Source organism: Lissotriton vulgaris, chromosome 2_1 (genome assembly GCF_964263255.1).
Source record: "Lissotriton vulgaris chromosome 2_1, aLisVul1.2, whole genome shotgun sequence".
NCBI classification, from domain to species: Eukaryota; Metazoa; Chordata; class Amphibia; order Caudata; family Salamandridae; genus Lissotriton; species Lissotriton vulgaris.
In genome coordinates, this window is record NC_141687.1 from 1,993,757,211 (window position 1) to 1,993,829,299 (window position 72,089).

Below are 72,089 nucleotides of genomic sequence, written 5' to 3' on the forward strand. Positions count from 1 at the left end.
GTGCGGACCACAACTGGAAAGAAGCAGGTCACACTCGGCACCACCTGCTCAAACAACCCCTGATGTCATTGGCACATCTGTGGACAGACCATGCTTAAGAGGCACAACCCGACAAAGAGCACAAGTCACCCAAGTCTGCAACATCTCATCACAGTGGAAGCACAGAACTGACGGGCACACCGCTTGAAAGGGACCAGTGGCAGACAAATCAGACCCGCATGAGCGAAGCAAACACAGTGCAGAATACGCACATAAGGCGAAGTGCACCTCAACATTGACAACACCCCGGTACAAACAGCAACACCTCCACAACGGAACACAGGTCCCAACTGGTGCCGCAAATGTGCACGACATGGCAAATCACATCTGGCACAGCAGGAAACTGTGACATGACAATGTACAAGTACAACCTGCAACCTGCAAATATGTTTTATTCACACATGCTGTGTTTGTGGGTAACTCGTACTGTCCCATGATTGCCAGTGTCGGCCACAATGTCACATGCTCATGAGAAGTAATTGTCAATGATGGCGTTCCTATGGGCCATTCCTGCCGTAGCTGCAGTGGGATGTGGGCCACCTGCCACATTGTCCTCATCATTGTCCGGTACTTCTGGAACTGGGATCCATGGGGCCTTGATGCGTACACAGATGTTGTGCAATACGCAACATGTAACAATCATCTTGCACACGAATTCCGGGCCGTACAGGAGCTTTCTACCTGTGCCGTCCTTGCACCTGAAACATGACTTCAACACGCCAATGTGCATTCAACGATGCACCTGGTGCAGATGTGGGCCGCATTGTACTGCCTCTGGGCGGGTGTGTTCAGGTCTCAGAGGGGTGTCATCATCCAAGGGCAGAGTGCATATCCTTGATCACCTGTGACAGTGCAGGGAGAAAAGAGTCAATACTTGGTTTGGCAGGATGTGATGGTTGGCCCATGAATCCAGTGACGCCTGTGCTGGCTATGTGTGGGTGAGTGTAAGTCAGCCCTCAGGGAGTAGCTGGTGCAGGCAACAACTTCAACAGATGACTGGAGTCGCACAGGGTTAGTGGCCCCGGATGCACAGCGGCCGACACTGGCCCACTGCCACAGGACGCTGACCTGCGGAAAACTGGGGTAGGGTCGCGAGTAACAAGCAGGTTTCTGTGGATGTAAAAGGGGCTTGTCATGGAGTGTCTTGGTGGACAGTGGACAGTGTATCCCCAGGGCATGCTGCAGAGGGCAATACCAGATGTGTCCGGCAACATGAAGGATATGAATGCCACAGACTCATGCCAGACACCAAGTCCGTACCTGCACGTTGCAGATTACAACACCCAGGCCACAGGGTCAGAGACCAATTACCGTCCCGCCGGAGGCTGACGGTCACTTATGGCGCACAGGGTTAGTGGCACCACGTGTTGCCGGACTGCCATATGGAAATATGCCACACTGATCGAAGGGTGTCTGGTGCAGTGGCCACCGCCACATACAAGGGGTCACTGCCATTCAGGACTCAGGACACAGTTCCAGATGTGGGACCTACTGTTACGAATGTGACGCCGGTGGAGTATGTCACAGAGGAAGGAGTAATGTGGGCCAGCATCGTGGGGGCCAGCGATGGTCTAAGGAGGCTGCAGAGGTTGCAGGACTGGGTCTTGGCGCTTGCCCGGCACGTGGTGGGTCCTCTTTGACACAGGACAGTGTCGGCAGGTGAGCAGTGTGGCCTTGGGCTGCTGTGGCGGGTAGACCTGGTCTGGGTATCATCGCCTGGGGTGCAGCAGGTGCACAGGGTCGCAGGCCCCGCTACTCATGGAGTCGGCCTCGTGGCGGACTGCGGTGCGCCGCCTTGTCAGTGACATTGGCCTTCCTGGGAGAACACCACACTTTGCACCACAGGGTTTTTGTCCACACCACTGCACAGCCCTGGCCTACCCAGGGACCACCCACTACAATCACACACATAGGGGGGGACGCAGCGTGCGACATTTCAGCTATCTGGACCATGGCCTGGGGTCATATTGTTGCGTCCACTGCTCACTACTCTATGGTCACCAGCAGTTGTGGCCTGCATGGACATATTTGATGTTTGCATACCGACGTCTTTCCTGCACATCCACACCTCACTTGTGTAAATTCCCATGCATGGGTCACTTGCATCCTTTGCACATGGCTGCCCCCCGCATTTACACACATACAGCTGTTGTGTGGTTGTGGTGCCATGACATGGCTGTATGGTGTGCAGGGGTAGGCCTGGTTCACCATGGCGTGGTGTTGTTGTGTCTGATAGGTGGGCATATTGGTTGTCATATTGTATGTGGTTTGGTCATGTGTGCATTCCCACAGTTGTGCATTGTGTGATGGTGGCTTTGAGGTGTGTGGTGTGTTGATTTGGCACTTACCAACGAGCAGTCCAGTTCAATATGTGCCATCCTGGAAGCGCTGGTTAATAACGGACTGTAGGAAGATGAAGGAATTGAGCACACTGCCGGGGTACTTTGCAACGACATTGGTGAAGAGTCCCCGGTGGTCCACTATTGCCTGCACATTGATTAAATGCGTGTGCTTTCTGTTGTGGTAGTGGTGTGCAGTATCCGCAGGGGGCACAAGTGGGACATGTGTGCAGTCTATTGCCCCCAGCAAAAAGAAAAAATAACTATTGATGGACAGAATGCAGAAAAATGTCATACATTCACTCCAGTACAGAGATTTGGGCCTACATCCATCGTTTATTTGCTCATCACGCCATTCCAACACGGCCGGGAGTCCGGCTATGGCGTAGAAGCCTTGCTTGGTCTCCTGCTGTTCCTGCACAGTGTGGGGGAAGTGAAGGTACTGGGGTATGAAGCTGAGGAAGGCATCCAGGACAGGTGTGATGAACTTTTATAGGGCTAGCTGTGAGACACAGCCGATTCTGGCAGTTGTTGGTTGAAAGATACCAGAGGCCAACAGGTGCAGCACAGCCAGAAGCTTTGTCTGCGGGGGATGTTGGTTCTCCGCTTTGTTGGCACTGTCAACCTGTGGGCGATGTGGGTCATGATGCAGATGATGATTGTCCTTTTGAGCCTGTAGTGTGCAATGACTTCCTTGGGTGTCAGGTCTGTGAGACTGGTGCGTTTTCGGTAGGTCCACTGTTTTACTCTGCGCTGCCTCTGTGGTGGTCCGAGGGGGTGGGCGAGTCCAGGTCCTATGGGTGGTGGCGGTCCTGGGGTAGGTGGCCCTGTTGGGGCTCCAAGCTGCATGGTGAGTAGCACCATGGTTTTTTTGTTCTTCGGGTGTGGCTGTGTGCAGGGCTCCGTTGCCTGCAGCAGGTAGTCATCCGGCTTTACACCTGCTGGAGGCAGGTGTTAAATACCTGCTGCTACAATGGCTTATCACGTGGTTTTGACTCGCATCACGTATCTGGCATTTCGTTGTGAAAGTGGTGTTGTGGGTTTTTCGTGTCTTTTTGCACTGGAACGCCTAATCTGCATTTCATTGGGGTTAGTTGGTGGTGTCCACTGCAGAGGTAGATTTTTGGGCAGAAATCACGGGAATACTGGCGAGGTCCGCAGTTTGCACCAGCTTGTGAAAGGGGTGTTATATATCTATCTCCGCTTTTGATGTGGTAAGGTGGGGGTAAATCGGAGTTACGTCCTTGTGAATATACGCACCTGTATTTTTTTTAACACCTCGAATAACAACACTAAGGAGAGTGTGTCATGAGTTGTAGTGTAGCTATCGCAAATATTGTTTTCTAAGTAGCAAACACCTTCATGGGTGGTACCATGGCAAGTGGAACTCACATAGTTAACATTCTATGTCTAACCTGGGGTGTTGTGTGAGGATAAAACACTTCTTGCTAGCTAGTTTTGTGGGCAGTCCAAAGTAGAATCTTGTCTCATTTTGTGGGTGCTGTGCCCATATTGGCATGAATAGTCTGTGGACTTATTACCTGCATCGTGGAATGCACATGATGTGTAGGGCTGGGAACATATGCTTCTGTAACAGGAAACTGTAAATCATACTCTTAAAGTCGCCTATAAATAGCTACTATCTGATTTTTCTAGTAATTTCTGCAATAATGAGACTTGCTACGTAAGAAAACAATGTATACTCGACTAATATGGGCCATGTAGCTCCTTCATTACTCAAAGGACCCATTCTAATATTTGTAACGACATGAGGTAACTGGCCACCGACTCATGCTTGGCAACTCAACTGGCCATTTAATTAATTCCCAACAGGGTTCATAATTAGCTGGGAGTGCAGCAGCTCTGTAAGTTTCCCGTATTGGGATTACAGTATCAAATTCCAACCATGAGTAAAATATTTGAAAAGGATTTACAGCATGCCCATTCACAACCAAGGTTACCCCACTCCAGTGTTAGGAAAACCTGTAGCAAAGAGGTGTTGTATAACTGGTGCCCTGAAATTTACTCATCACACAAAGGGTACCTAGAGGTCAAAGCAAATCTGTCACTCAACTGTGGATACCAACCCCAACACCGAACGAATAACACAGTGGGAACAGACAGTGCGGACTCAGTGTGATAGTGATTGAGTTAAGACTCAAGGGCATAGGGAAAAATTCCCATCAGAAGCCACACTGTACCGCCCTCTTTCACATTATTTGGGTACTCCTTGCCCAGGAGGCATAACAACAACAAACCGGCCGGCCAGATGTTACCATGACCGTTTGTAAATGTGAATGAAATGTGTCAATAGAGGGAGGTTGTTTAGAAATTATCAGTGTTAATGTGGCTACTGAAAAAGCAGTGTGAAAGTAAATGAAAAATGAGTGGTGAAAACCTTAAAATTGGATAGGCTGGGTAGATGTTAATGGTTTATTGTTATCTCCCAGTCTCCCAAATCTAAAAACCAAGTACAAACACAGATTTAACATAATTTCCGTGATCAGTAGTGGTCAACATGTTTCAGCATATCTATGAAATAGTTCCATGCCTTCATCAGGACCCGTTGTAAAATAACTACTGCTTTTGTGAGAAATAAAAAGATATCACCTGCAATGTCCAGGTTGTGTATTCAACCACATACCATTAGTTGTGGTTGTTGCGCTTCACCCCACCTGGCTGCAGCTCAGGTTTAGAGGAGCACCGCTCTCACCGCTCTCTCCGTCAGTGTCTCCCGGCAGTCTTCCGAAGTTTGGAAGACTGCCGGGAGACACCGACGGAGAGAGCGGTGCTCCTCTAAACCTGAGCTGCAGCCAGGTGGTATGAAGCGCAACAATTGAATGATGTATTGCACATGTATCTGAGATTTGATTTGTGAAATAAGGATTAAGGAAATTTGCAGTTGTTAAAGATTAATGTGTATAGGATAAAGTGTGCTTAACTTGAAAAAAAAAAAATGAAAAAAAAAGAAAAGAAAAAAAACCAGTATGTATATGACTTGCTGCTGCAGAGAAGAACGTAGCGGGAGACGCTGTGAAGTAAATAAAAATGACGATGCACCTCGGGTAGATAGGAGAGCTGATTGGTCCCAGTCTCCTCCTGTCTGTCAGAGCAGTTTAACACAAAAAGTTTCTATGACCCCACTTTTGGATTCTGACTATCTGGTCATCATCAGCACTACTTTCCAGGGTCCAGGATGGGTAGGGCACCACATGGAGGGTCAGAACTCACTTAGACTGGGTGCAGGTGTGGGTCCAAGGTTTAGGGAGACTTGTGTGTCCCTGAGGCCAGCAAACTAGCAGTTTGGAGTCACTCTGGTGGTCCTGGGTTCAAGATGCAAATCCAGTCCTTCTTCACCAGGCAAGACAGCAGCAGGGCAGAAAGGTAGCTATTCAGCAAGGCAGCTGTAGGTCAGCAGTCCAGCAGAGTGGCAGTCTTTTTTTAGCAGCACAGCAGTCTTTCTTCCTGACAGAGTATTCACAGGTCCAGAAATGTACTGAAGAGTTGATGTATGAGGCCATATTTTAAAACCAAGATGCCAGCCTTCTGGAAGGTGGGAGAACCTTTTAGACAATGGCTTTGAAGTGCATGGAATTTGTTGACACACCTGCCCCGGCTCGAAGCCTGCCTGCAGTGACAATGTGGAGGTTATAGGTTATTTGTGTGAAGGCAGAGCACTCATTATTTAGTTGCAAGTGGAGCTTTGCTCAGCTCTGCCACCTCATCCTGCCAGCAGATGACCCATCCAGGCACACCTAATTCCTAAGAGCAGCAAAAATGCCAACTTTCTAAAAGTGGCGTTTTCAAAATTGTAATAAAAAACCTGATTTTACAATTAAATAGGTTTTTTTATTACAATTCCAAGGCCACCAAACATGACATAGCTACCGGCTTCTAATTGGGTCCCAGGATGCTTGTTTCCGGTCCAGGGAGGACCTTGTCTGGAAGTTCGGGCTGGACTGTTCCCATGGGGAGCAGGGTCAAGACTGTTTGCATATGGCTGGGTTCAAACTGGAGTGGCATAGTGGGCAAAAAACAATCTATTGGGATACGGCTCAAGTAATTACCAGTGGCTGAGATTAATCAAGAATTCTATCCATCACCTTGCTGTTTTTGAACTTTCTAAAAGTGGCATTTTCAAAATTGTAATAAAAAACCTAACTTAACAATTAAAAAGGGTTTTTCATTATAATTCCAAGGGAACCAAACATGAAATAGCTACCTGCTGCTAATTGAAATGTACAGCTTATTAAATGTATTAAGGAATTCCCAAAGTTATCCTAGCGGAGTGGTAGGCCTTTAGGAAATTTCACTAACAGGACATGTAAAACAAAAACTAAAAAGTACATGCACAACTTTTCAATTACAAGGCACCCTGCTCTATGGGCTAACTAGGGCTTCCCTTAGGGGTCACACATTTAATAAAGGGGGAGTTTAAGGCTTGGCATGCAAGTTTTATTGTCAAGTCAACATTGCAGTTTAAAACTGCATTCAGGCTTCAGTGGCAGGCCTGGAACTTTTATTAAGGTGCTACTTAAGTGGGTGGCACAATATGTGTTGCAGGCCCATTGGTAGCATTTAATTTACAAGCCCTGGTTTCATGGATTACCACTCTACAAGGGACTTATAAGTAAATTAAATATGCCAATTGGGTATAATTCAATTACACCATGTTTTAGGGGAGTGAGCACAATTACATTAGCACCGGTTAGCAGTGGTAAAGTACACAGAGTCCTAAGGCCAACAAAAATAAAATGGAGGATGAGGAGAGTCTAAATATTTGGGGGAGGACCACTGTAAGGCTCATAGGTCTAACACACGTTTACAAATATTTTTTAACGTGCCCTACCACTTTCAAAATGTACCAGTCGCCACTGGTCATTGAAGGTTTCTTAGTGCATAGGCAAATCTGTTAATGATCAAGTGTGCTACATCAGTACTTCATTCTTGTGCAGGTAGAATAAGGAGGTAGGCAGAGCCAAAGAAACCACTGATGAGCAAGTATGTCGCGGGCATAGTGTAAATAGTAAGCCTTTTCCACATGCAAAGGACATAGTATTCATGAAGGTCTTTGCAAGTGAAAATGTCTTACTGTAATTTTCATATGTGGTGTTGTTGATCACGTAGTTCCAAATGGAATGTGACAGTATCACTGAATTATGTTTAGGACTATATTTATGTACTTTTACATACTAAAAATAAGAGAGTGATGGTAAAACACTGAACATGCACAGAAGGTTATTAAGTAATGGTGAAAATCTACATATGCACTAGGATTAATGAGTGGTGGTCTGATGTGCCCGTGTAGACCAGACTCCAAAATTGTGGTGCAATCTGGCGTTACAGTGAAGATTTTCGAGAACAAATCTGAATATATATTCAAGATCAGTGAAGATTCATTAAGGATTACCAAGTGACGAACCAAATTTAAACACATACTAATAGTTACTGAATAATGGGGCAAATCTAAAGATATATTTAGGATTATAGATTGATTTAGCAAATCTGAACATGCATCTCAGTGGTAATGATAATTCTTGACAAATGGGCAGTATTCTAGGCATGATGGTGCAATTCTTGCTTAATGCTTGCACTGTCATAATGTTGGTAATTCCTGACACATTCTAGGGAAATTTGGACCAATGATGCCCACTCTTACTGGCATGCTTGCACGGGCTTAATGTTGGAACTTCGTTATATACATAGTGGCCATTCTTGATACGAAAGTTCCCATCTTTGGTCTAATTTTATATTATTATTGCTGCTACTGTCTGAGGCCTCAGCATGTAAACAGTCTGCATTTATCCATGCATGCACTCATTAATCCAGTCATGCACTCACATTCATCTATCCATCAATGCACTCACTTATTCAACGTTTATCTGTCTGGTAACTTTCTTATTCTTATCCTGTTGCTCATGTATTCATCCATTAGTGTGCTTACTTATCCACCCATCAATCTATGTACTCATGTTCACATTCAGCAACCATCCACTCACACAACTGCACACATAAACTTGAAATTTGAAGACATAAACAATTTCACTTATACAAAACACATGCCCACTGGCTTTGCCAATCCTTGTTGCCCACAGTCCTTGAAATAAGTTAACATATGGGGGCATATTATCAAGAACAGGCGAAAATATTATCACCGCTTTATCGGCAGGAAACTGCCGCTAAAGCGGCAATAATGGGCTTGATAATATGCCCTTGTGAATTCCCATAGCAGGCCAGGTTAACACCAGAACCTAGGCTGCTATGGGAATTCACAAGGACATATTATCAAGCCCATTATAGCCGCTTTAGCTGCAGTTTCCTGCCGATAAAGCAGCAGTAATTTTATCGCCTGTTCTTGATAATATGGCCCATGATTTTTAAAGAATCAAAATACATTTTTAAAATACTTTAAAATCTTTATATTAAGGGGCATATTATCAAGAAAGCTTGATACATTATCGAAGCTTTTATCGGCAGGAAACTGCCGATAAAGCGGCGATAATGGGCTTTATATTATGCTCTATGGAATTCCAATCGAAGCCCATGTTAGATGACTTCACGTCTAACATGGGCTTCGATTAGAATTCCATAGAGCATATTATCAAGCCCATTATCGCCGCTTTATCGGCAGTTTCCTGTTGATAAAAGCGGCAAAAATGTATCGAGCTTTCTTGATAATATGCCCCTAAGTCCCACTAGAAAAGCGTATTTTCCCATTTAAGGGAATCCTTACCTATAAAGGCCAAACAGGCTACTACAGAAATAGGTGTTCATTTATTTCATTTGATAAAAATTATATTTTCTCGTATGAGATGACTATGTTTTTCCTTCTGAGTCTGACCTATATATGATCTTAATACGTAATAGTATTAATTCAACATACATTGAACAAAGAGTTGAATTCATATTACTTACTCTGCTGGTGTAGTTATGCACTGATCATCAGCATGCACTGAAGTCGTCCTTTTCCATTCAGTTTTTGCATTAAATGCTTTGCATTCTTACTTGTGCAGGCGGACAGTAAGGCCTTATAGATGAGCTGCTTTATTAACCAAGACGAGAGTGGGTCGAAAGACCTGTAAAGTCACAAACTAAGCTCAGGTTCATAAACTAACAAGCTTACGAGGAAATGAAACAGAATGCTTGATCAATGGTTGTATGATGTTACAACGCAATCTTTTAGATCGCGGTACATCACAACGCATCTTTTACAACGCATCTTTTACAACGCAGGTGCTGGACTTAGGAACAGTAAGATTTACTATTCCAACTCCAGCCTACGTACAGTAGGGAAGGTGTAGGAATAGTAAATCTACTATTCTTTAGTCTAGAGCGCCCTGTGGAGTGGTAACGACTTGCGTTGTAAAAGACGCGTGGTAAGGGCAGCGCGGTGTTTTGACCGCGTTGTCATGGATGTTCCTCTTGATCAATCATCACACAATTCCATCTTCAAAAAATATACTCTGAACAACCCTGACATTTGGTCAGTAGGGCTTGCAGTGCCATCCTCTATGACATTTTGAGAAAACCCCTTCTCAAAGAAGACCAAGGGTACGTGCTAAACAAAACCATGCCTTGAGCATTGGCTCACACACACCTATTCCATTAATATACAAATCAGACCGCTCTTCCTATGTGCCAATTGAAGAGAATCCTAATATTTATCTTTAGTGAAGGATATCGCAACTGTGCACACACAATGTTTTAGGTTTCCTCCTATGTGTCATGAAAATAGCCAAAAGCTGATCATAGTAAAGAGATGGATCTCCTTCATTCTCCCCCTGCAAATTTCATCCTTTCCGGTCAGTGAGTTCCAAGGAGTGTTTACCCGACCTTGAAAGTCCAAAGTATAAGGTTGAAGCAACAAATGTCATCAACTGTTTCCAGTTAACATGTCACCGAGTCCCCAGTCACCTATGCCCAGTTACTGTCTATAATCATGGACACCATAAACAGGGCAAGGTGGCACAGTGCACAACTTGTGATGTTACCATAATGGGATAATGCACAATACCATCTAATCAGAAACAAAGCAAAGATCACTCCACCAGGTGGCTTAGATTGCCTTATGTAGAGAATCCCCATCTGCGCATGAACTGCCGGTTGTGGATACTTCTTTGACCACAGCAGTCAAAAGAAAATGATATTCCCTTGATGCAGGTCTGAATGTGACTTGGTTATCTCTACCTCTACCACTTGAAACAACAATGACTGCAGGGTGAGATGGAATACACTGCATCAAATGTTTACCACTACATTTGTGCTTTCTTCTACCTGCAGGCTGATATCCTGATATGGGCTTGCATGGCAATAGACGGTAGTGAATAATGTGGCAGCTGCTTTAGACAGGAGAAGATGTGTCAGTGAAAGCGTTCTTCTAGTGTATAAATCTTCGGCATTCTGGGAAGACGTGAGTGTTGCTTCTCACCAAGAATGTAGCATAAAGATTGACCACTTACATTGCAGAGGCAATTACATCATCTAAGGAGGAACCCCCTTTCACTCTTACCACAACTATGGAGCCACACAGATGACTCGAAGCTGCTGCTGTGTCCCACAGTGAGACTAGATCCCATGAATTGAGTGCAGTTGTACACTTAGATATTGGATGATTGATCATGTAGTGTTGTGTGATCATGTGCAGCAGGACTCTTGGGGTCCTTGCTTGACTCCGTACAATGTTACATAATCAATTTGGAGGTATCTGGGTGTGTCTGGGTGTGGTCAATAAAGTTTATGACATAGTACATTCAGTTAATGGTTACATCCTGAAGAATAAAAAAGTGTATTACAGAGTTCTGTATGTGGCGTGGTCATTTGCGTGCTCCAGAGCTGGGGTGAATGCGACAACTGGTGACAAGTAAGAGCTAAGTGCCCTGAAGAAACAAGATTGCTCTCCCTGAGAGTTTGCAGAGGTCCAGCAAACAGCTTGTGCAGGCCACGTGCGCCCCAAGAAGCAGGCTACGGTTCGCATATGTGGAGTCAAAGTGCTGCTCTAGCTCTTACAAAGACCTCTAAGAAGGTAAAGGCCGGACTGAGGAGCACAATCAGAAAGCCCGCCAGAAAGAAAAGACACTGCACCACAGCGTAACACAGAGCCATCATCCATAAAAAGCAGAAATGCTAAAAGCAGCAACAACCAGGTACAAAGAAGAGCTAACGGCAGCAACAGCCAGGTGCAAGAAAGCACTAAAGGCAGAAATGACCAGGTGTAAAAAAAGCTAAAGGAAGTGACAACCAAGTACAGTGAGTGCAAACGTACTTACCAGCATGAGCTAGGTAAATGCCACACATCCTTGAATCGGGTGTGACAGAAAAGCCTGTGTAAACCGCTAATGCGTGAAAAGTAGCAGGTAGCATCCAATTCAATCCAAGGCCTTCTGAATCATGACACTTTTCAATGGCTGCCGAAAGAAGCATGACATACGGTGCAGCTGCGTTCCTGAAATAACCACCGCAATTTGACACCTCCAAAAAGCAGAATAATTGGCACCAGATGAACTACGTGGATCGAAACATTTGATGACTTCACAGAAGCTCTAGAAGAAGTAAATAACATTGCAGGCAAAGGAGTGAAAGAAGTGATACAGAAAATATCACAAGCTGATGATATATTGTTCTGTCAAATCAAGAAAACAGTGAAAGACAAGTTCAGTCTAATGCAGAAAGTCGACTATGAAAGGTACATTTTCGAACAGACAAGACAGAAGCTGGTGAAATGTTGGATGAGTTTGTGGAAAGACTTGATCCCCTCATCAAGCACTGCAAATTCAGTGAATTCAATGACGCAGAAGCTATAAGTATCAGAGTCATCAATGGTTGCCTCTCCGATTTGTTCAAACGGCTTATGCTGAAAGAGGCACTCAATCTAGAATGGTACTCATGGCTGCAAGAGGTGAGGAACATGCAGATTGACAGCCTGCTGATATGGAAGCTGGACTATCCCTGAATGAATCACCGTTGATCATGAAAAGTAAGCAGAAACACAAAGTGGATGCCCAGAATACGATGTCTCGAAGAAAATAAATTGTGTTTGCAATGTGGATTTTCATTTCCCCACAGAGGTGAATGTCCCACCATTAGACAGATATGCAAGGGCTTGGGGGAGAAAACAATTTATAACAGTCTACAAAGCAAAAGAGAAACTAAGTGCGTCATGACGACAAGAGAAAATGAGTGCTGGAAAGTTTCAGAAGCATTCTAGCCACGCCCACAAGTCCAAACTGTAACTTCAACCGAGGCAACTAGATACTAAATGAAGTTGATCATCATCAAATTCATCTTCCAAAGGCTCATCAGCATCATCATCAAGCGACAGTAAAGAAGATGTATGTGCAATGGTGATATCGACTGCAGAAAGACATGCACATGGCTGCTTGCAGGGAAGAAACAAGTCAAAGAGAGATCGCCATGGGAAGCGACCAAATTCATTTGGCCGATGCCCTAAGATCACGCTAAACGTAAATGGCTGCCCTACAACTTTCATTATAGGCTGTGGTGCATCGATCAATATCATGCCAGCAGAAACATACAACGATCTGCCTCTGGTACCACATCTATCGTCATTGAAAGCAAAGGTGTATATGTGGCTGCTTCTACGGCATTGCAAAGTCATAAGTCATTTGTAGCGACCATTAAGGATAAGAAAACAACATTACAAGCACCAACTCATGTTCTCTAAGGTCCTAACCAAGTGCATGTCTACTCAGTTTCAGCACTGCTGCTGACATCGGGCTGATATTCATTAATTACAACCTAAATGCACATTCTGAAATAGTGAGTCAATTCCTATTGCTTCATATACAAGTAGGGGATTTCAAGACAATGCAAGTGCAACTTCACATTAATGAGGACAGTCTTCCTGTTGCTCAGCAACACTGTTGGATTGCTTTTCATTTACAGGATGCCATTAACAAAGAATTAGAAACATTATTAAAGCATGACGTCATTGAGCGCTCTAATGATCCGATGCCATGGGTTTTGCCCATAGTGGTAGTGCCAAAAAAGGACAGTGGAGGTGCAGTATGCATTTGTGTTGATAAGCGCCAGTCCAACAAAGCAGTCTAGAGAGAAAGACATCTGGGTCCACACATAGTGGACATGATCACATATCAGAATGGTGCCAAAGTCATATTCCATCTTGATTTGAACAAAGGATACAATCAACTTGAGCTGAAAGAGTAATGTAGGTACATTACTACTTTTTCAACTCATGTTGTTTTGTTCAGGCACAAAACGCTTCCCTTTGGTATGTCGTTGATTGCAGGCATTTTTCAGGATGTCTTTCGCCGAATAATTCAACCTGTCACACATGTTTTTAACTACAGTGATGATATAGTAGTGTTTGGGGCCACACTAAAACAGCATAACAAAGCTCTTGACTCTGAAAAGGTGCAAGCATTGCCATACACCTCTCCTCCACAATATGTAACCATGCTACGATCCTTCTTAGGCATGGCTTTGCCATAGTGAGTTCTCCTTTAAGAGGCTTGAATATTCCCTTACAGTGGTCCTCTTAATGTGACCGAAGTTTCAATAAAATCAAACATGCTATTGAAAATGCAACTGAATAGCTTAATTTGATCCAAAGTTGCGTACTGAGATTGTAGTAGACACAATAGCGTTGGGGTTAGGAGCGATCCTTGCTCAACACAATGGAATCCAAATTTTTAGAGACACATTGCGGCCTATGCCTGGAAAAGTCTATCTCAGACTGAACATGCTTATTCTCAGTCAGAAAAAGGGAGCCTGGCTGTAGTGTAGACTTGTGTACATTTTCATGTGTTTCTGTACGTAAAGCATTTCACCCTTGACACTGACCACCAGGCATTGCTCAACACTTTGGAAATCCAAAAGCCAAGATGCACCCTTGAATCAAGAGGTGAGGGTTGCTATTACAAGAGTATGATTACAATATTGTGCATAAGTCGGGAAAGGCTTAAAAAACCCCAGAGATTACTTCTCACAAGTGCTTTTACAACATCACATTGCGACATCTAAAGTGGCTGAAGGATATATCAATTTCATAGTAAAGTCCAGCACACCTGCTGCTCTATTCATTAAGTAGATAATTGCTGCTACCAACATGGACCGAGACATGCTCACACTCAAGGATATAATTGCATTGCAGTCACAGAGAAAACATACTTGACCTCTCACAGATGCCGTTGAATATCAAAAATGTGCAGGAAGAACTTTCTGTTACAAAGAAGGTATTATGCTAAGAGGTTTGAGAATTGTCATACCTGAGAACTTGAGACAACAAGTCATTGAACTGGCACACAAAGGACATTGTGGCATTGAAGACACCAAGAAAACCCTCAGAGAACGAGAAGGTTTCAGGAACTGAAAGCATGTCACCTGTGTAACTGCTTATCAACCAAGACAACATAGCATCCACTAAAAATTGCACTTAAATTATATGGCCCTTTAAGCAATGGCCATCATCTTGTGGTCGTTATTGATGAGAAGTCATGTTTTCCCTTAGTGGAAGATCTATCATCAACCACATATGACAAAATCATCAAGAGGCTGGATGATATTTTCACAGCGTGGGGTGCTCCATCCATTCTTAAATCTGCAAATGGTCCACCCTTCAAGGACTTTCTTAGCTACTTGAATGTCAATCATCAGAAAGGCACAGCTCTCTGGCCGGAGGAAAATGACATTGTTGAACGATTTATGGGTACCATGAACAAAGAGGTTCAGTGCGCTCTGCTCAAAGGAATCAATCTCAAGTCAGCTTTATTTCCAGCCCTTCATGTATATTGGTCAACTACCCATTCTACAATTGGGCAAAGTATGCGCAATACAAGAAATATTTCATTCATTCATTCATTCAGGGGAATGTCCTGCCATCTTGCTGTTTGGGAGAGCCATTGGGAAAAAGCTACCACAATGGACCATGAGCCGAGTAATAGACACTGATGAGATTCGTGTCACAGACACTGCTTGCAAAAGCTAGATGAAGGCCTATGAGGAAAAGAGCAGTTGTACTAGGAACACGGTTTTCGAAAGAGACCAGGTCCTAGTCAAACAAAAACGGAAACTCAAGACTGACGCTCTGTTTGATGTGGATTTATTGAAAGCTGTGACAAGTAAAGGACAAGTGGTGACCGATCAACATCCCAGCAAGTCCACTGCAAGAGATTTATCACATTTCAAGCATATGCCTCGATTTTTGTTGAATCCAGACATCACGATTGAGACAAGTCCACCTGAATGCCACAGTCAAGCATCCGTGTCCACATCTACGATGCCAGATGACAGTGCAAATCCTTCACCTCGTATGACTCAGTCTGGAAGATTGGTGGGAGCACTTCAACCTCTCATTGAGGAACTTTAATGTGTATATGTTGTACATGCCTTTTGTTTAACAAAGTGGAGGATATAGTGTCATGTGATCATGTGCAACCAATCATGGAATTGTTAAGCGCACTACTCACCCGCGAGGGTCTCAAGGCGCTGGGGGAAGGGAGAGGGTAAGCAGCTCCGGTCGGTTGAAGAGCCTGGTCTTGAGGGTCTTCCTGAAGATGTGCAGAGAGGGGGCGCGTCTGATGTCGACTGGGAGCTCGTTCCAGGTCTTGGCCGTGATGTAGGAGAAGGCTCTTCCACCCGTTCTGGCTCTGCGGATGCGCGGGGTATTGGCGAGGGCGAGGTCGGTGGATCAGAGGTTTCTCTTGGGTATGTGAAAGGATATTCTTTCGTTGAAGTATTGGGTCCGCTGTTGGGAGGCATTTGTAGGCATGTGTGAGTGTCTTGAAGGCTACTACCTTCTCGATGGGTAGCCGGTGGAGGTCTTGCAGGTGTTGGGAGATGTGTTCTTGTCGAGGGATGCCGAGGACGAGTCTGGCAGCAGTGTTCTGTATGGTCTGGAGTTTGTGGAGCAGAGACTTGTTGATTTCGCGTAGAGGGAATTTCCATAGTCCAGTGACAGTCTGCTCGTTATGAGTGCATTGGTGATGGTCTTTTTTGATTAGGGGGGGATCCTTTTGAAGGTATTGCGAAGGACGGGGATGGTGTTGAAGCAGGTGGAGGCAAAGTAGTTGACCTGTCGGGTCATGGAGAGGGAGGAGTCGAGTACGTTACTGAAATTTCTGGCATAATCTGTGGACGGGTTGCCAAGGGCAATGGGCCACTAGGTGTTGACCCATGCAATAGGACCCTTGTGGTCCTTGTCAGACTCCTTGCAAAGTTAAGTAATCGGTTATGAGGTATCTTGGTCTGGTCAATAAAGTTTGACCTAGTACGCTCAGTTAACAGTTGCATGCCGAAGAATAAAGATGTTTATTACAGAGCTCGTTGTGTGGCGTGGTTATTTACATGCTCCAGAGCTAGGGTGGACATGACAGATCATAAAGTACTTCACATTTAACATTGAATACCTCCTCAACTGGTGTGTGCAAACCATAAATACCCACTACTTCTGCCATTTCAGCACTGATGCTTTTTATCAGATCTTGGGCAGTCTTGGGTTATTCAGACGGTTGCTACCATATCTTGTGTTTTTTCTGGACACAAACACCTGGTGACTCAGTGCCTTTGTAGTTATAACAGTGACTGTATGAATGGCATTTACGTCTTTGAACCACGTGAGGAGGCTCTCTTTCATGTTGCTAGTGTGCTTCCAGCGCTTTTCTTTTGTATGTGTGATTAAGCGCTCTTGCCTTTATTGGTTTAAGATATGAGCCTTCTCCCCTGGTCCTTGGGAATGTCTTCTGCTCCATACTGCGCCATACTCAGTGCTGCCGTTTCTGATAAATTACTAGATGCTAATTTTGATAAAGAGGTGAGACTTTTACTGATGTGCACAGACAGGGGGAGTCAGGTAAGTAGCAATGGTCTCTTTCCCCGAGTTCCAGGGCAACCCACTGGGCGGTGTACTTTTGCTGAAATACAAATATCACTTCTGAACCGCCAAACTTTTTTGTAACAGGGTTGGAAGACGTGTGCAACTTTTTTCTTTAAAATGGAAGACAATTTACATCACAATAGCGAAATAATTTTCAATCCGATCGACACCAACCAAGCTGGAAAACGTATGCCCTCTTTTCGTCTGCGAGGTTTATTACTGCTAAGATTTATTATAAGCACATAAAATGTATGCAGATTGTTTTTCTCAGCAAGGTTAGGTTTTGCGGAGCTTGTCTAAGCATTGTGAATTTGCGAAGGAGAAGAACGCTGTTTTCTGCCAAGTGTTAGTTGTGCATTTCCCCCCCTCAATCTGGGCAGCGAGGAGGTACGTACCTACTGATGTCTGCATCTGCTTCATTAATATTCTAGGACGTAAATGCAGAGAATTTCAAATGTTTTGCAGATTTTGGAAATATCTACATTTCATTGCTTCTTAGACCACTAGTTTAAGATCCACAAACAAGAGCACGTATTTGCCCCCGGGCTGAGTGAAATCATCTTAATTTCAACTGCCTACTTGGAAAAAGACTTTGGGCCATATTATCAAGGGGATGCGATAATTATCGCAAATTGTGCTTAGCGCGATTTACTTTATCGCGGGATTACAATGCCATGTTAGTGACGTATTATCAACATTTTGCTAACAGGCATGTAATTCCAGCGATAGAGGCCGACTATCAGGAATAGCACGTGAAATCCAGCAATGATTTCACAGCGCTAAGGAGAAGCTTGCTGATAGCGGAGTGTGGACCTAACCTAGAAATCCTCCTCCCATTATCAGTATACCTAAATCAATTTAAAAGCAGGTGCCACATTCCTGCCATAACCGCGGCTACGCGGTTATTCTTATCGCTTCCCGGGTCTGCTGCATGGCTTGTAAATATCGCAAAGCCATGTCAGCGAGGATTCCCATGTTGTTGTGCTCAGGAACGGGAAACATCATTTACAACAAAGTCTTTTCCACGCATGACGTTTTCAACGATCCACTTACCCCGCAAACGTCTCTTCAACGCGGGTGCCTTCCACGACCGTCTTTACCACGCAAGTGGTATTCCTTTTGGTCGTCCAGCATGTAAGTTCTGCGTGGCCTTGGGGGCTTGGGGGGGTCTCCCCCCCATAAAAAAAAAAATATGAGCAGGCTACATACAATAAAAAAACGCACTAAAGTGTCATTAAAAAAAAAGAAAAGACCCGACCGAAGACGTGGCGAGTACGTCATAATTGAAGTCCTTTTTTAGTTTTGGTAGACGTGTTTTAACGCATATTTCGATGGAGGATGGAAGTAAGAGCTGGTGAACGTAACGTTTTTGAAATGCGAGTTTAGAACTTGCGTTCTAAAAAGCTGCGTGGTACAGCCACTTGCGAAGTAAAATTCGCGTGGTATTGCCATGCGGAGTATTTGTATTCGTGGTAAAGTCATATATTCCTCAGGAACGCCTACTTTGCATGTCATTAGCGATATTGATAGCTGACATGCAAAGTCGCAAGGAAACAAGCGCTATGTGCTGGAAAAACGGCAATCTTTCCCTTGATAATATGCCCCTGTGAGAAATGGGCAAGGTAGTCTTTAGAAAATTACACTCCCACTGCTGGCGCTATTAAATATTTTATCACGCCGTTTCCAGAGTTGAAATGTATGTGCTAAAAAAGCTCCTCTTTGGTGCATTGGAGTTTTTATTTAGAATGTAACTGATGTTAAAGTCTCTGTAAACCCCTCACTTTTTCATGTGGATAATCTTTCCGTGTTTTTTAGACATTCTATTCTCTGTTTGTCTCTGTGATGCGTGGGCCTGCACATTCTGTTCTCAGGATGGATGGTCTGTTATTTTTGTTACCATTGGATTTACCCCAAAATATGAGCGTAATTGCAGCTGAACTGTGCTATTAAACTAAGGGAGTGTTTGTATGCTGGCATCTCCCAGTGAAAGTAACAGTCACTGGGGCTAAACATGGCGACGTGACAATTCTGTTTCTGGAAGTGAATCATCTGCATGCTAATAATAGAGTATGAGGGGGTAGGTTTCTTGAGTTCTGCCAGGCACTGCAGTTTAGGTGGTCTAAGGCAGGGTAAGATGTCCCCTCCTAGGATGGAGCATGATGTAGAGAATGGATTTTCTGTATGGAGAAAGATTCGAAAAGGAACATATAGTAAAACGGGATGCAGACTAAATAACATGTTATCCTACCGTATGGAACTAAAATACTTGGGGGAAGATTTACTCCTTCTGGCGCATCTCTGCTAATCAGCAGAGATGCACCAGAAGAGTTGGAATGCATGTGCCCACCTGTGCGCCACCACTGATGCGCCGCATTTACAATGCGGTGCAGCGTGGCGCTCAAATAGGCAGATGCGTGATGGAGTTGCGTCGCAAGCGCGACGCAGATCCAGCAAGGCTCAGGGGGTGCCCAATCTCTAACATGCTGCATCAATCCTTACGCCTGCTTCAAGCAGGCACAGGATTTTGACTCAGCATAGTCCTAAAAGTGACTGAGTGAAATCTTGTAGATTTCACTCAGCCACTTTTAGGAGGTGCACCGGAACGCCCGCCCCTGCGCCAGAACGCCTACATGTGGCGCAGGGCTTTTACAACGTGACGCATCTCCTAGATGCGTCATGTGTAAGTACCCTGCACCATGGCGCTGGATTTGCGCCGCCGCTGCATTACAAGAGTGACGCAACAGCATCATAAAAGAGGCGCAAGGGGCTTGTAAATCTGCCCCTTGGTACATTATATTCACATATCGGTGTAAAATGCAATACAAAATATTTAGTGGTGTATCCCATTGGGAGAACTTCTTTTTGCCAGGCACAGAAATAACGTTCTAAATGCCTGCGGATACACAAAAAAAGTCAAAGGGTCTTATGTTTTTTCATGATTACCATTCTTGGTACCAGTATTGTAACCCAAGGATGTGCCTTTAGCTAAACCAGCAGTTTTCAGAATGTGTAAGATGAAGTTCTACAGCAAAACAATACTAGTAAACCTTGGCACGTGAGAGAAATGTAAAGAATGGACACAAAATGCATGAGAGCCAGAGAGGAAGATAGAAGAGAACAGCAAGACTGGACGCGAAAGAAATTAAACAGACCAGTGGTCTGTGTGGGCTGGGTTCTGTTAAGAAAATAAATTGACATTGAAGCAGAGACCTCTGGGACCATCTATTTATTTATTTCGCGTTCTGGGGAGCAAAAAAGCACTGCATAGTGTTGAAAGCCCCCCTCCCAGTTTAGTACATATGTTGGTGAACCTAGGACTACATGTCCGTTGTTTTGGAACACACGTTAGACTTTTCCTGCCAGTCTGCCCTCCCAGTGATTTGCTCACACTGTTGGGGCAAAAAGCAAGTATTTCTAGTGCTCTCACTACTGCATAGAGTCTGGGCCCGATTCACAGAACTAACTTTAGACAAAATCCTAAGCTTACTACCATTTTGGTATTTACAGAAGGCACTTACTCATCAATGAGTATTTGCCTTCTGTGAATACCAACATGAGTAAATTGCTCAAAATGAGTAAGTTACTTATTTTGGTATTCATAAAAGACACTTACTCATTAATGAGGCCATGTGGCCACTAGACTTAAAGACTGGAGTCTGATTTTGTGTCATACTAGGAGGGGACTGTTTTGAGTGCTACACCAAGAGCTGTCAAGTTATCTAAGGAAGTTCCTTTTTCCCTTATACCTTCTTCCACCATTCCCCTTAGGGCTAATTGCTCACACTCATAGTATACTGGGTGTGCAGGGCTAGCCTGTAGTTGAGAGGATGGGCTATCTCCGTTCCCAGGAAACCTGGATTTCCTGTGAGGGGATCCACAACAGCAGATGCTAAAAAGATCATAGCATCAGTGTGTTAATAAGCGTATGAAAGCACCATACAGATGAGATGGAGGCTTCTCCTACTAATGAGCCTTAGGAATGAGTTGAACAACTGCATAGACAGTCTCCTGTGAGTAATAAAGATGGCAAGCCCTATGCTTTGTATCACGAAGAGGTTTATTATGGGGTTAGAATTGTTAACATGCTGTGTAGCTGCTACCACTTGATCAGCATTAACATGTCATAGTTGAAGTGGGTCAGTTAACAATACAATACCTAGAAACTGAAAGGAACATTCAGAAATGAAGGTATTTTTTTTCTATTCACAAATTCAACCTTCCGGGTATATTTCTACATTTTTCGGCGCCCTTACAGATGTAGGTAGTCTCACTGTCTTTAATACATTATCATACACTTTATATGGGGCACTGACCCATGTGCCATCAGATGTAAAAGATTAGTCCATGAAAATGTAGCACCACCCTTATTTATTTCAGTGAACTGCGACAGACAAATAATATTTTTAATGCCTGGCTCTCTTATATAAAAGAGAGTAAGGTGTCCTAGGTTCCTACCCAAAGAGGAACATGTCACAAATAAATAACATTTGATTTTATAGTACTACTTGTCCTTATGTATATTTTTGCGCTAAGTAGGAGAAGCCTCAAGTGCATAACCTTTCAATACTCACTCAGCCACAATTCATGCAGCTTGAAACACAATAAAACAGTTAGCATCCTTTTATGGGTTACTAAATGTTGCCTTATTTTATAATAAATACCATACTTATATGCTGTAATGCTGCCTCTGGAGAGCAGGTAAAGTAGATGTGGATTTATTTCGATAACCACCACCAGGGAAGTGCTGAATAGACGTCTACCACATTAGCTTGCTCCAACGCTCTCTCCGCATCCTAGAATCTTGTTTTACATCATTCCAGAAGCTAATAACATGTGCGAGCAAAACAAAAAATAATATCCTACACAGCCACACATCTTCCCTCTTAACGAAAAGAACCCAAAATAATAATAAATAAAATGACTTCTCAAACTATTACAGCATGCTACAGTAGAAAAAAAGAACAAGTAGGAAGAGAATAAAAACCCACAGTGTAATATGTTAATAAAGTGTACTTCCCACTCTAACATGAAACATTGTTGATAAAGTCTTTAAGCTTCTTAGGTGTCACTCTCCTCAGTGCAGACCTAGTAGGCTTTCCCTGTACACACACACACACACACGCACACACACACCCACACACATACACACACACACACACACATCACCACCTCCTGTACTCTCTTTGGCGACAAAACAATCATTTTGCACCTCACTCCTAGTACTATTGGAGAGAGAAGAATTGCACCTTGAGTCAATCCACCACCATCTGTCGTTCGTCGGGGCGTGGCTTGGACGCCGATCGGGATGGCGGCGTGAGCTCGCAGCTCCGCGCGGAATCCCGCTAATTCTCCTGATTCCTGCACCCCGGGCGACCCGTGGTCGATGATACTGCCTTACGAAGTGTAGGGGACCGACTGGGCATCAGTGGAAGGTTGCTGTGGGACCGCTGGCCCCGAGGAGACCTCGATGAACGACGGCCGAGGTGTCGCTGAGAGTGAGAATAAAATGGCGGCGGAGCGGGCCGATGGCTCCGGACCTCTACATTGAGTGGCCTTGGTGCCGACTGGTGGGGGGTCCCACTACTGTGAGATCGATGCTGTGGGGGCTGTGGCGACAGTCCTGAAGATCGGGGGACTGGGAACCCGGCACTGCTTGGACATCGGGGACGATTGCTGGCCGCTACCCCTCCTCCTTCCCTTCCTTCCCCCGACCCTGGAGGGGGCAAGTCAGACGGTGCTAACCCGCTTGACCCATTTGGTCCTTGGAGTTGCGGGAACCAGCAGTGGCACTTGATCCTGCACATTATTGGAAAGCTTGCCCCGTCCCACGAGTGCAGGGACCTAGCGAGTTTCCTAGCCTGTGACGCAGTTCCCTAAGATGGCAGCTACGGGAGGGCCGGCGGCCAAGGAGCACGGACATGGGGACCTAGACGCGCTGTCCCAGGTGGGCGAGACCCCCTCGCCGATGTTGGACCAGGAGCAACGACTGAATCGGCGCCTGGATGCTATACTGGAAGCTATCACCTCGACCAAGGAGGCGTTGCAGCAGGACATTGCACAAGTTGCCACGGGGCTGGGCCTATTGCGAGCGGACCATGCGAAGCTGGCGGATAAGGTCAAGGACCATGATCAACTGCTATTGGACCTGAAACCGTCGGTGGTGACCGTGGAACATAAGGTCACAGATATCCTGGCCCGGTTGGACTCACTGGAACGACGTGCGGAGGATGCCGAAAGCCGCAATAGGAGAAACAACGTACGGGTCGTAGGCCTGCCGGAACTAATTGAGGGGGAGGATGCGGTGGCCTACATGGAGGACTGGTTTCGAACTGTGGTGGCACCAGAGGGGCTTACTCCTTTCTTTACCTTGGAACGAGCCCACAGGGTGCCGGCTCGCCCGCCAGGGCTTGGCCGCCCCCCCCGACCGATGGTGGTGCGGCTCCTCCATTATAAGGACCGGGACCTCCTCATCCAGAGGGCTCGGGCACCGGGCCCGTATGAGGTGGAGAACAGCAGGGTTACGATCTTCCCGGACTACACCCAGGCGGTCCAGAAGAATAGGGCATCGTTTCTGGCGGTGAAGAAGGAACTGCGAGAGGAGGGCATCCAATACTCCTTGCTCTTCCCGGCCAAGCTGCGGGTCATACTGGATGAGACCACGCACTTCTTTCAGACCCCGGACGAGGCATGGCAGTGGCTGGAGTCATACAGAGCGGGGACGGATAGGTCTCACAAAAGTAGACGAGATCAGCCTAAACCACCTCAGGTCAGACAGTCACAACGAATCCGGTCCCGCAATAGGCGCCAGCGGGAGAAACGGGAGGCCCAAATGGCTGCGGACAAGAGAGAGGCGCTTGCAGCGACGGCGGCCATTACGAGGTCGCAGCAAGGAAGTGAACTGGCGGAGACGGACTCTGGCGGCGAAGGCAGCAGGACGGGAGAGGACCTTTCAGAGGCGGAGAGTTCGAAGGGGCAGGTGGTGACCCCTCAGACATCTGATGGGATTTTTCACGGTTGAGGCTGCGTTGGGACTTGGACTCGATCTTTTGGTAGGGTGGTATCCTGCTGGAGATGGGTGGGTCGCCGGGTAGGGTGCCGCATTGGCAGGATGGGATGGGGAGCGCGGGGCGTGGGCTCCGCTAGCTGGGGTCGGCGATAACTCACCCCCCAGGGCCCTTAAGGCCTTCTGTGGTGGCGACCACAGGTTAGAGGGATGTGTGTTTGGTTTGAGGTTTGGATCAGGGCTGACACTGGGTTTGTAGGCTCTGTCCTGGGGAGTGGGGTTTGGGGTGTTTTCCTTTTCAGAGTTTGTTTCGGGGGGGCAACTGCTGTGGTGGGGGTACGAACTGGCAATGTTTGACTTGGATTGTTCACTGCTGGTATGGGGACGTTACCTAATTTAAAATGCCTAACGTGGAATGTCCGGGGGTTGCGCACCATGGTCAAGCGCCACAAGGTACATGCGTATTTGGTGAGAAGGGGGGTCCAGATCGCCATGCTACAGGAGACCCATTTGACAAAAAAGGAATGTGCTGCATTGCAAAAAAGATGGCGGGGTCAGGTGTTTGGTACCACTTATTCAGCATATGCTAGGGGGGTATTGATATGGGTGAGAGCGGGGATACCGTATCAGGTGCTGAATCAGGTGGTGGATCCTGAGGGCAGGTTTGTGGCGGTGGAGGGACGGTTGTATGGTCGGGATGTGGTTCTCTGCTGTGTGTATGCGCCAAATGCTGATCAGGCCCGACTCTTCAATGGCCTTTCCGGGTCCTTGGCCTCTTTCCTAGCGGGCCCGGTGATCCTGGGGGGGGGGATTTTAACTCGATTACGGATGTGGTCTTGGACAGGTCTCACCCTCCCCTGGTTGATTCCCCGGTACGCAAGTTAGCCAAGCACAGGAAGGATTGGCAGGACAGGTGGGGGTTGCTGGATATGTGGCGGGAACAGCACAGGGATACCAGGGATTATTCCTTTTACTCAGCCCTCCATGCACTACACGTGAGAATTGACTCGGTGCTTTGTGGCGGGTCTCTGGCTCTATTGATCTCTCACACGGAATACTTGGCCAGAACCATATCGGATCACAATCCCCTATTGGTACATGTCCAGTGGCAGCGGGAGCGCTCGGCGATTCCAACGTGGCGGCTCCGGCCAGACACGTTGGAGGATTCAGTGTTCAGTGATGCGGTCCAGCAGGGCATCGATCATTATTTCAGTGAGAACGAGGGTACTGCTGCGTGTAGGTCCACTGAGTGGGATGCGATGAAAGTGGTGGTGAGAGGGGTATGCCTGGGCCGGTTTTCGAATGCTCGTACGACTGTGTTGAATGCACTTGCGAATGCGGAAGAGAAACTGAGAGATATGGAGCGGCGCAGGCCGGATAGACCGGACCTGCAGGCCCGGTTGCTGGAAGCGAAGGAGGTGGTCGCTACCGAAACGGAGCGGTTGAGGGGCTACGACTATATGCAATACGCCATCAGAGCGCATGCTGAACGGGATAAGGTGGGCACGCTCCTGGCCAGACTCGCTAATCCTGAAATTAGGGGCTGCCCGGTCCTTAGCATCGACAACGCACTGGGGGAAACGGTGTATTCTCAGGCAGCGGTGTTGGAGTGCTTTCGAGCGTATTATGAGGAATTGTACCATAGTCAGTTGGGTGTGGAGGCTCAGGAAATTGCAGAGTACCTAGAGGCGAGGCAGCTTCCGGTCCTTGACGATGAGGACGCGAAAGAGTTGGGCGGTCCGATCACGCTAGCTGAAATAAGGGCGGCCATTAAAAATATGGCGCGGAATAAAACACCTGGTGTGGATGGGTTGCCGATAGAGTTCTACCAGCAGTTTATAGATAGCTTGGCACCCAGACTGCTGGTGGTGTACACGGAGGCTTATGAGTCGGGGGTTTTGCCCGGATCTATGAGGGAAGCATTGATAGTACCACTACTCAAACCCGGTAGGGACGCGACGGATGTGAGGTTCTATCGCCCGCTGTCCATGCTGACGGTGGATTATAAGGTACTGAGCCGGATCCTGGCCACCAGGCTGGCTCCACATATGACTGGCCTGGTGCACGGGGATCAGGCGGGGTTCATCCCCACGAGGAGTACGGCGTTGAATATCCGTCGACTGGTTGGGATAATGGACGCTGTATTGGATGAGCACGGAACATCAGGCGGTCCTGTCAGTGGACATTGAGAAGGCTTTCGATAGCTTGGAGTGGGTTTTTCTAGATGGAGTGCTGGAGAGGTTTGGTATTGGTGAGGGGTTCCGCAGATGGACGAAGGTGCTGTATTCCTCGGCGACGGCGCGAGTACGTTTGGGTGGCTTGGTGTCTGCGGCATATCCGGTCGGTAGAGGCACACGGCAGGGGTGCTCCCTTTCTCCCCTCCTGTTCGCCCTGGCGATGGAACCCTTGGCGGCCCATGCTAGGTCGGGAGACAGATATTCGGGGATAGACAGTGGCGGGCGGCTACATCACATTTCGCTGTATGCGGATGATCTGTTGCTGTATTTGGACGACACAGAGCGGGCTTTGGAAGGGGCGATGGACCTGTTGTCGGAGTTTGGCCAGTTGTCGGGCCTCAAGGTCAATTGGGCGAAGACCTGTGTGTTTCCGCTGAGAGCGGAGTCGCCCTGCCCTGCTCGTGACTTGGGGGTGGTCTGGGAGCCATCTTAATTCACTTATTTGGGAGTCCGTATCTACCACGTGACCGCGGACCTGTTAGAGGGCAATATTGGACGGTGTGTACGGGCGCTGACAGGTAGTATGTCCTTTTGGTCAACCCTTCTGCTGACGGTACTGGGTAGGATTGCTCTCTTGAAAATGATGGCGCTACCCCGGCTCCTGTACTACTTTCGGACGCTGCCCATTTGGATTCCTCAGAGGGTCTTTAGGGACCTGAGGACGATGGTAATCGGTTTCCTGTGGGGACATGGCCGCCGCAGAGTGGCGTTGAGCACGTTGCTACGCCCCAAGATTGAGGGGGGGATGGCCGTCCCAGACTTTGAACTGTATTACTTGGCGGCGCAACTCCAGGTTCTTACGCAGCATGTGGCTCGAGTGTTTAGGGGACCGGAGTGTGATCGAGAGTTGGGGATACAGCGCCACGTGCTGGCCTATATCGTTATGCAGCAGAAACTGGAGTTGCGGGGCCTCACTATGGAGGAACGGACGCTCCGGTTATGCTGGCAGAGGAGTCTCAGGAGGGCGAAGGCAACTCGACCCTATGCGCCGGAGATACCGATTGGCATGCTGACAGCCCTACCACATGGAGGCGATTGGTCCCCATTGCTGGAATGGGAAGAGGCGGGACTTCAGGTGGTGGGAGACCTGTATGTCGATGGGACTTTGGTGCCCTTCAGGGTGCTCCAGGACCAGTTTGGGCTGCCTGACGGGAGTTTCCTCTTACATGCGGCGGTGATAGCGGCTATACAGAAGCATTGGAACGGAGGGCTCATTGAACCGGACACGACTATGGCGTGCCAGTATGTGGTGATGGCAGCGGGCACCTTTAAGGCGGTGACCTGCCTCCATAACAGGATGTTGAATGAGGGACTGGAACCGCTCCTGGGGCTCAAGGCGAAATGGGAGGAGAGTGTGGGTAGGCCCATTCCGGACACGGCATGGAGCCATATTCTACGGCGTGCGTGGAAAGGCACAAGGAATGCACGTTTCCAGCAAGTGCACTTCTTTGTGCTACATAGGGCCTATCTGACTCCGGAAAAAATAAGGCGGTACTTCCAGGTACAGGACGCACGGTGCCCGAGGTGCTTGTCACCGGAGGCGGACATGGATCACTTGTTTTGGGGTTGCCCGCATTTGGCGACCTATTGGGCAGAGGTGGGGGACCTTCTAAACGAAGTGACTGACAGGGAGGTGGACTTCGACATGGCGGCATGCCTGTTGCTCTGGTTCCCGCACACCAAGCACACTAAGGTGACGAGCAAATTCATCGACCTGGGATTGATACTGGCACAGAGAGAGATTTCGTGGCATTGGAAGTCCAGGGGAGGGCCGTCAGTGAGGAGGTGGAAGAATGACTTGCTGCGGTGGTCTGACTGTGAGAGTGTGCTCCGGATGAGGCAGGCTGTCAAGCTTGGTAATGAGAAAGCCTTGGACGCAGCGCGTGCGTGGGAATTGGTGGTGCAGGCCTTACGTGATTCGTTGGTAGAGGATGAGGACTGAGTGGATGGGACCAGAGGACACCGCAAGGCGTACTAGTTCAGAGTTATCAATGACACTGTAGCGGGACCCATACTGCAATTAGGAACATGACACACACCATTAGCTGTTGCCGGGGAGGGGACACTGGGGGGTTGTTCAGAGGGTGTTCAGGGTGGGTTGGGAGCCAGAGGGTTGACTGACCGCGGGGGCGATCCTGGGACTGAGAAGGCTTGTGGGGCGTAGGTGGCTAACGGGAGGTAGCAGAGGGGTACGGGATGGGTATGGAGGGCCCCACAGAGCGCGGGAGGGGCATGGTAGCGGCTTGTGGCACTGACCTGCATATGTAGGATGGCTGATGTTGTTCCTTGTTGTGGGTGGGGGGGTAAAATGCAGATACGTAAACTGTTCTTGGCGACCGTTGTCCCAAAGGGACACTCCCCATGGTGTCTTCCTGTTATTTAGGACATAGCGCCGCCCGGCCTCCGGGATGCGGGCTGAATGGCTGTGTATGGTACACGCTCTTACGATTGACGCGGGAAGACTCCATGAGTGGACTGGTTGAACAATTGTAAGCTGTGGTTTCTAATTCTGCAATAAAAACAAATTAAAAAAAAAAAAAAAAAATCTGTCGTTCGTCCACACTCTTCTCCCCGTCAATCAAATCGCTATCCATACACTCATCGAAACCCATTAACCAATGGTTACCATTAAACTTTTTTCCATTGCTACATGTAGAAAGTTTGTTCAAATGCCACACTTCACCACTGCCTAATTTCACAGATATGGTACTCAATTATATCACCCTGTATGGACCTGTGAATGTGGCACTCCCTTTACCCTTTATCACTTGTACTTTAACCATGACTAAATCACCAATTCTCAGATTGGACATTTTCACTCCATGCTTTAAGTAATAGTTGTTCTTGTACACACATTGTGCATTCATTATGTTTCCTCTCACCTCCACAAGAACCAATAATTTATCATCTTATTTTTCAATCCTAGCCAAATTGTCCGGCATACAAGGTTCCCTTCCTCTTAGCAATTCAAATGGGCTGTACCCAGTCATTATCAGTGAAGTGCGATATGCCCACAACAATTTCCTCACTTCTCATTTCTAATTTTTGCAACTCTTACTCGACATGTGAATACTTCCCATAGGCACTCTGTTGAAGCATACTACGGCTCCATTACCAGCAGGATGATAATGCATAGTGTGCTTCCATTTAATATTATTTCTTCTTAAAAGAATGTTGGAATGCTTGCGACCTAAATTGTGTTCCATTATTACTCAGAATTTAGCACATCATCCAAGAATGTAATCACAGCATTCGAATCAGACACATTCAAGACACAAATTTCCACCCACTTGGTGAAAAGATCAACTAATACTATCACATAGTATGATGTTCTCCAAGGGTCCTAAAATATCTATGGCTAACTCCTCCCAAGGTCCTTCTGGACACTTATTGGGTTCCAAAGATGGTTTGAAAGTTTTATCATATGAGCACACTCACCACAATCCGTTGCCATACTTTCCGACAATACATCTATTCTTGGCCACTAGTACTGTTTTTTTACTCTGGGGAAACATCCTTTACAACGCAACTTTTACCATGCAGTGCTATTTCAATGCAGGTTTTACAACGAAAACCATTACAACGCATTGCGCTGGAGTGCGCTCTAGGATAGCGAATAGATTTAATTTACTATCCAACACCTTCCCTAGTGTCTACGGGGACTGGAGTTGGAATAGTAAATTAAACTATTCACTATCCAGCACCTCAAAGCGCTATGCGTTGTAATGGTATGCGTAGTAAAACCTGCGTTGTAACAGCATGCGTGGTAAAAGCATGCATTGTAACGTCACACATCCTTGACTCTGCAACCTGATTATTTACCCCAGGCAAGCATTCCACATTTTAACTGTAATCAAGCAATCGTAATGATAACCTCACTAATCTTGGTATACAAATTCAGCATGCCAGCTGTGGTAAATATTTTAGGGAGAGGTTTGTGATCTGTCTGAACAACAAAGTGTAAGCTCCGTAGATATTCCCTAAATTTGCTTACACCCCAACACACAAGCAAACAACTCTTTTTCTATAGTGGAAGTTATCTCCTCCACAGCAGTCAGTGATTGAGAAGCAAACAAGATGATAGACTTTCCCCCTTTTGCTCTAATCTGGAACAAGACAGCACCTAACCCCTTCTCACTTGCGTCAATTGTTATGACTTATGTATCAAAAGGATCAAATCCCTGAACAGCAATTACATTACAAATGCCATGTTTTATACTTTTCAAAGCAACTCTCATCGTTATCATCCCATACAAACACCTTATTCTTTTTTAACAATTGCCCTAATCCAAGCGCAAGAAGAACCTTACACCATCCTCAGAAGTGGGCGAGGAATAACAGTGAATTGCTAACAACAACTCTGTTTTTAGAAAAATCCCTTCATTACCTACTTCATGTCCTAAGTATTTTACTTTAGATAGAGCCAATTTACACTTATCAGTCTCTACAGTTAACCCATTCTCGCTCAAAACGTATAACACTTCCCTAAACCTATCACCATGTTCTTGTCTATTTTTCTGTATCCCAAAAGGGGGGTCGGAGAAGATTTAAAGACCGGCAAGGGTTAGCTCCCCTACTCAAGGTATCAGAAACACAGCAAAGGAACCCTTGGATCTATAGTGTTGGTAGACTAGTTGTACCTGTAACAACAATAGAGCATGCTTTTTATAGGGCGTTTTCAATCACCTACCCGAAAGTGGTATGCTTCATCATTGGGGAACCTCCTTGTATCATGATGCCTATTTATGATACGGACATCATCATGTAAATTTCCAACTTTACAAAGATTAGCTAGATTAAGTTTGCAACAAAATCATTAATACATTCCTTACTTCCTTGTTGACTTTAAAAAAGTTAAATCTATTGACAGAGATACATATGGATGGTGAGAAATAATTGTCAAGGTCTTCCAAAGCAGGAGTCAACTCATCAGTGTCACTTTCAGCTCTAGGTTTCTTATCCATTTGTTCTCACAGCCTTAACCATTCAGGGCCCAAAGTATGTAATAATATCTTTCCTTTATTGTTTAAAGAAATGTTCTCCCCAATCACCTCCTCCAGAATAATCAAGGAAATACGCTATCCATTGTGGCCGTTTCATTAATAGTTCTCCAGAAGGTGTTAAGAATGGTTGAGGAGGAAGAAGGGTTAAGGTTTGCACACACATTGTAAAATAAATGCAGGCGGATAACCACAAAGCCTCAAACACATTGTTGTCCAAGTGTAGACATATCAAAATCACTTACCATTTGCAATGGCACCAATAATTGACCTGTGGCAATGAAGTTCCTCTCCTAAGATTTAAGTACTATTACATTAATTTTGAAGGTAGGAACACTTCAAAACAAAATACCTAGTTTAGGTAATGCTTGCGAGCAGCTTAACAGTTGCGCAACTGAGATTTACTTTGCAGGAGTCTGCAGGACTTTGATATCGCTTCAGTCAAACCACATCAAAGATGGCGTTTACATAGGATTACTTTGGGTGCTAGTTATGCTACTACGTTACACTACTGTAAACTGATGGCGGCAGTGATGGAAGCAGAGCTTGCACAATGAGCAGGATTCTCAGAGCTTGAGCCACAATGGTTGTGTGCCATGATGGCTGTAAATAACAGAAGATTGCTCACAGCAGTCATTTACTGGCTATCAAGCGCACCATGTACATAAAATGTGCAGACCTCTGCAAAAAATCCCACTGCCTAACACCTCCAATGCAGTCAACAGAAGATTCTATCCCTCAATGCGCTGAGATCGAGGAAGGGCATAGCTGCAACTTCTTATATGCATGGTGTAGGTAGGAGTTACTTCTTGTTGCCACATATCAAGATGACTCTGGAGAGCAGGTAAGGTAGAAGTGGATTTATTTAGCAACAGGGGAAGTGCCAAGTAGACTTATTCCACCTTCCAATTCTCCAACTGCTCTGGAATCTTGTCTCCCCCATTTCAGTAGCTCTGAAAATTAGTGTGAGCAAAACAAACAATAACATTCCACACATGCCAACCCCACACAGACCCTAAAGCAAGTACATCTTTTCTGAATGGACGCACCAAATATTTTGCTTTTTTCTCGTACCTTTTTTGTGATATATATGGGCTTCAGTGTATATTTACACCACCCACATAGGAGACAAAAACATATTTCTGTCTGGAGCACTATAATGCTTTGGCTAGTTTGAAGTTTATGGGCCGATTTTAATTTCATAAGGAGGCGCTTTTCTCCACCAGGGTGACTGTTTACCCCATCGCCCTGACGGAGATGGTGCTCGCCAAATTTAAAAATGACCGCCATGCTGGCAGTCATTTCCAAAGCATTGACAGGAACTGCCGTCACAGCGGTTTTTGTGAAGGCTTCATGTAATTTGGTGCAAAGCTCATCAATGTGAAGAAGCGGTCCATCAAATTAGTATCTTTTTTTTTCAAAAAGAAAATACTGAAGCAGGATATTCTTTTTGAACATAAAAAAGATAATGCCCCCTTGTCATAAGTGAGGGATGCACTTTCTGGGGGTGATGAACAGTAAAAAACAGCTATTTATACACCCATCCTAATTGGGTGGACAGTCCTCAAGCTAGTTCTTTGATGGCCTGATGGAGTTAACCAAACCTATGGTCCACCTGCATACAAATGTGGCAGGCAGACCAGTGTGTTGGTGGGGAGGGAACTCAGTCTCTGCACTGCAGTGACACATGGAAGGTAAAACTTCCTGTGCCATATAGAAAAAAACTATTGTTATTTCTACATAACTCACCCTTAAATTGTGTCTTGTAAGCCCTCAGGACAGGATGCTAATATATGAAAATAGGACACACTTCATAGTGGGGTTAGCGTGATCTCACAGTGAAATAAAACACAAAACACTGAATAGACCTAGGTGGGATTTTCAACCTTAATTTTTGCTTCCACTTTTGAAGGAGCTAGTAACATTTGTCACACACATTTCTTGCTTAGTTTTGAAATTCTGATTTACTAGTGAAATCAGACATTTGCTTAAGCAGAAAAGTCACTTTGTAAAAATATACTTTAGGCTGCCTGAGTCAGAATAAATTAAAAACCTGTTCTGCCTCTCAACCCACCTCTAGACCTGGAATACACATCTTTGGGTTGGAGAGGTACTGACTGACTCAGAGGACAATTACTTGCCCCTGAGCCCAGGAAAGCCTAAAGGGTGTTAACTGCTTACCACATAGCAGGAATTCTGTACTTGGGATGGACAGAGGGAATTAGCAAAACCAAAGGGCAGTTTTAACACTACTTTTTTTGACTTGGAGATGCTCGAGAGGGATTCTCTTATTAATTCCCAGGCTCCTCTCACACAGCCAGCCTAGAGTCATAGTAGGAGGGGAACCCATGTCCGCCACCTATCACAGCCCCAGAGGTGGAATACACATCCGTGGATGGGAGCTTTAAAAGACTCTGGCTCAGAGGACAAAGACTTGCCTCTGGGCAGAGGAACGGTTAAATGGGTGTTGAATACAAACAATAAGTAGGGTGCCAGCTGCCTAAAGCGGACTAGCCCTTGCAAGAGACCCGACTAGAGAGGGTCTTGGTACATAGATGCCTGCCCTGAGGATTTGGGCTGCAGGACTGACTATAAGAAGCATTCACAGCATCTGGAGATTAAGAGTTTGGCAGATGAATCCTCCGTTACAAACATGATGGATATCCTGTTCACTATAATACAAGTGCATTAAGATATTCTGCACATGTAATAAGGCAAACGGTTCATCTTTCACTTTTGTGGCACAGTGCTTGTCAATCAAACTCTAAATCAGTCCATTTAAGATGGTTCAACCTTTGACTAGGACAACGCACTAAGGGGCATATTATCAAGAACAGCGTTAAAATTATCTCAGTTTTAGAGGCAGAAAACTGCAGCTAAAGCAGCGATAATGGGCTTCATAATATGCCCTGGAGAATTCAAATAGAAGCCCATGTTCACACCAGAACATGGACTTCCATTGGAATTCTCAGGGGCATATTATCAAGCCCATTATCGCCCCTTTAGAGGTAGTTTTCTGCCGCTAAACTGGCGATAACTTTTAACACCATACTTGATAATATGCCCCTAAGTGTCCCTTACTTCTGCTCCATTGCGGTCAGTCTGAAATTTTGCCTTGGTCTGGGACACAGTGAACTCTTGTTTTCCCATAGTGCTTCAATATTGTTTGGTGCTTTTACTTAAAAAAATGTAATATTCATATCTCTCGTTCCCAATAACCTATTTTTTGATGATCTTGCGGTCTTTTTGCTCATTAAAATATTGTGCTTTGTGTTTTACTTTGATATTGTTTGTACTGCATGAACTTAGCATGCACTTCTCAGGGATTTGCCTACTGCTTGTGCTCTCACTACCAGGGATGGAGCAGAGATTCTCTCAGAACAGTGTTTTGACCTATTCAGAATGGGTGTATTGAGTTGGTAAGAGTGCCCCAACCAAATTGTTAACTTCATTCCTGATAGTACCTGTGTGCCCCAAATACCCTGTATTCTTTAATATGGAATCTGATACAATTTACAGTCCGTTTTGATTTTTTATACCCTCATGTGTTAATCCATGAATAAAGTGCAAAACCCACCCCCATGCTTTCTCTTGAATCAACTGCACTTTCACTCATATGGATAGATTAGGATGTACCATTTGTGCACTATGCATGCTAAGGTTGAGCTCAACTTGTAGACTAAAGTTCACATTGATTGAACACAAGTGCTACCATTAGAGAGCTAGGATATCCTTACGGGTGATAGTATACTTTACAAATATACATAACATAACAAACAACCTTTGTTGGTGGGTATCCTGAAATATCATGGCAATGTCATCCAAATTTAATGTATTTGTATCCCTAATCAAGATGGATTAGCTTCCTCCCTAGGAATATTGGCACCTGTAGTGCTGACTATATTTGCAAAACACTAACAGAATCTTACCATTAGAGTTAGGAATAAATAATTCTCTCAGTCGTGGATCTGATTTCGTTAGGCACCCATAATCAAATGATAATAACTTGTTATGTAGGAGATACTTGTTTTATTGCTGTGAAGGTTCACTACTGATTTGGTTGAATTAAATATATGAGATAAGGGGGGAGTATGGGCCCTTATGAAATCTCAGGAGAAGTCATACAGACACACTTCCTTTATTGTACAACATGTCATACTGATGTATCCAGTGACGAAAAACCAGAATAACAATTCTCTCTCCAGTTGACATAGTTGTATGTGTTTTATCTAAGACACAGACCTGTAATGGTGTCATCATGCTTGTCGGTGAATACAAGACTTCAGGCTTCACACTAGGCGATGCTGTATCATCTCTTCTCTAATGGTCATGGAAAACCTACTGTCAGCATTTGATTTTGTCTGCAATATCAAGAGACTGACCCATGCTCACAGTTCATTTTTCCATCTGTGAATCTGTTTCCAAACATCTCACAATCACAAGTCTTTTTTGCCACAAGGCTCCTCCCTTCACCGCATAGAGATCAGGCTGGCCTTTATAATCAATCATCTACTCGCCAAGTAACAGAACTTCTGCAATTTCTGCTTTAAGTGGTTGACCATGAGTAATGCACCTTACAGCATTTCCAAGTGCACCAGCATGCCTCAACCTACAGAGTATCCCAGCGTCCACTCTGTTGGAGGGGCGAGAGATAATTTCCAAAAACCTTTTTTATTGGTACTCGCTATTCAGGGGAATTTCATTCCTTTGACCTGAAAGAGACCCCAGTTCTCCGGGGTCACACCCTTTGATAGAGAGAATTTGAATTCGGAGACTTCAGCTACATGAGGTTAGAGACATTAAAATTATTCTTTGTCCCTCTCTCTTGGTTCTGACACCGTACTTGCAATTACGTTTTTTAAGTTATGTTTTGGGAACTGGCATTTGCAGGGCACATATTAGCTACTGGAATGTGGTGACAGGTAATGCATGGAATCTCGAAATGTTATTTGAAATAAGCCCTTCTTTATGTTCTCACAGCCCTCACACTCCCAATTTGTCTGCCTTGTGTAATAAATATATACTACATGGGATTAATCAATTTGTGTGAAAAAGAATATTCTCAAATTTCTCTATAATACTTAGGATTCGTCAATTTCTGTATAAAAACATGTCTCTAATTTCTTAATAATAGGTAACATATGACCCACCCAGTTACCTATTATAAGGAAATGATGTAGCTACTCAACTGTAATTACTTATTACAGTTGAGTTCTGATGCCCTTTGAGCGTGGGGAGGAGCAAGATGGCGGATTGACGCCGCCACGGAGAGCTGCATTGAAGGACCTTCTCTCACTAATGTGAAAAATGAAGTCTGAAAATGAAGCTTGAAGAAAAGATAATGCTTTCTGTGGTGGCATTTCATTTAAAGCAAAGCTAAAGGACTAAGCAACTTCCGGAGGACTGTATTAATTACTGAAGGCATTAGCATAGACATGCAAAGGCAAGCCGTTTGGGAAGTGGTAACAGCAGCAGCGGCATCATCGGCTGACTGACTGAGGCAAAGGCGGGTACGGCGGGTACGGTCTGTACTTGGCTGCTGTGCTCGGCTGCCACGAGGTACAAGTCATGAGCCGAGACCTGATAGTGGGTCTTACCTGCTGACATCGGACGACATCGGCGTAGCGCTTTGGCTAGAATGGAGAAAGGTGGATGTGGCGGACAGGTGGGATTCGCATATGGTGGCTGCTGCAAGCTGCGCGGCTGCCGGCAGTGCGAGTCTCGGGTCAACCGGCGGTCAATTGGCCACGGCTGTTGGTCCCTATTGCTCCCGCCATATTGCAGGTCCTGAAGGGGGCTGGGACCCTCGCCCTCCTGCAACCAGAGATGGCGCCAAAGAACCCAACCAGGGCTATGCGAGTTGGCAAGGCAATTGTTCATGATGAAACGAGTGTAAATCGAGCGGAAGATGCTACAGCGGGGGGAAAAAACAGGTCAGACCTCTAGTAACTCTTCTACACACACTGTGCAACTTCTAAAGGGGGGATCTGAGAATTCTGGTGTTAAAAACAGAAAGGAGAAAGAGAAAGAGAAGAAGATAGCTACTCGGAGTAATATTACTACAACTCCAGCTATAATAACTCAGCTGAGTGACATAGATGCATTACAGGGCAATAATGACTCATGCCATAATGAAACTTTAGTTTTAAATTCAGCTCTGTCTCCAGCTTCACTCTCAACTCCAACTTTAACTCCGGCTTCTGTTAAGGGGATAGAAGAGACAAATAAAGTACAAATCAAAGCACAGATTAAAGACCCGAGGGCAATAGTTGATAAGCTGGCGCTGGCAGCAGAACTTATAGGTGAAGAGCATACAATGTCTTTAGACTACTCTGGAGTGCTTGATGTAGCTAACAAATCAGATCTGTCAGATACAATATCAAACACGCTAGAGTCACTAAACCTTCAGATACCCTCTTCTAATGTAGGTACGAACTCGATTTCAGAGCTGGGGACAAAGATGTGTGCTGTTATTGACAGCGTGACTGAAAGCACAGCCCTGTGTGCGGACTCGGTCCTGATGATGAATTTGAAGAGCTGGAAGATACCACAATTATAACCCCCACTGAAATGAATAAAGGCTCGGCAAGGAAGAAAGGCAGAGGAAAATTTAAGAACAAAGCCAAAAAAATGGGATGTGTGCAATCTGCTGTAAAAACGAAAGCTATAGCTGATAATAGCCCTATGCGGAAGTGGGTGCAAGCAAAGGGCGGTGCTAAGTCGATGGCACTTCAGGTATCAGATACCTTCCCGCCAGAGGGAGTGTAGGCGAAAGGTAATACAGTAGTAACAACGGCAGAAACAGTATCTGATAGCCCTAAGCAAGATCCACCAGACCAAATTACACCCGCTGCTATATCATCTGCCAATGACACCACTAGCACGAGAGATAGAGATAACCAGACCGGGGATCTGAGTCAGCTGTCCACATAATCACAGATCGATGCTGGGGCTAGCCAAGAGGATGCATCACTTGGCTTGATAGTTCAGCTTCTTAGCGAGCAGAGATTTGAATCCCAGCAACATTACTCACAGGTGCGGATAGATAACGAGAAGATGCAATGCTCATTAAATGAGCTGGCAGGCAAGCTGGGAGGCCTTACGCAAGGGATGGCTGAACTCCAACAAAGGGTGGTGGATACTGAAGAATTGACCTCTAGCATAGAGGCCTGTGTAAACAAACATGAAGCTCAGATCGTAAATCTCCAAGCTAAAGTAGAGGATATGGAAAAACGACAAAGAAGACAAAACCTTTGACTTTTCGGTATCACAGAAGGAGCCGAGGGGGGAGATCCAAGAGCCTACATGGTCCAACTTTTTCAAAAGGCGTTTCCAGATCTCTCTGATTGGGACTGGGACTCACAATTGCAAAGGGTTCATAGACTGCCATTAACCACTTGGATGCTAATGACAAGGGTAACTTGTCATGCACTGCCCATTCATTTCAATGGAAATCTCATTATATGAGAAGCCTTCCCCGTAGCATCCAAGTGGTTAACAAAACCGAATAAGGGTAGTCAATATGCCCGGCCGTTCCTGATTTATGTGGGAAATTTTCTGCTAAGACAAGCAGTCTCACTGAAGGCACGCCCTAATAATCCAGTTACAACAGAATCAATAACCTTCATTGTCAGGTCGGATCTAAGTAAGATCACTATGGAGAAACGCTGGAAACTGCGACAGTACATCGATCCAATTAAGGCTCTTGGAGGACAAGCGTTTCTCCAAGAACCAGCACGGCCTGAAAGTACTTAAGAGTGGTCGTATATACTTTTTCACGGACTACCAGGACGCTGAAAAGATGTTAGCCCAATGGCGGGCGGGAGTCGCAGAGGAAGCAGCGGGATAGAATATAGACGCCTGTTGTTTGCAATCCACTAGGGGATAAGTGTTATAAGGATACATAGTACTTTAATTTAATTTGTTTGGGGGTTTCTTTTTGTTCTAGCTATGCTATGAAGCAGAATATGCATACTCTTATAAAAAAAGAAAAAGAAAAAAAAACATATGTAGCGTTATCTAAGGTACTAATATGATGAGAATTTGGAAGAGAGGAGAGACCACCACTGCTGTGTCTCCTATGGCTGCCTAAACCAACGGCAGCTGGCTAGACAGAGGAATCCTCTTCTATGGAAGGGTGGGTGTGCGAGGGGGGTGGTGTGGGGTGGTGGGCGGTGTGTGGGGGTAGGGGTAAAAATCAACAAAAATGACATGAGGGAAATAGATAGTGAAAAAACTAGTGGCAGGAACTCTTGTTTTTTGCTATTTTTATTCTTTTTTCCTTTTTTTATGACGTAGTAGGAGGGAAGGGTAGGAAAGAGTGGGGGAAACTTTTTTATTTTTGGAATGGATAGAATAAGATATTTAGCTTGGAATGTAGCTGTATTGAATAGCAGGAATAAATGAAGGCTGGTCTTTGAAGAACTAAGGATGTATAAGCCACACATAGCTTTACTCTCGGAGACACATATCACATATAAGGATCGCAAATTGTTAAAACAATTAGGCTATGATGTAGCGGTTAGCTCTGAGCTAAACACTTCAATACGAGGCATTGCAATCTTACGGCAAAAACAATTCAGAGCTGAGATTATTAAGACCGACTCAAATAAAAATGGGAGATATGCTATTGCTCAGCTGTTGGTTGAAGGTAGTAAATAAACGTTTTGTGTAGTGTATGGCTATGATTATTGATAAGGTTAATATGGAATTATTGGGTTGAGAAGGTGAACTGTTGGTGATAGGAGATTTTATTTGCATCATGAACTACGATATCGACACTACTAGATGGGGAGCATTTAAGAGGATGCGTAAAACGAGGGTCACAATTAGGGAAATAGGAAGAATACATGATATAAAAGATGCTTGGCGGGTGTTACATCCTGATGTTGCTGGTTATACTTATTACTCAGCTGCACATACGTTATGCTCTTGCATAGATATGGCTTGGGTATCTGATAGAATTTTGGAGACAAGCCATATGGAGATTTACCCACGGGTCACCTCTGACCATAACCCCATCCTTCTCTCTTTCAAAACTAAGACTAGGAAGCAGTGCTCTCATTCTTTTTAATTTCCTAGGAATCTTTTGTTAAATGAGGATTTTATAATAAAACTTAAGTCACATTTAAAAGAATTTCTTGAAATTAACATTGGCTCAGCATCACATACAGTGGTTTGGGACTCTTGTAAAGCCAGCATTAGGGGTTTTACTCAACAGTACATATTCAGACAAAATTATGAATGCAAAAAAAGGACAGACAAAATCATTGCTAGAATTCTCCTAGCAGAAACACAGATGGCTGAAGCACTTTTGCAGGGCTTGACTGAAATAAAGGAACTGGACTGTACCTTAATCAATCTTAAAACTTCCCTCAAAAACACACTGAGGGAAAAAAGCCTCATCAAAATGAATAAATACCATATATCTCAAAACGAGAGCAGAGAAAAAATAGGTAAAATACTAGCTTAGAAAGTGGCAGATGATAGAGCCGAAACTTTGGTCAAATCTATCAAAGGACCTAATAATGTAGCATATAATAACTCTCAGCAAATACTTGAACAGTTTGCAAAGCATTATAAGGATCTATATACCCTAGAAAATAGACCGGTTTTAGGTGATATTTACTCATACCTACAAACTAACTTGGTGAGCTGTATCGAGAACGAACAATCTAATGTATTGAACAATGATGTTACATTGTCCGAAATTAGATTGGCAGTTTCTGCTCTACCGTCAGGCAAAGCGGCTGCGGAAGATACAATTCCTCTTGAGCTGTACAAAAAATACATTGAAGAACTAACCCCATTATTTAGTATGGTAGTTGAGCAAATCGGAAAGGGAGGAAAATCTCCTGAATCATGGAATCTTACTCAGATTGTGTTCTTCCTCAAAAAAGATAAAATCGCTGATGAATGTGGGTCATATAGACCTATTTCTCTTATAAATACTGATGCAGAAATCTTCGCAAACATTTTGGTGAATCACCTTGCTCCGATAATAGCGGGATTGGTGTCCCCACAACGACACAGGTTTATCCCGGGCAGGGATACTACGACCCACATAAACACGACCTTCATAGCATTTTATGCTGCCAGGGTCAATTCAACCCCACTCGATGCTGAGAAAGCATTTGACCGAGTGAGGTGGGACTACCTCTGGGCTTTATTGAAAACATTTGGGATTAAAGGGCAGTATTTACAGTGGATACAGGCCCTGTATGACAACTCTTGTGCCAAAGTCTGCTATGCAGGGATGCAATCAATGCTATTTGCCATATCTCGGAGTACTCGTCAAAGGTGCCCTCTGTCACCCATACTATTTGCCTTATCTATGGGACCATTTTTAGTGGCGCTACAAACTCAGCCATGCATAATACCATTCGTCTCAGGCTTAAATATCCTTAAAATAATGGTGTATGCAGACAATATTGCAGTCTACTCAGTCAATGTAGTAGAAGCAATGAAAGGTATCATAATGGAAGCTGAGCAATTCGGGTCGGTCTCGGGTTATTGATTGAATACAAATAAAACCCAAGTAATAATTAATTATAAAACTCGGATTTTGGTACAAGGAATGTGCAAGGCTGTTATCTTTTTAGGGGTTAAAATCTCAGCTAATATAGAAGAAATAGCTTTATTAAACTTCGAATCGTTATTAAAAGAGACAATCAGCTCATTAAAAAAATGGCACAAGGTTCCTCCTAGTATAATTGGGATTAAAAACTTAATTAAAATGAAGATACTCCATAAGTTCCTTTTTTTATTTCGGTCTATTCCTTTACGTATTAATAACACCTTTTTCAAAAGACTAGAATGTGGATTAAGCAGTTTCATTTGGAGCTATAAAAAAGCACGGCGCGTGATTGAGATAGTGAAACTCCCATTTAGCCAAGGGGGTCTTGATCTCCCAGATTTTAAGGGTTACTATTGGTCGGCCTTTTTAGGCCGCATTCGTAGTTTGCTAAACCCTAGCCATAATCCTTTTTTTTATTATGAATTTATGCTGGGAGCAGAATCTAAAATGTTTTTGTATCGCATTAACGACCCGAATTACTTTAAACGCCTTAAATTCAAGACCGCACAGGATATAGTATTTATCTGGCGGGCTATTATCAATAAATATAAAATATCAATGTATCATCCCAAACTCCCCTTATGGGACAACCTAGTTCTTCAAGGCATTTTTCATGAGGGGGTGGGAGACAATGGGCTAATCTGGGCATTAAAGGTCTCGGAGATTTGTATGATTCCACCGGGTTTTCAACATTTGACAGTCTGAAACTTCTATATAATGCTACAGTGGGTATGCGGTTCAAATATTACCAAATTTGTGACTATTTTTTACGAAGTATGAAACTTGTTAAACTGTTAGATTCTGATATATGGAACTGTATATATGTAGCTAAAGATAGATCACTGATTAGTGTCGGATACAAAGGATTTAACTTGCATAGAGAAGATGACTGTGGAAGATTGGCCGCTAGGTTGAGTCAGAAAATGGGGTTTACTATTGATGCTAATACTGTTTCATTTACACTTAGTAATATATGCCAAATAGTACATTCCTCGAATTTGAGGCTACAGTGATATAGAACTATCTGCCTAATATACTATACTCCCAAACGGATAGCGAAATGGTCATTAGGCAATTCTATTAGTGACCGGAGTAAATGCCCAAAATATGATTTATTCTCAGCTGATCTGGCGCATATGTTTTATCAATGTCCATCATTGAAAACATTTTGGCAGGGAATGAAAACAACTATGTCTCAAAAGCTTGGAAAACCTGTTCTACTCTCAGTATCAGATGTGCTATTGGGTCTACAGACAGGCGATCAAAGAGATCTCATAAATATCTTAATGGCTTGTGCCAGGGTGTCTATAGCTCAGGCATGGATTGCATGAATCCCACCGGCGACGGTGGAATGGTGGGGTATTGTCAAAGACATATATATATATTTTTTAAAAACTTTATTTATCATGTTCTAAATAATAAATGAAGGATGCAGCGTGAGTTACATATTAGAACATATCAACAATATCGAAGAAGGAGAGGACACACATATATCACATAACAAAATACATAATGGTGTTCAGGTACTGAAATTCGTTCAGGTTACCACTGACTTTACAATGATGCCAAATAGGATGGCATGAAAGAAAGGGAAAAAGTTAACAAAAAGGACCAGCATAATGCGAAAAATCGACCTATGCAATCAAATTGATCCAATATGATATATGTTACGATCAACCAATTGATATAACCCCGATGACCACAAGAGGGGCCCCAAGCAACTAGAAACGTAAATGCATAATTAGAAACATACGTAGCATCTCAGCCCACTCCCACCGGGACTATGTGACTCTGCAATTGAGACTGCTGCTCAGCCGTGATCTTGGCAATGTAGGATCGGTATGGCCCCCAAATATCAATAGGCCGGGACAGTTCATGGATCTGTACCGTATAGTCAACGCAGTTAATATTGCAAAAAGCCATACTCCTTAGCCAGGACGTCACACTCAGGAGTCGTCTAGCACACCAGAGCAACGCCACCTCCCTTTTTGCCAACAGGAATCCTAATGCTGCAAATGTACGAATAGTGCATGGGAAATTGTAAACATAGCCCAACAATGCTATTTCTGGGGTGGGAATCAGATTCAGCCCTAGCATGTCGCTGAAAGTGCGGTGCACTTGAGACCAGTAATCATGTAAAAGGGGACAAGTACAAGATAGGTGGGCGAAGTCGGCGTAGGGGGCCCTGCATTTGGGGCACTGGTGGGAGCTACTAGAGTCTATTTTGTGTGAAAGCGCTGGGGTGTGATAAAGTCTACGGAGGAATTTGAAATTAATGTGTTTATGTCTGCTGTTTAGAGACATATCCTTCGTAGCTTTGCAGCACTGCACCCATTGATCGTCCGATATGGGTTCTCCCAGATCCTTCTCCCATGCAGCGCGAACCTTAGTGTCCAGAGTGGGAAGTGAGGCACTGCACAATCTATACATTTTAGCAACCAGGTGCGTTCCCAGTGGGTGCTGTATGATGAGTGTGAGAGGGGGGGCCTCCTCAGGGGCGAGCGGAAACGTGGAAAACACAGCACAGATCATGGATCGCAGTCTGGTCAACACAAAGGAGTCCATGAATGAGCGATCAGAAAATCGCTGATCTTCAGCTGTGGAAAATGCGTGGCCTTCAGGAAAAAGGTCGCCGACAGTGTGGATGTGAAATTTGGCCAGAGTGTGCTTGACCACTGTCTCCTCAGTAATCGGGAGCCAAGAGGCATTGGGCAATGGGAGGGCGGGAGAATACAGTTGGTCCAGGCCAAGGAGCCTGCGTACTCTATCCCAGGCCCAGCAGGTAGATGAGACCGTCTGTATGTCTCGCGGGTCCCGGGGAAAACACTTAGGGAGAACACTGGAAAGCGATCCAGGCAGGACCAAATCCACTTCCGGTGTTAAATATAGAATGCGGGCATCCAGGTGGAACCAAGAATATGCAAACAAACATTGTGCGACTAAACAATGTAAATAAAAATTAGGAAAGCCAAAACCGCCCTTCTCATATGGGAGGTTCAAAACCCGCCAGGATACCCGTGGATTCTTGTCTCCCCAAACTAGCCGCAATAACATTGAACGCAATTGGGGAAAAAAAATCTTGGTCAACGGAATCGGGATATTGTTAAAAAGGTACAAAAAACAAAGGAAGTCCAACCATTTTAATTATGGCAATCCTCCCAGCCATAGACAGGGGAAGGCGGATCCACCTTTCTATCTGGCCTTCCAAAAAGTCCATCGCACTGCCATGGTTTAGTCTAATGATGGCTACAGTGTCCAGATGTACATGAACCCCCAGGTATTTGACTGAGTCGTAACTCCATTCGAGAGGATATGAGCAAGTCCATTCTGTGGTACTCGGTGTAAGCGGAAAGATGACTGATTTGTGCCAATTGATGCGGAGACCAGAGAATTTGCAGAATCGTGTTATCTCCAAAATAAGAGGTTCCAGATTGATGTGTGGCAGTCTGACATACAAAATTGTGTCATCCGCATATAAAGATACCAATAGAGGGCCAGTGCGGAACTGGAGTCCCTGGTGTAGGTGTTTTTCCTGAAAGTGCAGACCAAGGGAACCATTGCCAAGATGAAGCAACGGGGACAAAGGGCACCCCTGACGTGTGCCACTTGACAAGGAAAACTGCTCAGTAATGGTGTCGTTGAGGCGCAATCTGGTCATGGGTGCAGTATACAATAATGCTACGGTAGAAACAAAACATTCCGGCATACCCATGCGCCTCTTGATGGACAGAAAGAAGGGCCATTCTAAGGAATAAACGCTTTCTCAGTGTCAAGAAGGACCGTGGCAGTCAGTGTGGAAGTGTCTATTCAGTGCAAAACAGAGAACAGGGTCCTCAAATTCAAAGAGGTGGGACGATGTGGGACAAATCCAGATTACGCTGGAGATATAATAGACTCCAATAGTAAGGAGAGCCTAATAGCGATGACTTTAGCTAAAATCTTGTAGTCAAGATTTAATAAAGAAAGAGGTCTATATGAGCTGCACAATGTGACGTCCTTGCCTGGCTTGGGAAGGAGAATTATAACTGCCTCTCTGAACGCGGGAGGAAGGCATCCCGTCTCAAGTGCCTCCGCGTACACCTCAACCAGCCGCGGAACTAGGACGTCCTTATAGGCTTTGTAAAAATCGGCAGAAAAGTCGTCTAGGCCCGATGCCGAGGAACACCTTAACGCCTCAATGGCTTCCACTATACTGTCCTGAGTGATGGGTGTAGCTAAGAACTCCTGTATGTGCTTTTCAAGATACACCATAGCGATCTCGTTTAGGTCGGCCCCTTGGTTCCTCAGGTCCCCGGCCAGCGTGTACGTATTGAGGCATTTGTAATAGGATAAGAATGTGTTGCAGATTTCTGGTGTGGAACGAAGCACCTCTCCCTGCGGGCCTATAATCTCTGTGATATAAGGCGCCTGATAAGGGGGGCGAAGTAGTTGCTCCAATAGTTTACCGGGTCTGTCGCCCTCCCCATACTATTGCGCTGTGTACTGTGTGGATAAAAAAACGCAACTCCCTATCCGCCTCCTCCCTAAACGCCATCAACAACCACAAGTACCTGGTTTTGGTGTCCTCCGATGGATTCTGCAACAATTCTTCATCAAGTGCAGCAATGTCATTCTCAATGCGAGACAGCGTGGAGCGGATATCTCTCAAAGCCCCAACATGTTTGGCGATGCAGACACCCTGAATAGTTGCCTTGAAACCCTCCCAAAGAATTGCCCAAGACTCCTCCGACCCGGTGTTCAAGTCGAAGTAGTCCTCAATGGAGAAGCAAATCAACACCCAGCTGACTAGTTTCGTGGAGTCTCATGATGTCCTTCACTCCTCACAATCGGGTTTCAGGGCTGGGTTCTCCACGAAATCCACACTGCTAGGTGTTATGGAAAACATCCCCTTACTAGTAGATAGAGGTGAAACTGTGGCACTTATTCTTTTTGATTTAAGTGCCGCATTTGACACTGTTTCTCCCTCCATCCTTCTCACCACCCTCCAATCTTATGGCGTTACTGGACTGGCACTTGAGTGGCTAGCTAGCTTTCTACGGCAGAGAACTATTCAGGTTTTCTCGGCCACCTCTAGCTCCAAAAATCATGCCTCTCGGTAGGGGAACATCCTTTACAACGCTGATGTTACACCGCAGTTCCCTTATGACGCAACTTTTACAACGCAAGTTGTAACAACAAATTGCGCTGGGGGGCGCTCCAGGATAGTAAATAGTTTAATTTACTATCCAACTCCTTCCCTACTATCCACGGGGACTGGAGTTGGAATAGTAAATTAAACTATTCACTATCCAGCCCCTAACAACGCAAGTCGTGGTAACGACTTGCGTTGTAAAACATGCATCGTAAAGTACTGCGATGTAAAACATCACATTGTAACGACATACATCCCTCTCGGTATGGAGTCCCTCAGGGCTCCATACTCAGCCCTTTACTTTTCAATATTTATGTAAGCCCATTGACTAGAATTGCGGAGAAAGCTGGGCTCACAGTGTATTCTTACGCCGATGATACCCAGATTATTTTTTCACTTTCGGCCAAAACCAAGCATGATATTTCGGGACTCTGTGTTGGACTGACTAGCATTGCCGATTGGATGTATGCTAACAAACTTAAGTTAAACGGGGGAAAAACCGAATTACTTCTTTTCGGCAATAACAAATCCCTCTGGGGCCCTCAACATTGGCCCACTAAGATGGGACCACCTCCTATTCCAGTGCAATACGCCCGTAATGTGGGCGTCATTGTTGACGATGAAGCATCAAGCTGTTAAAGTGGCTTCCTCTTGTTTTGTGATTCTTAAGTGGCTACGAAAAATCCTATGGATGCTTCCTCTGCCTACCCAGAAAACTGTAGTTCACGCCCTTATATCATCTAGGCTGGACTATGGTAATGTATTATTTCTGGGGGCAAGTAGGGAAGTATTACATAGGCTACAGGTTGTACAAAATTCTGCTGCCCGTTTACTTTGCAAACTCCCATACAGAACCCCGATCTCAGCCTCGCTATGTGATCTTCACTGGCTTCGGATTGATAATCGTGCAAAGTTTAAAGCTTTGTGCTATATGCACAAGATTAAGTCGGGCAATGCACTTCAGTATTTAAAGGCTTTGGTCCATCAATACCGCCCATCTCGCACGCTCTGGTCATCCAATCAGCATCTTTTTGAAGTTCCCAGGGTTAGACGAGTGAGAATGGGCGGACATTCCTTTTCTTGTCTGGCTCCTTCGATCTGGAATTCGCTTCCATATCATCTGCGCACTGAGCAATAGTTTCTCAAATTCCGAAAGGAAGTTAAAACATGGTTGTTCAATCAATAACGTTTCACCTCTTTCTTTGCTCTTTGCCCCTCAGTTTTTTAGCGATCCCAAGCGCCGGGAATCCTACGGGTAGCTGTTGCGCTGTACAAATCCAATAAATAAATATGTAATAAATAAATGGCCAGTTGTATATCCTCAGTGAAAACAGGGTCAGTCAGAGCTCTCCCAGAAATTCGCCACTGCCTCTCATACCCACCCAGCCTTGGGATCTTCAATTTAAGGATTATTGGAGAGTGGTCTGACAGCGTGCGCGGGAGAGTGAGAAGGCTCTTAACCCACCCCAGGGGAAAGGAGCCAATAATCAACTCTGGTCCAGGTGTTGTGGAATCCGGAGTGGTGTGTGTACTCGGGAAGCTGTGGGTGATGCTGTGCCTCTATGTCGATTAAGGAGAAGTGTGTGCATATATCTAACAGAATTGACTGTGATCTAGCTTTAGCGTCAGGGGAGGAGGAAGTGCTATCCTTCATCGGGTTCAATAATAAATTAAAGTCTCCTCCAACAATCAATAACCCAGGGTCAAGTGTGAGGAGTCTCACTTGTAAATCTTGAGAAAAGAAGGGGTGTTGGCATTGGGGCCATAGATCCCCACTAATGTGACCTTGTACCCTAAAAGTGTACCCGTGACTATCAGGTAGCGACCCTCCCCATCCACGACACTGCTGGATAAGGCAAATTGCACTCGTTTGTGTATAATTATGGCTACTCCCCTAGAGTATCTGCTATAATGACAAAAGAACCGATGGGTACCCCAGCTTTTCGCAAGTAACGAGGAGTCAGAGGGGGCCAGATACGTCTCCTGTAAAAAAACAATATCAATTCCGTGCCTAGTGATGTAATTAAAAACCTGTCTGTGCTTTCTGGTATTATTCAGCTCCCTGAAATTCCAGGTGATCAATTAAAGCCCGGAAGGACCAAGCTGAAGGCCTAGCTTGGCCATCTAGTAGACCATGACATAAATATACCAGATTGTGTGTCATTCCATCTCGACTCAAGTACCTTACAAATGATGTAACAATAGTAAATACAAAAGAAACAAACAAACCCCTCCCCCCACCCACCACCCAGCCTCATAGCAACCCCATAGAGGCCAACCCATTGCACTCGTATAGCAGAACGTAACAATATACATGCCACTGACCTAAAAAGAGGGTAATAAACAATTTCAAAAGAACCCCCAAAAAACGATAACACAAAGGCATCTGCCATGGGGGCAGCAACGCCACGCCGCACAGGCATACCCGTAAATCAGAATATGAATAGACCTAGAATATACATAATCATGTAACGTCCAGCAAAAGCAAAAGGATATGCATTATTGGATCTTCAGCCAGTCCCAGGTTCTGTAAAAAGTTCGACGCTGTTCTGTGAATCGCCATGGACCGGGGAAAGTGAACCAGCAGCCGAAGCCGCACTTGACCCCTGATTCTTATAGTGCTGGCAAAACTCCTGAGCTTCCGCAGGCGATTCAAAATGCGGAATCGGCCGGCAACCTCCACCTTCAGTCATACAGGATATAGCATACCATACTTGAGACCCAAGTTTTGGAGCACAGCCTTCACCCCATTATATTTCTGGTGTGCCTCTTCGACCATAAAGGTAAAATCCGGAAAAAAGGATAAGTTGCTGCCCTGCCACTGGATCTCACCCTTTTCACGAGCAGCTCGAAGGGCAGCATCGCGGTCCCAAAAATTCATGAGCCGAGCAATGATGGGGCGAGGGGGCAGACCAGGGCGAGGCCGGGGACCCAAAGATCTATGGGCCCGCTCCACCACAAACCCCTGTGTGAACACTTCTCTGCCAAACAGGTCGACGAGCAGCTTCTCCACGAAGAGATCCATCCTTCCAGTCGAAGTCGTCTCCGCCACGCCAAGGATGCGGATATTGTTGCGGCGGCTAGCGCCTCAAGGTCCTCGTTCTTGATGGCTACTTCCTTGAGGATCTTTTTGGCATGCTCCAGTCTCTTCAATGCCTTCGATGCGTTATCCTCAATGTCCGAGACTCTAGACTCCACCACATCCAGCCGCCGGTCGTGGGCCTGGACCTTAGATCCCATGTCCGCTAATTTTTGTTCGAGACTGTCGAACCGGCCATCCAACGACTTGAAGCCCGCCCTCATCTCATTCATCATGGCAGTGACCAGGGAGGTTGCGTCGTCGCAATATGCAGATTTCACAGCACCCGTGGAGGAGCCTGGCGGAGCGTCAGTGGCGAGGAGGGACGCTCTGTCAAAGCTGAGCTTGCATTGGTTTGGATCCCTTTTCCCCATCGTGGAAGTCGAGGGGGAACGAAAGGCCTGAGGAAGGAACGCGGCAACGGGCAAAGTCTCCGAAGAACAGGTATGGAACAATTACCAGTGCAGAAAAATTCAATATCGCTGTCCAGTGAGAGGCCAAGGCAGCGATTTGCGTGCCACAGGGAATGCAGTGATGCGAGGGCCGCAGCAAAAGGGGCATAAGAGATCCGCACTCCCGCCCGTGGCCTATCTTGTAGCTGGTCAGGGGTCACCCATAGAGCATAGCACCATCAAGAAGTGCCTGGTAGCAGCAAAAGATTGTGGATGTAGCTGTGGCAACAGGACTGTTTCAACAAAATGGCTACTCACTAAGGGCCTCCAATCACTCCGCCACGCGGTCCCAGGCGATCCACCAAGGTGTTCTCAGGGCTAGGCCGATCATGTACAGTGAGCGCAGACGGGATCACAGCCCAAAGTTCGCCAAATCAGGCCGTGTGGCAGGCCAGGGGAGCACCCTCGATATAGTCAGCCCGTGTGTCACAGGAGGGCATATGCAGACAGGGGCGTCTTTAGCGCGGAAAACGGGACAGCGGGATGCCAGGGCGGGGTCACCACAATGCCGGGGGGGCACCAGCACCCGCAGCGCCCATCACCGCCCCCCACACACCCCCACAGCCCACAGAGCGCCCAGGCCCAGCCCCCCAGCCCCAACGGGCCGAGCCGCAACTAGAGGCCCTGGCCAGGGAAAACGCCGTAGGCCTGACAACCGCTAGCGCATCCCCGGGGGGCCGGGAGCAGTACCACTCGACCCGGGGGCGAACGGGGCGAAGGCAGGGCAAACCAAGCACCGCAAGAGGGCGCAGAGCGCGGCAGGGGAACGACGAGCGTGGCACTCACCGTCCGGCCGGGCGCAGTCAGGGATTCATCCACGAGGGTTATAGGCCCTCAGTCCCCTCCGCCGTTCCTCCTTCTCACGCGGTCCCCAGGTTCCGTGCGGGTGTCGATAGATGCCTAATCGGGGCTGCTGCAGGATGGAATCAATTTGCAGGCTGGAATGTGGGAAATTACATGCTTTAATGTTTATACGGGAGCCCGGAAGGCGAAGCTTCATGCAGAGGCAGCCATCTTGGTTGCCTCCGTGGCCATGCCCCCTCAAAGACATATATAGTATGGAATTGGCATTAGCTAGAACTAGGGGGACCAAGTCAATGCATAAACTTGAAAAAAATCTGGGTAGAATTTGTGTAAATGTAGAGATAAAATATTACTTACAAATATATTTGTCTTTATGAACCTTCTCTTGATTTTCCTCTTTATCTCTGGTCTCTGATCTACTCTCCTACTCCTTTATATATCTAGTTTGGATAATATGGATAATTTGTATACTATGGAATTATGAAGATATGAAAACACTACTTTTTCTGGTTTTTTATTCACTTTCTGTCTCTTCTTATGTTTTCTCATTGGGATGTTTACATATTGCTGTTTTGCTGCTAAGACCTCATGTTATCAATAAAATAAAAAAAATAAAAAAATTAGTTCTGATGCCCCTTTTCTGCTTTGTTTTTGAGCTGTACAGTCACAAGCAGAAAGGAGATATGGCAATATTTATGGCAATATGTTTATTTTTTGCACTCCTTAGGTAATTATGGAAAAGTTAGACTCGCATGTTTAAAAAACTGACTTGTATTAAACAGATTTTAATATCTTTTTGCTACAAATATCTTACAGCCCTTTTGATGTATTTAGCCCCTTAGCTGCTGCAAATCTCCATGCTCCGGCTGAGTCCTTTTTTGGGGTAGTTTGTGCTCAGGGCCCATAACCATTTTTCCACATAAGGCACCATGTCAAATTTTAATCATTTTTTCACATCATCCTAGATATTCTAAAAGTACCCATGGTTTGTGAATTACTGTTATGTCCATGCCATGCAGTAACTGGGGTACATGCACACAGGGGAGGGGCACATTTTGTGTGCCCCCATGTGCATCCCCATGTGGAGGAGTCTCAGGGGTCCCTGCAGGGCTCCCTTTGTTTCCTCTCCGCTTTGAGGAACCTCCATGACGCAGCTGGCAGACAGGAAACCTGTAGTATGCTTGGCAGGAATGCAGGGCCCCCGAGTGGGATGGGTATGCTCAGACGTGAGTCCCATGCTCTGCATGCCACTGGAATCAAGCTATCCTGGCTGATGAGGGCTGAAAGACCGGAACCGGTCCTAGGATAATTGTTTCCAGTCCAGGACGGACCTGGCTTGGCAGTTCGGGCTGGACTGTTCCCATGCGGCACAGGGTCAAGACTGATATGCATATGGTTGGTTTCAAACTGGAATGAAATGATAAGCAAAAAAACAATGGATTTAGGCCCAGATCTCTGTACTGGGGCGAATGTATGACATTGTTCTGCATTCTGTCCATCAACTGTTGTTTTTCCATATGTATAGAGGCAGGTCATTCCGCCCTTTGGATCCAAGTAGGAGAAGTCTTTTCTCCTTGCTCTAGTGCTGCCTCTGCTGACCAAATGTGTCAGGAAGCTTTCTGAAATGTAAGGCAGTATTGAGGTATTGTGACCCAGTGCCTTGTTAAGACTTTTAAAGTGTGTTTTAGGAGTTTGAAAAGAGCTGTGGTATGGGAGTCAATGAAGGTGTTTCAGGTGCCAGCTTTTAGTGTGTTGGGCTGTTGAGGGAGGAGGCTGCTTGCTGTGTTCTGTATGGTTTGGAGTTATCTGTTTACTTAAGTGAGGGAGTTCTTCAGTATCGGGGCAACTGCAGCACCAATGTGCTTGAATCCATAGGTGAGCTGTATCTGCATTACCTTTACTATCTGCCTTCAATCTATGCAATATTCCTGTGAATGCACGTGTAGCCTAAGCTTTTCTTACCCGTTCTTGTCTCTGTCCTCATCAGAGTCCCGAATACTCCTGTTTACTTGCCAAGTGAACCTCTACTAATGGCTTCCATTCCTAGCTACTTGAAGTTCAAGAAAATGTGTGTTTCATGCTCCTTCAGTGCACTCACTTTGCTACAAAAAACTTCTTTCAGTTTGTGGATGCAAGTTGGGGGTGTCTGAATATGCCTCAGAGGCTTCTGCTCTTGAACTGAGTGAGCAGATCGATCTTTGAAACTAAGGCAAACATGCCGAGAAATACTGCCTAAGTTCTCTAAAGTATTAAGACAATCAAATGCACAATGGGACTCATTCACCATCAAACAATGTTTGATTTACAAGTGTGCAAAGCCAATTAGTAACTTGTATCCTAACCAATATGTGAAAATAATCATAATACACAATATTGTGCCCTGTACCCTTTTTCAATAAATGTGATACAAGTTACTAATTGAGTTTGCACCCTTTGAAAAGCAAGTAGATGTGTTAGTGAACAAGTCCCACTTATTATGCTTACTTTGGTTCTCTTGGGCAATTAAGGTGGTCCTTAAGTTGTATAAATAAGTCCCCCATAAAGCACTTCAAAATCTAGTGAAGACTTTACAATTTTCCCGCAGAGGGTACTCTGTGATAATGTGGTTTATGTTCCGTCCACCCCTCCACATTATGTGTAACGTGGAGACAATAATAAATTAGTCAATCGTCGAACGAAACACCAACCACGTCCAGTGGATAAAGATGTTTAAATAGGCCATAAGCAAGTGTATGATTTCCTCGAGTAGAGGAACACAAATTCTACAGCTGCTTGCCTAGTGAAGTAGTGGCCCATGGAAGGTGGTATCCATGCACATCCATTTAAAGGTTAACGTAATGGCAGCTCTACCTCAGTCAATTTCCAAATACTTCACTTTTGCATGGTACAATATAAAGCAATCAGGAAATCTCAGGGCTGGCTGAGATGGGCACTGGGAACAGTAAATACGACTCTCCTGCCTCTTTCCATGCTTAGAGTAGACTTTACAACGATTATATAGTTGAATCTTTCTAGCTGTTACAGGAATGCGAGTAGCAAAGTGTTGCTTTTGCAGCCTAGCCACATCCTACAGAGCGGCGGTACTCAAAGTACGGCCCGCGGGCCATTTGCGGCCCGCCAGGCCATCCCATTTGGCCCCCGTGGAAATCAGCAGGCACAGAAATGGCATAATTTCTGCCTATTGTAATTACTCGGGACCGCATTTGCCTGCAAAAGCATAAAAGAGGCATGCGATGACAAACAGTGTCTCGCAGGCTCACCCATACTCCCCCCCCGCCCTCACCTCCGTCTCTGGCTTCACTTGCTCGCCCTGCCACTGAGAACCTTGGCTGTGCTACTTGTACGTACTGCCCATAGACAGTGGGGCCTCTTTAATATCTCGATTGGTGCCACTAAAACAGAGCTGTCTCTGTGGTTATATTTATGTTTTGAAGGCCCCTGGTTAGGGTTTCCGCCGAGCCCGGACTTTACTTCCTCATGGTCTCAGAGCAGACACGTGGTGTTAGCAGAATAAATCAAATAAGGATGCAGCAAAGTCTTCACATGGATCCGTGGGCTGCGCCCAGCCATTTGTTTCATGTATGGCTTCACTTTAGGTAAATGGGATGCTACAGGCTCTCGGTTCACAACTGTGGTGCTACGGAAAGTTTACATGTGAAATTGGGGGAGATGCAGGTTATACACAGTTATACAGATTCTGAGCTGGGATGGTGCAGTGAGCTAAAAAACGGTGATGGATCAAGCCCTGATCTCTTGACTGGGTAGGAGTATTCTGCATCATTCAGAAACTCTGTCCATCACCTTTTCCAAAATTGATTTATACACAGTTATATGCCTCGGAAGCAGCCCAGCAGAATAATTGTGTACAAATCCCAGCTTCCCCACTTTATTAAATTGTATGATTCTGAGTAAAACATTTATGTGCTTGTGTTGTGGAAAATATTTCTAACGTTTTCTACAGGCAATTCAGCTTGCTTTGTGCATTTCTTTAGAAAGTATGTTACTTTTTAGTCATCCAACACTACCAGTCTGAGTGGTTACACAGATGTAGCATCTGGTTGTTTATGCTGCAGAATTGAACAGCAAATAGTTATTGGTTGTGGCACACATTAGGTAGAGTCAGAGCTGAGGGGATAGGGGCACAGTGTGTACATAGAGATGAATGGGCAGAGGCAGAATAAGACGGCAGAGGTAAAGGGAAGAGACAGAGAAAGGAAAAACAGAGGTACTGGCTGACTTTGTATGAGTAAAGCATACAAGCCGAATGAGGGGCGCAGTGAGGAAGTAAAGAAAGGTGAGGGATCAACATAAGAGAGCAAGGGAGTAGGAGCAATGTCAAATATGAGCGCAGAGTAATGATAGTGCAGGTTATGCGGAGTGTGAGGCGGCAGGAGCAGAGTAAGGACAGGACGAGTGGGCTGCTTTACATGTAAGGCTTATATTGTCAAGGATATGGGCAAGGAAATAGTGAGGGGTACAACACGGACGGAGGGTGACCGACGGAGGGTGACCGAGGGAGGGAGACAGAGAGAGGGAGACAGAGGGAGGGAGACAGAGGGAGGGAAACAGAGGAAGGGAGGCAGAGACAGACAGAGGGAGGCAGAGACAGATAGAGGGAGACAGAGACAGACAGAGGGAGACAAAGATAGACAGAGGGAGACAGAGACAGACAGAGGGAGACATAGACAGAGGGAGACAAAGACAGACAGAGACAGAGACAGACAGAGGGAGACAGAGACAGAGGGAGACAGAGAGGGAGACAGAGAGGGAGACAGAGAGAGGGAGACAGAGAGGGAGACAGAGGGAGGGAGACAGAGGGAGGGAGACAGGGGGAGGGAGACAGAGGGCGGGAGACAGAGGGCGGGAGACAGAGGGAGACAGAGGGTGGGAGACAGAGAGGGAAACAGGAAGACAGAGAGAAGGAGACAGAGACAGAGGGAGGCAGAGAGAAGGAGACAGAGGGAGGCAGAGGGAGGCAGAGAGAAGGAGACAGTGGGAGGGAGACAGAGAGAGGGAGAGAGAAAGAGGGAGACATAGAGATAGAGACAGATGGAGGCAGAGATAGGGACAGGGGCAGACAGATAGAGGCAGAGACAGACAGATAGAGACAGAGAGGGAGACAGAGGGAGGGAGACAGGGACAGACAGACAGATAGAGGCAGAGACTGAGAGACAGCGAGGCAGAGAGAGAGACGGAGAGGGAGCGGGAGACGGAGGGAGACAGGGAGAGAGATGGAGAGGGAGGAAGACAGAGGGAGAGCGAGGGAGGGAGGGAGAGAGAGTGAGGCAGAGGGAGACAGAGGGAGGGAGTCAGGGAGACAGAGGCAGACAGACAGAGGAAGGGAGACACAGGGAGACATAGAGGAAGGGAGACAGAGGGAGACAGAGAGGGAGAGAGAGGGAGACAGAGAGAGGGAGAGATAGGGAGGGAGACAGACAGAGAGAGGGAGGGCGAGATAGAGAGAGGGAGGGAGACAGAGAGAGAGAAAGAAGTGTGTATGCCGAGTCTGGTGGCTCAGTGGACGAAGGCATCCGCTGCAGGGGCCTGTGTTCAACCTCTTGGTCACAGTTGTTTTTGCTCTAGCACTGCCCCCTTCCCCCACGACCCCGCCCCACCGGTGCGGCCCTCGGCCACAAACCACACTGTAAATTTGGCCCCCGAGAGAAACTTTGTGAGTACCCATGCTACAGAGCATATGAAGTGGGGGTTGCTGCTTCTATGGCAGTAAGACTTTCAATGATGGACAACAGAAAGTCAAGAAAAGACATGGGTCATCCTGTAGTAGTCTTACGATAAACAACATATGCATAGTTTGTTGCTATCTCAATCAGGTGGGTTAACAGTTTCTTGTATGATAATGAACTTGGTACCCACCTGATGCTGTAGGGGGTACTCTCCCTAATCTAATCATAATATTATTCTACAAGAAGAACTCTGAGATATGAAAACGAATAGAGTTTAAATTATAACCTGAGAAACATTTGACTTCTGGAATTGGCTCGTATGCGTTCGAAACGAATTACCTTTATGCCCTGAAGAAGTTATTTGGGTGACGGTGCCCCATGGCGAAACACGTGTTGGCATTGGTTTTTGCTCTATTGGCTACATTCTGTATGAACTTTATGGACTATGAAGATTGAGACTATGATGAAGAATATTTTGATGCATGAAGAGAAAATAAAATAAAAGGAACTGAACTAATGAACTTTGAAATAGCATTAATCTGATTTGTTTAATCTTTTCTCTTAAGGAAATATAAGAAACTGTTTGTTTGTGCTCGGGGACAACCCATCTTTTTTCAGTTTCTTGTATCAAGTGTGAGTTTTATGACTCGCATTGTATGGCTGAAGAACCTGGCCATTCTTATCCACTCCCGCTATGTACTGGTAGCAATCAAGTATACATGTGGGCTTGTGAACTTCAGCCATCTAACCCCAAACCATAATGGGGGAAATGCTCTCTTCATGAATTGTAGTGAGCATGCACACATCAAATCTATCAGAGAACTTGACTGTGAGCAGTTCATTGGAACGCAACAGTGCCTATGAATTTCGGGAGTTTCTTACAAACAAACTATTGCAGGAATATTTTATGGTGACAATGAACTGTACCCCATCCCAGAGTGTAAGCTTTGTACAGCTCACCGAACAGCTATACTGCTGTATAGATTTGGCCACATGTAGTTTATAACCTTTGTGAAGGAGTTGCTAGACAAGCTTCCATTAAATCTATCCTGTAACTCCTAGCAGGTGCGGGTAACCTACAGGGTTTAGAGTGGACTCCTTCCCTATATAAACTCACAAGCTGTACAAATAGCCAGTAGAGTTCTCACATAGCATGTACAGCTTAATGTCATGTTTAGCTCTTTTTCTCATAACACATCAAGTGAGGGGGATCGGGGGAGATAAAGGTCCAGCACATGAGCACCATGGTTTGAACTGTAAATAGTGAGGTGTAATGTTCCTAATGAGAGACAGAGGTGGAGTAGCTCCTATATGGATCAAGGGACCTCACACACCCTGAATGGTGTCATGCTTCACAATAGGGAAGCTCCTTGTTGGGCTGGTGCTGCAATGCACAAAGGGCCTCGCAGGGGGACTCTTTGCCGGAGATCTTTTTACCTGTATTCCTGCCCGTGGATGAAGCAGGTGTGCGTAGGGCGTGTGGTGTATTTACAAGTGTGAGTAGTGTGTAGGAGATGTGTGAGTTTAAAAATAACTATGGGAACAAGCTGGACTAACTCTAATTAGCGGATTCCATGTCATGATTTAAAACCTTGCTGCTTGCATGGGGAGACTCTAAAAGTCTCGCCAAGCTTTTAAGTAAGAATAGCGGTCGACATGGTTCATATCTTATGTTGTCTTAAAAATCATGCGTGCAAAAACCACAGTTGATGGACAGAATGCAGAACAATGTCATACATTCACCTCAGTACAGAGATCTGGGCCTAAATCCATCGTTGTTTTGCACTCCACACCACCCCAGTTCAGACATGGCCATTATGCAAATCAGCCTTGACCCTGTGCCTCATGGGAACAGTCCAGCCCGAACTGCCGAGCCATGTCTTTCCTGGACCAAAATCAAGCATCCTAGGACCGGTTTCTGGCTATTAGCCATCTTCACCCAGGATAGCTTGACTCCAGTGGTGTGGAGATTATGGGACTCACAGCTGAGCATACCCATCCCAATCAAGGTGATAAATGCAAAAAACACAGTTGATGGACAGAATGCAGAACAATGTCATACATTCACCCCTGTACAGAGATCTGGGCCTAAGTCCATCGTTTTTTTACACTCCACACCACCCCAGTTCAGACATGGCCATATGCAAATCAGCCTTGACCCTGTGCCTCATGGGAACAGTCCAGCCCGAACTGCCAAGCCATGTCTTTCCTGGACCGGAATCAAGCATCCTAGGACCGGTTTCTGGTTATCAGCCATCTCCAGCCAGGATAGCTTGACTCCAGTGGTGTGGAGAGCATGGGACTCACGTCTGAGCATACCCATCCCACTCGGGTGACAAATGCAATAACCACAGTTGATGGACAGAATGCAGACCAATGTCATACATTCACCTCAGTACAGAGATCTGGGCCTAAGTCCATCGTTTTTTTGCACTCCACACCACCCTTGTTCAGACATGGCCATATGCAAATCAGCCTTGACCCTGTGCCTCATGGGAACAGCACCTAAAGAAAGCATTACCTACTCACCAGGCTGGTACACATCTAGGTATAAGCATAGAAAACTGGGCATGGTTTCGTATGCTCATACCTAGTTGTGAACCAGCCCAAAGCTATAAATCTACCATTGTTCTTCCTTGTACATCCAGCTTCCAGGCAGCAGTAAAAATGTCAAGACAACTTAATGTTCCTGCTAGAGAGAGAGAGATCCTTTGGCTAGAGGAAGTTTTGACTCCACATAAAGTAGCTCAGAAGTTTAATATGCCTGCTGCAAAGAACAGATCTGTATTTTATGTGGATAGCTGAATGGATTGATAAAGCCAGTCTTTACCTGTACCTTAAAATAAACTAAATGTACGTGAGAGAGGGCAATATAGAGATCAGCGGCACTTTGCTGGGTGAGTGAGGCAATCCAAATAGGAGGTCATGGGGACGCCAATAAAGATTGTTGCACTGGGCGCGACTAGCCCTTAAGTCAGCCCTGCCTAAATTACTGTCATTTTTTTTTTAATGTGTGGTTCCCCTTTAGGCTGATCACTGAAGCGATACCAGATCTCCACTAGCATCTGATTTTAAAACAAGCATTTGCAATGCAATAGGTCTCGCATTTATGCGAGTCTGAGCTATTGACATTGCAAATAACAATGCCTTTTATTTTTGTTTTCGTTTTTAAAACATAAATAAAAGGCATTGTCATTTACAATGCAAACAGCTTAAACTCGCGTAAATGCGAGACCTATTGCATTGCAAATGCTTGTTTAAGTGGTGGGGAGGAATGCATCCACTCACTGATTCATCATTATTGATTGGGAGGTGGGAGGGTAAGTGTACATGCTACGACCTCCTTACCAAGGCCCACAAAACCTTGTTCATAGGAGGCACGTGAGTTGCTGATTAAGAATAAATGCTGCCACCTTCTGGAAAACCCATAGAATCACACACTTCTAGGTAGAGTGGGGCACGAAGGAGCATACACGTGTCCCTGGCCATGGCAGCTTCATAGGTGGATGAGAGATTCAGACAAGATGGCGACACCTGTTGGCTGACCCACAGCATTATTTATTTAGTGTGATAAAACGATTCCGAGTATATGCTGGCTCTTGCCAGAAAAGGCACATCACGTTTAATTTATTACTGAGGTAAATCAAATCCTGAATATTTGCTACCCTTTGCTGCCTGAGCCATAGCCATATTTATTTATTGATGTTAGGGAAGGCGAAGAAACCTGTTGCATCTGGTCAATCAATAACATTGTAAAAAAGACTGCTTTAATGAAGCAGTGCAAACTTCACGTAAAATAAAGCGTTGGCAATACGCCGTACAAACTACATTAAAACCCTGGCCTCACTAGACACTGAACCACCTAACCAGCCACCTCCCTTTCCCCTAAAGACCCCTTAAAATGTCTAATTCAAACACAAACTCCTCATTCTAAGCAGCGCCCATCCAATCAGTGCATATGCTCTAAAAGTGTTGTCTGCCGAATGCCCGCCTCCTGCCTCGCACTCGCACCTCTCAACCTGGGTTGTAACATAGTCAGCTTTATTCGAAAGAGCTCTGAAACCTGTCAAAAATGCCACCAGAAAAACCTAACTGAGGGTTTGTATACAAAGACACCCACAACAATGCACCCAACACACTCCGTAACTGAAGTAAATAAAGCCCCATTCCTATGTAGGTGTGTGTGCGCGTGCAGCTTGCTGTTTTTCAAAGCACATACTCGTGATTGTGGCGCGCCGCTGCGCACTCCCGCAAGGCATATGCCGCCACAAGCACGAGTACGTGCTTTGTAAAAAGAGCTGCACGTCGGCTAAAGGTCTCTTATGCACTGCGTAGGTGAGACCAAACAAGCATTTACAATGCAACGGTTTCGCCTTTGGAAAAGTTAGAGCTATTGGCATTGTAAATGACAAAATTTGTATTTATGTGTTGGTTTTGAAAACAGATAAATAAATGGCATTGTCATTTATATTGCCAATAGCTGAATCTCTCGCAAATGTGAGACCTATTGTACCCTATGGACGAGCTCAGCAGACAGCAATTACTACCACACACAAACACACACACCCAGAGCCACACACACACACCCAGAGCCAGCCACACACACCCACAGCCAGCCACACCCAGCTCTACTTAGCTACCTTAGCTCTACTCAGTAGGATATGTCATTTAGATGTTTTATAAGTATTATTTTAAATACACCATATGCCAATCCAATTTGCCATATATCCTGCATATCTATCAATGTTAGTATGCAAGTATGAATGTAAACCAAGGGGTTATGCTAAAGCCCTTAAGCTGAGCATTTAATGTGGCTCTTTGAATTTCTGGTTTGGTGCCAAATCGGGACAAACCAAGCTTAATTCCCAGGTGTACTTGGTTAGACTGTTCTTATGAGGGGAAGTTAGGTAACCTGAATAATCAAAGCAGATATGGGTCTGTGTCTAACTTGTTTGAGAGTTCCCCAAGTTAAGCCTCTGCAGCACAGGCCACAGAATTATAACCCTTGCTGCATCTAAGACTGGCTTTGCTGCTTGGCCTGCAAGGCGAGTAAATAAGCATGCAACACATATTTGAGAAGCAGCTTCCAGATTTAGCGATGATCGTTCATAATGATAACTGCCTGTTTCGTTTAACCAAACCAAGGTATCTGTAGGCTGGTAATATCGCAAATGCAGGACGGACTATTCATACACCACAACCATGGGTTCAAAACTTTTTTGCCAAATACTAAATCATTTATGTTTGTTGTTTTTACTGCTGTCTTATTGTTTTCACTGTACATATGAAGGACAATTGATGCAACAGGCAGATAGTAATTTGGTTCAATATGATTATGTCAGATGCATACTGTAACAGTGACATCAAGTTCCACTCCTGCTTTTGGGGGGGGGGGGTCAAGATTTATGATTGGCTAAAGCAGTCCCTAAAACTGCTACATAGAGGCTGAAAAAGAGAAGAGTGAGCACACAACCTGGTTTCAATCCCCTGTAAATATAGACCCTAGACTCCTAGAGGATAAAGCAGTGGCGCTGTTCAGCTTTATTTGAACTGAGATGCCACTGTAGAACTGCCAGATAGCTTGTAACAGTATGCAATACCAAATTATAACATTTATTATACAATAAGTTCCCATCGACTCAACAAATGTGGTTTATAGTTCACGAAGCAAGCATACAGTAGTTTTCCAGCATTCAAATATTTGCAACAATGGCAGTGCTAACATTTTGTCTGATGTACGATCAATGAAGCCTATTTAAATAATGGCAGAAAATGTTGGTGTGCAACCAACTCAGTTTGTAATTGATGCAGCAACTTCAACATAAAGTAGTGTCATTAGTCAATAGTTTGATAGGTCTGTGCAGGGGCTGTCTTAAATGGCGGGTGCGGTAATGCCCCCTTCCCTGTATTCCATAAACCCTTGCTGATTTTTACTGCCTCCCCATGCATATTAATGGCCCACTCGGATGTTTTCGTGGCCCTTCCATGCTGAGAATCCTGGAGCCGGGCCTGCCACAATGACACCTAAAAAACAGTTTTCCAACATATAAGATGTCATCATGCGCAAAGGAGACTACCCTGTATTAGTGAAGTGTCCGAAATTTGATTATACACCGATTTCCCTTTTTAAGGTTTCACTGAGCTAATGGACACCAACACCGGACCACATTCATTCCCTCACACCAGGCCAAACACTGAGGTATCCTAGGTGAGGCCAGGCCACGCCCCCGGGACCACCTCTTACCCACCAAGAAAGACATACCCTCTACCATGCCCCTAAACCTCGGCAGACCGCCATTCTCATTTCCCCTGAAGATTTACCGGCACATCCTCATTCCGCAGCTCGTCGATCAGCACAGCAATGGGGTAAAGCGAGTCGTCTCCGTCAGCACCAGCCACCCTGAGCCCGAGAGAAAAGCACCACTTCTGGCCGCAAAGAGGAAGGCGCGGGGTCTCCGGGAGGAAGTGGCAGCTGGAGCAGGGGCGGGGAACCAGTTCTGCTGCCTTGAGCTTGCTCTTATTGGGCGTAGACGTGGAACGCGTACTGTTCTGACGTAAAAGTCACCGACGACGGCCATCTCGAAAGTACAAAGCAGGGCAAACAGCACACGTTTCTGGTCTATTGAAGGACCATATCAGCTTTGTTAGAAGACTCTTTAAACATTTAACAATATTTGGTATACGGGATATAAAAGAGGTAGTTTTATCATAAACTAACAATTGTTTCCTTTTATGTTAATCTCACTAACGCATTAACTTGCATTAGTTCGCTAGAGTATCGTCTGAAAGTACGAATGCCCAAGCCTACCATTAGGCAGAGCGCTGGCTCCTAGGGCCCGGCGCAGGCCGCAACAACACTCTGGGACCACTTCCGACTCCCATACAGCACACACAAGTTGTAACAAGCACCTACGGGCACACGGTCAGCGGGAGGGGGGGCGTGAATGGACAGTGGGAGGGGGGGCGGGAACGGGCACACGGAGAGCGGGAGGGTCGGGCAGGAATGGGCACACGGACAGCGGGAGGGGGCGGGAACGGACAGCGGGACATTGCGCAACCCACCCCTGAAAACGACATTTCTAAAATGGCGAAATCAAAGCTTTAAAAAAAAAAAAACACACGCCCACCGCCGCAATGACGTGCTAAAAGGGGCTGGATGAGAAAAAATCTCAGGAACGCCCATGAGTCGCCTCACAGAATGACGGACGCCTCGGTCTTCCAATGGCTAGCCTCCATTTATGGAGCTAGCCAATGGAAGACCGAGACGGGACAAAGCCCACATACTGCAAAACAAAAGATTTTGCCTGCACGAAACGCTGCTTGCGCAGCTTTCGACAGGCAAAACCTAAAAAGGAATCCTGTGCTCCAGGGGGCCCCCTTGCTCAGCAACAAGCAAGCCTCTTTATGAATGAAATGGTGCGTATGCCCGGTCTCTTGCACCATTTCATTATTTAAGAGGCCGGGTGTGTGCACCATTCCATTCATAAAGAGACTTGCTTGTTGCTGAGCAAGGGGGCCCCCTGGAGCACGGGGCCTCCCTACCTGTTGCCATAGCTGCCTGGAATGGAGACACAGAGTTTGTTTTTTACTGCACCACAATAAGACACGTTCCCTTACATCTTTGTTTATCGATTGATGAAAATGCTTATGTTGCCTCACCCCAACCGTAAGTTTAACATACATTTATTATCTTTGAACAAAAGATTGATCTTCAAGGGTTTTTTTAATGGGGCTTGCAGAAATGGGTTTCTTTTGGCACCATAATCACTTCCACCTGCTTAAGCCAATAAGACCACATATTTACTGGCTCGAGAGGCGATGTTTGTGAATTCTAAAACAGGTCTATTGTAGTTGCCCTCGTGGTCTAATAGTTATGGCGAAGGCTGTCAGGCTTGTCCCATTCTTCGCACTTTTCACAAACCATAACGGCAACCCCTGCCTACTGGAAACTGAAAGCGCTCTGTTTTTGTTGTGTTTTTTTACATAGCGCCTTATAGGTAAACTGTAGTTTACATATTTCCTTTCTCAATGTGTCAGCACTATTTAAATCAACATATTAACGTACACCATCTTTTTCCGGTGGATTTGTATCCTAGGATTCAAATGTTTTATTTATTTTTGTCCTTAATGCTCGGAGAGGCCTTTAGGTTCCCACAAGGTGCTATGTAAAGGAAAAGGCCGAGTGCTGGCGTGGCTATGGTGATGAGAAACCTGGTGCCTACGAGGCTGTGCATTCGTAGATTATTTACAGGAGTATTCAGTATTGATGGGGTTTAGGGGCTGCTGAGATACCCCCCCACACCAATATACGCATGTAGCGGACAGGAGGAGAAGGGATTGCACCACCATACCCAACAGGCCTGCATGAGCAGCAGTTGTGTTAGTAGGTGGTGTGGCAAAGGGGTGGGTGCATTTTTTGGAGGGCAGACTAGAAACTCTGCCTGGGCAGGCAGGGGATGAACGAAATTTGAAGCTTACATGGCGGGGGCGAAAACCAGTTGGCTTAGTGAATTAATGCAATTAATGGTATTGCTGTGACATCTGCAGGTCAGGCGTTTCAATCCTGGAAAAATGGTGGATTCGTTTATTGGTGTGCCTGCTTGCTATAGAGCTGTTCGGGGCACACTTCCCACCCCTGTAAAGTGGCCCAGTGGAATAATGTATATGGCAGGTGAAAGGTTCCAGTCCCAAATTATATGTTTCAGAGAATTCATGCGCCTTTTGAAGTGAATTTTGTCTAAACTTAAAATAACATTGAAAGCCCAGTTAAAAAAAATAAAAAAGTTTCAGGGCTTATTGAGCTTGCTACACAGATGTATGTGTAAGCCGTGGGCCACAGGTAGGATCCGAATACGATAGCACTGTGGGTTGATGTGCCCACTGTGTAACTTGCGCATTACAGGCTCAGATACCAAGGAATTTGCCTGAATGCACCTGTTTCTCATGTGCAATGTGTGTTTGGTCCAGTTCCAGGGATCACAGCAATAACAATGCAACACAATTCAAAGAAGTTAGCTCAGTGAGCTGCTAAGTCTGTTGCAAGTCATCTTGATGGGGCCACTCATCTATCAACTGGAAGGAGTTTACCTTCACTAAAACACTATATATGACTTAAACCGCCATGGAGAAAACGGCAGCTGTGGGTCTGCCTGCACTCTCAGAACAGTTGCAAAAAGAACAACTGATGGACAGAATGCTTACATTCACCCGAGATCTGGGCCGAAATCGATAGTTGTTTGGCTCCCCATGCCATTCCAGTTTAAACACAGCCATATGCAAATCAGTCTTGACCCTGCTCCTTCATAAGAACAGTCTATCTCAACTGCCAGGCCATCCCTGCACCGGAAACAGTTTTGGAGTTTCACCCATCATCGGCCAGGCTAGTTTGGCTCCAGTGACTTGGAGAGCAAGGGACCCACATCTGGGCATACTCCTCCCACTCAGGCTGACAAATGCAAAAAGAACAGGTGAGGGACAGAATGCTGAACAATGTCAAACATTCAACCCTGTCCAGAGATCTGTGCCTAAATCCATAGTTTTTTTTTTTTGCTACCCATGCCATTACCAGTATATGCACATCAGTCTTGACCCTGTTCTTTGTGGAAACAGTATAGCCCAAACTGCCAAGCCAGGTTCTCCCTGGCCTGGCAGAATATCTGTGAGACATGACACACTCAGGAGACCCTCGTCACATTCTGCTGGAGGGCCCGAACATTTTGCTTTACCCCACCAGGGACTATATGCCACATTTGTGTCCGGCATGTCACTGTATGCATGTATCTGTGTGGATGGGCTATGGAGCACACACAGTGACAGTTATCCCTACAGACATTGGCTGCTCTTTAGTAAACCTGAGTCTTTAAGTCACTGGTTCTGTGTACGCCACTGTTTACATGTCTGTGTTTGATGAGCAGTGGAGGAAACAAAGTGACAGCTGTCCCTGCAGACATTGGGAGCTCTTTAGTGTAGTCACCCCTGCCTGTATTGACAGATGCTGACAGAGAAGTTTATTTTTAGAAGCGTGTCACTGTGTTTCCATGTGTTTGTGTGTCAATCAATCAATCAAAAAGCCTTTATTCTGTATTTAAAAAATACCATAAAAGTACATATTAATACAATTAAAAAAACTTTTAAAATACAATTCCTGTAAATCACCTCACCACAACAAGTACTAATTGAGAACAATTGACGGTAAATTCATTCAGCAAAACCCTCTTGTGTTCCTTAGCCTTAGTGCAACCTTAATAAAGTTCATGATACAAAACAAAGTTAGAGGATTGTTAGCCATTTGTAAGAATAATAAAGCGACCTTGGCATGTCTAAACATGGCCATTTTTAAAATACCTACTAAAGAATTCTGCCTAGGGAATGAATAAAATGGGCATAATAATACAAAATGAAGGGTATCCTGTGGAGACCCGTTGTCGCAGCCACAGGAACCCTTCTGCTCAACAGTTAAGGTAAAACCTGGCTGATCGGCCAGTAAGTGATGTACAAAGTTGAGCCTAAAACGAGTAATTAAGAAACTATCCTGCACGTTAAACATAAGAGCGAGATAAGGTTCCATGCCCTCCCCTGTCTTTACCAGACCATGAGCTCGGACTGTAGGTTTGCCTCCTTCCATGGCTGCTCTACGTGAGGCTACCTGATCCAAGAAAATTCGCTTAACTCTGGGTTTATCCTGAGGGGTAATTTCCATTTGGCTTTAGAAAAAGGTCCTTACAACCGATTCCCTCAAGGGAAGTCTTCACGTACTTTAACCATGGGATACTCATTCCTTTATCCCTATCGAGGCAATCTCTGATGATTTGTATGCTCAAATCTGCCTCCGGATTGGTCCAAATCTTTAACCAGGCCAAAAGGGGTCTAACCTTTACCTGGTCCTCAACATATACCCTGCCCAATTCCTCATGAATATTGTAAGCAGGTATGCTGTGTGGGGTTTTAAGCACTTTTCTCAAGTATTTGTTCTCCTCGATCTGTAGCTAGTGGTTGTTAACAAAACCCCAAACTTCGGACCCATAGGTCACTTTCGAACAGCATATTGAGCTATACAGATTCAGCATTTGCTTCGGGGATCACCGGCCCAACCTGTGCCCATAATTCATGATAGCACCGGTCGAGGCCACTAACTTAGTACATCGCTCTTCAATTAATGTTTTAAAATTTAAAAGCCCATCAAATAACAGACCAAGATAAGAGAAGGTCTGTACCTTCCCTATTTTATGTGTGTCTATTTTGTAGGAAAACCTCTTGCAAGGTTTAGTTCCAGCTAACATGACATAGGATTTGGTCAAATTAGTCGATAAATCTTGGGTGTCCATGAAACTAACAAACCCATCTATAAGGCACTGAAGTCCCTTTGGGGTACGGGCTAGAGTACCACGACGTCTGCGTAAAGCATCACTGGGATGGGTCGAGTGCCTACTCTTGGGGAATCCACCTTTAATTTACCTAACACCTGATCTAGATTATTGATGTACAAAGAAAACAAGAAAGGGGCCAGAATACAACCCTTTCTGACCCCACTATTACAGGGAAAAGGTGTTGTGGTACCCCCTCCAGGTTAAATCAGACTTTAGCAGAGGTGTTCCAGTGCAATGCTCTCAAAATGTTTACCAGACCCTGGTCAGCCCCCAGTCTGTTCATCAGAGCCCACAGCTTTTCTCTATTAACGTGGTCGAAAGCTGCGGTAAGGTCCATAAACCCTAGATATACCGCTTCATTACTGTCTATGGTGTATTTAGCCACCAGTAAGTAAAGGTTTAGACACTGGTCCGTCGTCGACCTCGCTATCCTAAACCCATACTGGACGTCAGTAATGATTTTGTGTTCGCCAGCCCAGTCCATTAGGCGCGTCAAAACCACTCGGCCCAGGACTTTAGCTGTCACATCAATCAGCGATGTAGGGCGATAACACTTAGGATTATCCCTGTTTCCTTTTTTAAAAATGGGTACTATTATTGCCGATTACCATGAGCGCGGAAAACCAGTTGCCACAGCTGCATTTATCACCCTTGTGAGAATCGGGGCCCACAGTTCCACGTTACTTAAAAAGAGGTCCGGGGGAATTCCATCCAGTCCTGGTGCTTTGTTACGTGTTAAGCCCTGGATACCCACAATGATTTCCTCCAACGTAAATACTATTGTGGAAACCCGCTGGCAACGCCCCCCAGAGTCCTGACTATTCTCGTCCGTATGGTTATACAAGCCTTTGAAGTGGTCTAACCATTGTTCTGGCAGGATAGTTGTACCAATTTCTGGGGTGTTAACCCCTTCGATGCTGAAGACGAGCTCAGCTCGTCATCACCCACGGGTGTCGTGTGCTGATGACGAGCTGAGCTCGTCATGGTGCCACTAAAATGGCATTTTCCAGCACAGGAGGGGGAAAACGCCTAGCATCCAAGTGGTTAATGTCCTGAAAACATGGGTTATTTATTATTTCCCAGAACGCAGTCATGTACCTTCTGTCTGCTGCATCCCTTAAATCTTTCCAGGCTTGTGATTGAAGGGAGGTCTTCCTAGCTTTGACCGCCTTTTTATATGCCATCCTACACTGCATAATTCTTAACTTGTCCCGTGGAAGGGATTTCAGGCTGATTTTTAAATCTTTCTGTGCCCGCAAACAATCTTTGTCAAACCATCTAGGGGTGGTGTTTACCATCCCATGCGTGGTGGACTTTAGTAGCCCGTCTATAAGATGCGCCACTACCTCAAATGCCTTTACCAAAGAGGGCCCCTCCACAGAAGGGTCAAGACACTCCCCAATCGGTTCTTTTCCTTTATCCATGAGGGATTTGTAGAAGGCATCCCTATCAACTTTGGACCATCTAAGTCGTCTACCCTGGTCCGTTACCTTCTCGATGCTGCCTGCCCCCACCCCTCTACTTGCTCTTCTAAAGGGCAGATCTACTAACTCAAGAACTAGAGGATTGTGGTCGCTAAATACACTCAGTTCAATCTCGACCCCTCTTATCCAGTCCTTGAATAATCTGGAAACCACAACGTAATCTATGAAAGAACTTCAACCTCTACCCTTAAAGGTTGGGTTAACAGTTCCCTCCCTTCCTATTACAGCCAGATCAATGGTGTGTTCCAGGGCATGGCTTTTCAGGACCCTGCCTAACTCAATTCCCTTACTTGTGTGCTCAAAATGTGGGCCTTCCTCCACCGGGCAACAAGACCAATCTTCATTAATAGGTGTTAGGTTGGGGCATAAGTGGCAGTTAAAATCCCCAGATATTACCACAAACGGGGCCACCGCCCCCTTCCTCATAGCTAATTCTACACTTAGTCTAATATCTAATTCACCTATTATAGATCCATTCACCTTGGCTGATGCGGCATTGTACAGATTAACAATTATCACATTTAAACCATTTATATGGAGCCCAAGAGCTAGCATGTTGTGTGAGTTCCAGTTTAAATTGGACCACGCTCCCTCCATCTGCAGGTCCACAAATGTAATCAATCCTCCCCCTGCTCTCCACGAGACTGAGTTCTGTGCTGGCACCGAATAACACTTATACCCCGCTAAATGAAAGTAACTGCAATCTGCCTCCCAGGTTTCCTGTAAACAAATTACCTGGAACCCGGTAATATACTGCCTCCATTCCTGGTCATCAAATTTGGCTAATAAATCAGCTAAATTCCACCACACAAGTTTAAACCCCCCTGAGTTTGTCTCCTTATAGGAGAAGTGACAGGGTGGTTATCAACTATCCTTTCGCCATTTAAACCCTCATTAACCATTGAAATATTTTGTTGGCTCACTGGCCGACGAGGATTTAAAGAAGTCTGTTCCGACCCCAGTATGTCTTCTCTCCCTATTGGCCTGACCCGGGGTAATTTCCTAGAACTAGGGAAGCTACCATGGAATCAGCGGGACTCATAACAAGGTGCTCCGTTGTTAGCACAACCTCCTTTAATGTTGGTAAATTCAAGGGGTCCTTCTGGTACCTCCACTGGTGGCCCCATTTTGGGCTATCCTCGTGACTAATGGACGCATTCAATGCGGGGTAAGGTGGTGGGGATACAGCCCGGGGAGTATTAGGCAAACATTCCTCTACCTGTAAAGCGATCTTGGGGGGAGCACAGTTCTTCTCCAGTCAATCGCGCTCCTCTAGTGACATCAGAGGGTCAAATCTATTCCTCAGACTTAGTACGCCATGGTTTCCAGAGAAACCGCCTAGCATGGGGTGGTATTCAAGACCTCAGCCATTACTCGGGTTTCCATCAGATAGAAGTAACCCAGGGGCAAATATTTTATATTCCTTGATTGATTTACAGGCCCCCCTCTTAGTATGTGGTCAACTACTCTGCAATCCCTAAAATGTACTACCACACAGTCACCAGTGATATCCTTGTGCCTATTCCCCAACCAGCTCACCCTCCGAACAAACAAGATTTCCCCCTGTTCATTCCCTGAAAGCAGTCTGTTCCTATTCAGCCGGAACGTAGTTTTGTTCTTTATCTCAACATAGGATTCTGTACGGTCTGGCTTCACCTCTGGGACCCCCGTAAGTATAACTACGTATGGGGATGCCTCTGGGGGTAGATTTTTGCAGGGAAATTGGTTGATATTCACCTTGGAGGGTGACCCTCTTGGTTGGCGCATTAATGGGAGTTCTGTGGTAGTCCGCTTATGGGTTGCAGCTTGTGGGGTGGTTGTTGGCGGGCCATAGTTACCTCATCAATCAATCAATCAATCACAGCATTTGTAAAGTGCGCTACTCACCCGGGAGGGTCTCAAGGCACTGGGGGAGAGGGGTATGTTACTGCTCGAACAGCCAGGTCTTGAGCTGCTTCCTGAAGGAGAGATGGTCTTAGGTTCGCCGAAGGTGGGTGGGGAGGGAGTTCCAAGTCTTGGCTGCCAGGTAGGAGAAGGATCTTCC